General features: G+C 45.7%; 1 protein-coding gene and 2 non-coding genes across 3 annotated transcripts; all 3 read right to left on the reverse strand.

Annotated features, from left to right (window-relative positions):
* Positions 1–6,859: 6,859 nt before the first annotated feature.
* LOC140460125 (uncharacterized) lies at positions 6,860–51,096 on the reverse strand. The gene is made up of 2 exons (XM_072554523.1): positions 49,976–51,096; positions 6,860–8,107 (listed from the first exon to the last, which is right to left on the reverse strand). The coding sequence occupies exons 1-2, from the start codon at positions 51,020–51,022 to the stop codon at positions 7,133–7,135; spliced, it is 2,022 nt and encodes a 673-aa protein (XP_072410624.1). The 5' UTR covers positions 51,023–51,096; the 3' UTR covers positions 6,860–7,132.
* A 10,919-nt stretch (positions 51,097–62,015) lies between these two features.
* trnae-uuc (transfer RNA glutamic acid (anticodon UUC)) lies at positions 62,016–62,087 on the reverse strand. The gene has a single exon. It is a non-coding gene; the product is annotated as a tRNA-Glu (tRNA).
* A 2,494-nt stretch (positions 62,088–64,581) lies between these two features.
* Positions 64,582–64,655, reverse strand: trnan-guu (transfer RNA asparagine (anticodon GUU)). Its single transcript has one exon. It is a non-coding gene; the product is annotated as a tRNA-Asn (tRNA).
* Positions 64,656–72,089: the final 7,434 nt, after the last annotated feature.

Here is a 72,089-nt window from a genome sequence, read left to right on the forward strand (position 1 = left end):
TCAGAAAAGATTTACAAGGCTGCACCTGGTAACTGGCATTGACTGTTGTAGAAGGACGCTGAGGCCCCTTTGTACATCCACACGTCAGTCCTGATGAAGGGCCCGTGCCCGAAACGTCAACTCTCCTGCTCGTAGAATGTTGACTGCGCATTTCCAACACCACACTTTTCGACTCTGATCTCCAGCATCTGCTGTCCTCACTTTCTCCAAATCCCAATATGTCACCATTTAAATAATGCACTTTTCTGCATTTTTTTAACTCCGCAAAGGCTCTAACTTCACATTGGAGTACTGAATTTGCCATGTGTTTGCCAATTGTGGTCTTCGGGAGACAGAAGGTAAACGCGGGGACCGGTTCGCCGAGCGTCACAGCTGGGTCTGCAGAGGCCGACCTGACCTCCCAATCACAACCCAATTACCCTTCCCACTCCATTTCTGACATGACCATCTTAGGCCGCCTCCATTGCCACAACAAACCAAACAACAAATTCGAGGAACACCACCACATCTTCCACCTGGGCAGCCTACTGCCTGGAGAACTCAACACTGAGTTCTCCAATTTCAAATAACCTCCTTCCCCACACCCCAAATCCCTTCCCAGGCTCATCCCCACCCCCCCCCCCCTGCCACCAATCAGATTCCTTCCTCCCAGTGACCAACCAGTTTGTACCCTCTGCCTGTCTCCACCTATCCCCAATTCACCACCCTGCTCCTAGCACACCCTTGTTCTGCAGCTCTCCCAACACCCACCCCCAGTCCTGAACAAGGGTGACACCCAAAGCAAGGAACATGCGCAATGCTTGTTGACACAGAGCAATATGCTCAGTGGCGATGCTGGTATTATTGACAGATTTTGAAGTGTCCAAATGCCAATAGGAGAAAAAAAAAGGTAGAACTTTCTTATGTCTTTTCCCTAGTGTAGGGGGTGAAGGTCTGCACGAGAGAGCCTAGGTTCAGGGTGAGAGCAGAAAGATATAAAAGGTACCTCAGGGGCAACGTTTCCATGCAGAGGGTGGTGCGTGAATGGGATGAGCTGCCCGAGGAAGTGGTGGAGGCTGCTACAGTTAAAGCCCTTAAAAGGTCTCTGGATGGGTCTACGTACAGGAAGGGTTTAGAGGCAGATGAGCCAAGTGCTGGCAAGTGGGACTGGATTAATTTAGGATATCTGGTTGGCATGGACGGGTTGGCCCGAAGGGTCTGTTTCCGTGCTGTACATGTCTACCATTCTAAATAATAAAATGTATACTTTGATAAATTACAAACTATATCCATGTTAATAAGGCTTAGTACACCACACACTTCACTAACTATTCTCAACAGGTCCTACCCCTTCAATGACTGAGGAACATCCGCCTCCAGAATGGTCACCGGCTCCTACCTGCTGTACAGCCGGGCGGTGTGGCCGTGACACAGCAGCTGCACCAGGAAGGCGGCGGTGCCCAGTGACGGGTGTCTGCCCCGGGCCGCACGGCGCCATTTTCCTAACGGCCGCCCCTTCCCCGCTCGAGCGACTTCTCCTCCCAACCGCCTTCACCCCCGCGTGACGTCAGCTCAGGGGTGATGGGCGGGGCCGGGGGAGCGTCACCGTCACCAAGCAACAGGCACCTCGCGCTACAACTGCTGCTCCCTGAAGCGGGAAATCTGCATTTTAAAAGGGACATGGACATTTAACGGGCTGTTTCTGCAAATAGATTGAAATGGACAAGATTACATTTCAAAGGGATGTAGGCACATTCAAAGGGATATCTTAATATGCAAAATGACGCAGTCATATCTAAATGAATCTACATTTCGAAGAGACGCTGCCCTATTTATCAATAGAAATGACCCTTTAAGAGACAGTCATATCTCAAGGGGTAAATATACATTATCGAGAGGCAAGATTGCACTTAGAGGAACACAACACATTTAAAGGGCATAACTACATTTGAAGGGGCATTTTTATATTTAAAAAGACACATTGAAATCTCATAATTAAAAGTACATGGTAATACTTAGAAAGCATGACCACACAGTGCAGCCACTTTATAAGAAAAGGGTTTTGGGCTGGGGCGCGGGGGAAGATTTAATTTTTAAGAAAGTAAGCAAGTTATTACGATTTGGAATGATCTTGAAGGGGTGATGGCACCAGTAAGTGGCAAACGTTAATACAAAATTCTTGAAAAGAAAATGATTCCAGATATATGCGGATGCAGGGAAATAATTCAACAGAAGAGCCATTACAAATTTATGGAGCAAACAAAATCCTTTTGAGAGATATAAATGGGAGCATCAATATTTAAATAGGAATTCCAATTTTTGTTCTCCTCCCAAAATCTGTCTTGTCAGGGTGCAGTGTAAGCCAGCACAATTTGTTATGCCAGAGTAGGCCTTGCAACTCAACCTCATTGTGTCCTCACCCAATATTCATATCTGTGTGCTTATCAGTCAAGGGAAAGAGGGGATGATGAAAAATACTGGTTTTGCCAGTGATGCTCACGTTCCATGAACAAATAAAACGGATCATGGTGCTGCCATCACTGCATGGGTCAGAATTAAATGATCAGAAAAATTCTGAACTCACGACAAACAGTTTGTGCACAATGCCGTTATTTCTACTTATTTTGATTGCGATTTAGTCTGTACCAAATTAAGAGCAACCTTGGTTTACGTTTCATTGGCAATTCTACATGTTGACTTTCTATTATCACAATCTCTTTAATTTTTTTATATGTATTTAAATTAATCTTCAGATTGTTCACAACTGAATAACATTACCAGACTGAAAATTCACAGCCTAAAAAATGTTTTGGCATTTGATGAAGTTATTTGTGCAATAGCAAATGAAATATCAAAGAAATACAAAGTTATGAGGAGGGATACATATCTTGTTTAACCAAGCACAATGGCAGTGCAGAGAATTTCAGAAATGCACAATAAATATTCACAGTGAGTTATTCAACTCATTCAAGAATTTCAAATTGTGTTTGAGGCAATTCAATGGCAAATGGCAACATTTGTTTGTTAATACACTCACCATAAATTGTGAATATGATTTTCATAAATAATCTATGTTTAATCCCAAATGGAACAATTAAGTGCAAAGTTACCTTCAACCATTTAATAAAACACTGCAAATTTTATTTCATATGAAAATACAATCATTTTATAAAATCTTTACAAAGGAAATATATTAAACAAAATAGCTTTCCTGGGTATCAATATTTACAACAGTAAAGCAGCTATTATTTGGCAATCGACCAACTAATTGAAATAATTTCAGAATAAATTAGCTGTTTCATTATTATATATTGAGATATTTTAATTAAAATGTCACAAAGGAAATCTTTAACACAAAGCAAAGTTCGATAAATTACAAAAGTATCTTGCAGAATTCACTTCAAATCATATCTGTTGAATCACAAAAAGATGATGCTCAATGTACTAAATGATGGACAAACATTGTAAAGAATGTATATATCTCAATTATATCATAAATGAATATTTACTCTGCCTTGGACAACAACAACTGAAAGCTTTTTAACAAATTGACAACTACAACAGCAAAGCTTTAGAAAATCCACCACTGAGCCAAATCTTGCATAAAAGTTTTTTTCAGGAAATCCTTTAAAGATTTAAGACTTCTCCAGCTTCAATTAACTGAAAAAGGAAAAAATGCGTCTGGTTGGAGACATGAATAGAAAAGAATCAGAGGGATATGGACCAAATGTTGGCAAATGGGTCACTGGATTAATTTCGGATATTTGGTTGTCTGGACTGAAGGGTTTGCTTCTGTGCTCTACAACTCGATGATTCTATTTCTCCATAGTCAGAATCAATTTCACAAAACTCGGATTAGGCCATTCATCCTTTACAGCCTGTCTAACTGCGCACATTTCGATGCAAGTTTTAGAAAGATTTCAGCAGTTCTTTTCAAAAAGTGAACATATATTCAGAAACATTGTTAAAGTCTGAAAGTATCAATGTAACTATTCTCAATGTTAAAGATCAGCCATTTCAGAAAGTCATTTAAATGTAGAGCTTTTCTAACAATAGGTGTGAAGTCTGTCTGTGTCCCAATATCGAGTCAGACTGACATTGTTGTTCGAAAAGCTCTGCATTTAATGACATTCTTGAAGGTAATTTAAAACAAATTCTGGGATTAATGTACCAAAGAACAGAAGCCCATTCTGAAATATGAAAGATTTAATCTAAAATTGTTTAGTGAAGGACATCTCCATGACCGTGGACTCCTTTGGCTATAAATTCTGTGATCATGATCTTATTGTCCATGACCACCTGATGAAAGAGCAGCATTCTGAAATGGAGCGATCAGTAAAAATGTCTCATTTGGATCCCCCAAGGTTAGAAATGGAAGCATATCTCTTCAAGGTTACAGTTTGATTTGCCCTTTCAACGTTCTTGAAATGTAAGGTGTTCCATTGTAGTGTTCAATTCTGATCCATTAAAATCAGTATCCAGTCTCATCTGAGTGTAGAACCAACAAAAACTTTTCGGTTTGCTTTTTAGATGTGACATCTTCTCTCCCTCCCTCTCTGGTGACCCAACAGGACTACCAGAGCTGGAAGTACCACACTTGAAATACGATTGCTGACCTACAGTTTTCTTGTGCTGTTGAATATAAGGATTTAAAAGCTGCTAGCCTGATCTCTCACAAAAGCACAAAAACAGACTGCTCACCCATGTCTGCGTAGAGGAGAAATTTCAGGTGGAACAGATCACAAAATAACTGTTACCAGTCCCACAACACGTGTTTCCCATGGACAAAGTTAAAAATCTCACAACACCAGGTTATAAACCAACAGATTTATTCGGAAACACTAACGTTTGGAGCACCGCTCTCTTATCAGGTTGGTTGTGGAGAATGAGATCATGTTCATGGAATTTATAGCCAAAGGAGTCCAGTGTCATGGAGATGTCATATATTAAACAATTTTAGATTAAATCTTTCATCTTTTAGAATGGGTTTCTGCTCTTTGGCATGTTAATTCCAGAACTTGTTTTTAATTACCTTCTCAAGAAAGTCATTCAAATGCAGAGCTTTTCTAACAATAGGTGTGAATTCTGTCTGGGTCCCAGTGTTGAGTCAGACAGACATTTTTCTTAGAAATGTTGTGCATTTAAATTACATTCTTGAGAAGGTAGTTTTTAGATTAGGGTGTAGGTTAGGCTGGATTGGCCATGCGAAATTACCCTTATTGTTCAGGATATGCAAGGTAGGGGGGATTAGCTATGAGAAATATTAAGTAAGGGAGTGGGTCTGGGTGGCAATGGTGCTAAATGCCTTCTTAACCATCCAGTCTACCAGTTCTTTGCAGGTTGCATCACTATGTATCTGAACCCTCTTACGTCTCTGTTTTAACTATACAAGCCCTGTCCTTCCTCGTTTTAGCAAAATGCAACCCCTTGCTTTTATTACCTCTCTCATATACGCACACCCTAACACTCTCACACACTCACAGATTTATACTCCATCACACTCAACCAAGCATGCACACACTCTTACATGCACTCTCACATACAAACTCACATGCGCACACACACACACCTCTATGGAGTGAATTTTTATTGGCAGAATTATATTTGCAGATACTTTCAATTTTGCTCACAAAGCACACAATCTACAAGCAGTCAATCCATGTAATATTTTATATATTCCTACGTTAAAAACAGAACGAGTCTGATTCAAGATTGGGATACTGACAGACTCGAACCTCACAACTTTAATGTATTGTGGGAGCTGAGATGTCACTATTTTTTTTAAAATATAAAACCATAAGTCATCTCAAGAACATGACTTAGATGTTGTTCTTGGAGTAACATATGAATGAACCGAAACCTGCAACCAATTCTAAACGATATCAGTTGCATGACACTGTGAATTTTGCTATAAGATCTACGTCTTATGATCCTGCTCCACAGCTACCTGTGGAAGGAGCAGCGCTCTGAAAGCTAGTGCTTCCAAATAACCTGTTGGACTATAACCTGGTCTGGTGTGATTTTTAACTTTATCCACCCCAGTGGTTTCTAGTGGACACAGCGCATACCTCCCAGTAAACTTTACAATGCCAATGAAACAACACAGTACCTGCACTCCTGAAAAATTTACAATTTCTAATGATACTAGCTACCCATTCACTGCTCCATCTGATACACAACATTGCAAACTTAGTGCAGGAGGCTGAAAGAAATGAACAGCTTCAAAACAAAAATCCTCTTGGAGCTCAAAACTTTGAATGAGAGTCTGAGCCCACGGTAAGTTCAGGTAATCTTTATTGTGACCCAACTTTGTTAAAGCTTCAGATCCTCCTTAGGCGACTGACTGTGTGGAGTTTGCACGTTCTCAGTGTCTGCGTGGGTTTCCACCGGGTGCTCCGGTTTCCTCCCACAGTCCAAAGATGTGCAGGTCAGGTGAATTGGCCATGCTAAATTGCCCGTAGTGTTAGGTAAGGGGTAGATGTAGATGTAGGGGTATGGGTGGGTTACGCTTCGGCGGGGCGGTGTGGACTTGTTGGGCCGAAGGGCCTGTTTCCACACGAAGTAATCTAATCTAATCTAATCTAAAAAGGTGTAGAAAAAGTAGCTGCTTTTTAAACAGCTCAAGGTCAAAGCACACATACTCCTCACTCCCCCATCCTACCTCACTTTCTTTACTATTGGTCATCACCGAGTTGTCCCTTTGTAATTGGATCCTTGGTACAGCCGTAACCTGGAGGAAGTATTGCCTCACTCAGCAATTTCAACCCATACCCTGTCTCCTAGTAAGTTTCTCCCTGCTCATCTGCCAGGGGCTGAGTGTGTGTGGGGGGGGGGGGGAGGGGGGGGGGAAAGAGGGGAGGTGCTGGGCAGTGTAGTGTTAACCACACAGCTGTGGATCGGGAGTCACGTGTAGGATAGACCAGGTAAAGGATGCAGCTGGGTGACTGAATGAATCCTTTCCCACAATGGCAGTTTCCTTCCCTAAAAAAAGAGTATGCGTGAATCAGATAGGACCCCCACCCTAAAAACGGTTTCATCATCAGATTCTGAACTGCAGATTTCTGACAGAATTCCAATTCCGTGATCTTGCCATGGCTGGATTCAAACTCAGGAGTCCCCGGAACTGGGTTGATAGTCCAGTCCCTAATGGCACTCAGTTGTTGCTCCTCCAATCACCCTGTGATGGCACGTGAACTCGTTGGTGCCTCCGCAGGTGGGAGGAGCGGGTGAAGGCCTTTCCACACTCTGTGCAGCTGAAAGGCTTCTCCCCAGTGTGGATCCGCTGGTGGGTCTGGAGATTGGAGGAATCGCTGAACCCATTCCTGCACTCAGGGCAGCTGAAGGGCCACTCCCCTGTGTGAACCCTCTGGTGTCTCAGCAGGATGGAGGAATTGCTGAAGGCCTTCCCGCACTCTGTGCAGGGGAATGGCCTCTCTCTCATATGGATCTGCCGGTGGGTCAGCAGAGTGGTGGAATTGCTGAAGGCCTTCCTGCACTCGGGGCAGCTGAAGGGCTTCTCCCCAGTGTGGAGACGCTGGTGCTTCCACAAGTTGCTCACCTGACTAAATCCCTTCCCGCACTTGGGGCAGGTGAAAGGCCTCGCCCCTGTGTGGACCCGCTGGTGAGTCAGCAGGTGGGAGGAATTGCTGAAGGCCTTCCCACACTCGGGGCAGCTGAAGGGCCTCTCCCCCGTGTGGACCCGCCAGTGGGTCAGCAGGTCAGAGGAATGTCTGAATGCCTTCTTGCACTCGGAGCAAGAAAACGGCCTCTCACCAGTGTGGAGTCGCTTGTGGGTCTGGAGGTTGAAGGAATTGCTGAAGGCCTTCCCGCACTCGGGACATGGGAACGGCCTCTCCCCTGTATGGACCCGCTGGTGAGTCCGCAGGGCAGAGGCCTGGGTAAAGCCCTTCCCACACTCAGGGCAGCTGAAGGGCCTCTCTCCGGTGTGACTGCGCCGATGAGTCTCCAGGGCAGATGGGACACAGAAGCCTTTCCCGCAGTCACCACACTTCCATGGTTTCTCCACAGGGCGGGATTCCTCAGATTTCTCCACGACCGAAGCTTCAGCCGCACACAAATGCGTGTAGAGCCCCTTCGCACCGTGATTTCCTCTTAACAGGCGGTATAGCTGTTAAACTCTCCACACTCAGTGCACTGCAACAGTAGGTCTCTCATCCAGTCCCACTGATACTGGAAATGTACTCAAACAGGAACCAAAAAGCTTTGCTCCTTCTCACAGAATCACAGTAAAAAATCGTTGTGGTCCTGATGGATTGAGTGACCGTCAGACATTGACACCAAAGTGAAGACTGCTGACTCTGGAGAGTCACTGTCAAAAAGTACGGCACTGGAAAAGCTCAGCAGATCAGGCAGCATCCGAGGAGCAGGAGAGTTGACGTTACAGTTAATTTTGAAACTTCTGTCTTCAGATCTTCAAATGCTGTAAAAAGAGAATATTAAGTCATCACTGTCAGTTCTGCTTTTTGCAGAACATTCTTTTCTTTTATTATTCCACAAAACATAAAGCGTCATCCCATTCTCTCTCTCTCCCCCTCTGTTCTCACTCCACTTTAAGTAATTCTCCTGAAGGTGCTGATTCAGGATTTTACAAGTGCAGAAAAGCAAAAACGTCAAGGCTTATCTCTCTGAAACTCCACCTGAAAGTTAATATCTTTCACGTCATTGGCATAATGCTGAGAGTGAGCAGGTCTGATTTGGAAAGCAAAATAAAGTGTGCCAATTCAGGATGAGCCTGCAATGCAGCTTCTTGAGGAACAACCTCAAGAAATGGTTAATGTCCCCGGGAAGGGAAGCATAATGAGACTTCAAGGTATTAACAACGACACCAGAGAGAGAAACAGAACATACAGACGTGGCAAACGTTACTGGAAAGCCAGAATCATAGAGATATACACACAGAAACAGACATAGGCATTTAAGTCAAACTATTCTGTGCTGACCAGATATCCTAAATTAATCGAGTGACATTGGCCAGCACGTGTTCCCTGGCCCTCTGAACCGTTCGTTTTGATACACCCGTGCAGATGCCTTTTAAATGATACCAGCCTCCATACTTTCTCTGGCAGGTCATTCCATACACACATTCACACCCGACCAAACCTTGTGAAAAAATTGCCTCCTTAGGTCTCTTTTAAATCTCCACGCCCCCTCCCACGCCGCCCTCACCCTAAACCAATCACCCTCTAGTTCTGGACTCCCCCACCCAAAGGAAAAGACCATGTCTATTTACCCTATCCATGCTCCTTATGATTTTATAAAAGTCTATAAGGTTACCCCTAAGATTCTGGCGCGGGCTGGGGAAAACAGCCCCACCCTATCCTTCCGTCCCTCCTCACCCGGACAATTAAGGCACATACCTGAGTTTGCAGAGTCTGCTCCCTCCCTGGATTCACTCCAGTTGCTACCAGTGAACAGATTTTCTCCCTCTTAGATTGAACAGTTGCTCAGCGAAAGGGTTTTACTCTGAAACGAGCAGAGCCACTTCCGCGTTGTGACGTCATCGATGGGTCGATGCGGGAAAAGGAGAGACAGGAAGGGGAGGGGCGAACAGCGAGGAGGGGGCGGAGCGATAGGGCGGAGAGACGATTGGGGTCAGGGGCGGGGCGACAGAGTGAAGCGAGAGGCGGGTACGGAGGCGGAGTGCGGCCGGGACAGTGGGAGGAGCAAGTGTCGAGCGACGGCCCACGAGATAGGGCGTGACGAAACAAAGGGGCGGGGCGAACGGCGGCTCCGCACTGCGCCTGCTCCGAATTGACGAACCGCACTGTTCTGCACAGTTTGCAAAAATCCTTTCCCGTCAGACAATCCGCACAATGTAGAAGCAGGTCACCCGGCCCAATGAGACCACACCGACCCTCTGAAGGGTAACCCATCCACATCCATTCCCTTTCCTCTCCTGCCCGATATTTATCCCCCGAATAGACCTCACCTGCACATATCTAGGCACTATGGGTAATTTAACATGGTGAATCCACCCTAATCTGCACATCCCTGGACCATGTGGGGAAATTTAGCATGGCCAATCCACCCTCACCCATCACAGATTAACTACTCTCCGGGAAAAACAGCTCCTCCTAAACTCTACCTTAAATCTACTCCCCCTAATTTTATGGCCGAGTCTCATCCACCAACAGAAACTACTAGACAAGGCAGGGAGCTGGTGGGCGTGCGTCTGGATGGCATGCTCTTCAGAGGGGTTGAATGGCCTACTTCCACACTGTGGAGATTGAATGATTTATTGCAGTCATGTTTGCCCCGGATCTCAGCGCGCAGAACCTCCCACCTTCCACCAAATCAAAAGACAAGTCCCACCCTGCCCTCTCGTATGTGTGTTATCTGTCTGCTTAATCGTTTCCAGTGAATACGGCCCAAACCCCGCTGCTGTCAGTAAACTTTAAAATGCTCAGGAAACAATGTAACGAGGACATGCCGCAACCCAAAGGACTAGCCACGCTACCATACATCAGGAGCATTTCTGAACTGACAGCCAGACTACTGCGACCACTAGGACTCATAACAGCACACAAACCAACAGCCACGCTCAGACAACAACTCACCAGAATGAAGGACCCGATACCCAACATGAGCAAAACTAATCTAGTGTACAAAAATCCCATGCAAGATCTGCACAAAACACTACATAGGACAAATAGGAAGACAGTTAACGATCCGTATACACGAACACCAACTAGCCACGAAACGACACAACCAGCTATCCTTAGTAGCCACACACACAGACGACAAGCAACATGACTTCGACTGGGACAACACTACCATTATAGGGCAAGCCAAATAAAGAACAGCCAGGGAATTCCTAGAGGCATGGCATTCATCCACAGACTCTACCAACAAACACATCGACCTGGACCCAATATACCGGCCACTACAGCGGACAGCTGGAAATGACAACTGAAAGCGGCAGAGACAGGCCGCTATAAATGCCGGAGGAAACAGCACAGAAGCACTTCACAGGAGGCTCCCAAGCACTGAGGATGTCACCTAGACAGGGGACGAAACGTTTGCAAGACAAATTCCCAGCTCGGCGAACAGAACCACAACAATGAGCACCCGAGCTACAAATCTTCTCCCAAACTTTGAAAACAATGTAATACCTGAGGTACTGAAAACCGTAAGGTTTCTAATGATAACAGTGACTGATTCACTCCTTCTGATGTACAGCAGTGGAAATACAATGTTGGAGGCTGAAAGAAATGAGCAGTTTAAAACAAGAACCCACCTAACCCTTCACTTAGCACCCCACTCAGCAAACTGTACTTACTGCCGGTAAAGCACTTCATCCCCACAGTGCAATGAATTCCCATTTTCCACTAAAATTCTGGATGTACTCATTCACTCAGTTGCTGTCCCACAAATTAAAGATTTCACTGTAACTTGTTCTGTGCAACGAACCAGAATTGATCAGGGACCTCGAAGTGAAGAAGCCATTGAGAAGTAGTGACCATAATACAATACGCTTCAATCTGCAATTTGAGAGGGAAAGGGTACAATCAGAAGTGACAGTATTTCTGTTGAATAAAGGGAACCATGGAGCTATGAGGGAGGAGCTGGCCAAAGTTCAATAGTGCAATACCTTGGCAGGGATGACAGTGGAGGAACAATGGCAGATATTTCTGTGTATAATGCAGAAGATTCTGGATCAGTTCATTCCAAAAAGGAAGAAAGATCCTAGGAGGAGGCATGGGTGGCCGTGGCTGATGAGGGAAGTTAAGAAACATATAAAGTTAAAAGAGAAAAAGTATAACATAGCAAAGATAAGTGGGAAAACGGGGGATTGGGAAGCTTTTAAAGAACAACAGAGGATTACTAAGAAGGAAATACGCAGAGAAAAAATGAGGTACGAAGGTAAACTGGCCAAAAATATAAAGGAGGATAGTAAAGCTTTTTTAGGTATTTGAAAGGCAAAAAAATGGTTAAGACTAAAATTGGGCCCTTGAAGAAAGGGGAATATATTACGAGGAACAAAGAAATGGCAGAAGAATTGAATTGGTACTTCAGATCTGTGTTCACTGGGGAAGACACAAGCAATCTCCCTGAAGTAACAGTGGCTGAAGGACCTGAACTTAAGGGAATTTATATTTACCAGGAATTGGTGTTGGAGAGACTGTTAGGTCTGAAGGTTGATAAGTCCCCGGGGCCTGATGGTCTACATCCCAGGGTACTGAAGGAGGTGGCTCCAGAAATCGTGAATGCGTTGGCGATTATATTCCAGAGTTCGATAGATTCAGGATCAGTTCCTGCGGATTGGAGGGTGGCTAGTTTTGAATCATTTTTAAGAAAGGTGGGAGAGAGAAAACAGGAAATTATAGAGCAGTTAGTCTGACCTCAGTGGTGGGAAAGATGCTGGAGTGTATTATAGGGGATGAAATTACGACACATCTGGATAGTAGTAACAGAATAGGTCAGAGTCAGCATGGATTTATGAAGGGTAAGTCATGCTTGACTAATCTTCTGGAATCTGTTGAGGATGTAACTCTGAAGATGGATGAGGGAGATCCAGTAGATGTAGTGTGCCTGGGCTTTCAGAAAGCTTTTGATAAAGTCCCACATAGGAGGTTATTGAGCAACATTAGGGCACATGCTATTGAGGGAAAAGTACTAACTTGGATTGAAAGTTAGTTAGTTGGCTGACAGGAAACAAAGAGTAGTGATAAATGGCTCCATTTTGAAATGGCAGGCAGTGACCAGTGGGGTACCGCAGGGATCAGTGCTGGGACTGCAGCTTTTTACAATATATATTAATGATATAGAAGATGGTATGAGTAATAACATTAGCAAATTTGCTGATGATACAAAGCTGGGTGGCAGGAGGATATTGCAAGGAGGATGTTAGGAGATTACAGGGTGACCTGGACAGGTTAGGTGAGTGGTCAGATGCATGGCAGATGCAGTTTAATGTGGATAAATGTATAGTTATCCACTTTGGTGGCAAGAACAGGAAGGCAGATTACTATCTAAATGGAATCAATTTACGTCAAGGGGCAGTACAAAGAGATCTGGGTGTTCTTGTACACCAGTCAATGAAGGTAAGCATGCAGGTACAGCAGGTAGTGAAGAAGGCTAATAGCATGCTGGCCTTCATAACAAGAGGAATTGAGTATAGAAGCAAAGAGGTCACACAGCATTGCCCTTTAATGTGAAGGGCCACTGCTTGTCACTGCCCACTCGGGTGTTTCCTTCCTTTTGGAGATTGGATCAGTGTGTGACTGTGCCTCTGTGTGTGTGTACGTGCAAGAGAAAAAAAAATAGAAGCAAAGAGGTGCTTCTGCCGCTGTACAGGGCCCTGGTGAGACCACACCTGGAGTACTGTGTGCAGTTCTGGTCTCCAAATTTGAGGAAAGACATTCTGGCTATTGAGGGAGTGCAGCGTAGGTTCACAAAGTCAATTCCTTGAATGGCGGGACTACCTAACGCTGAAAGGTTGGAACAACTGGGCTGATATACCCTTGAGTTTAGAAGGGATCTGATTGAGACATATAAGATTATTAATGGATTGGACACTCTGGAGGCAGGAAACATGTTTCCGCTGATGGGTGAGTGCCGAACCAGAGGACACAGCTTAAAAATACGGGGTAGACTATTGAGGACAGAGATGAGGAGAAACTTCTTCACCCAGAGTGTGGTGGCCTTGTGGAATGCTCTGCCCCAGAGGGCAGTGGAGTCCCAGTCTCTGGATTCATTTAAGAAAGAGTTGGATAGAGCTCTCAATGATAGTGGAATCAAGGTTTATGGAGCTAAGGCAGGAACAGGATACTGATTAAGGATGATCAGCCATGATCATATTGAAAGGTGGTGCAGGCTCGAAGGGCAGAATGGCCTACTCATGCATCTATTGACTATTGCTCCCAGTAAGGGCAAAACATCTTTGAAATGTGCTCTGAAAGTGCGCTGACTCTACTGCTTTCAGCAAAGCTGATTAGAGTTACAAAGCATGAAAACAAACCCTTCGGCCCAGCTTGTCATGCCAACCAAATATTCTAAATTAACCTAGTCGCATTTGGCCCAAATCCCTCTAAATCCTTCCTATTTATGTACCTATCCAGATGCCTTTTAAATGTTGTCATTATCTGGTAGTTTGTTACACACGTGCACCATCCTCTGCACGAAAACCTTGCCGGTCACGTCCCTTTTAAAACATTCCCCTTTCACCTCAAACATATGCTCTCTAGATTTGGACTCCCCTACCCTGGGGAAAAGTGCTTGGGTATTTACCCTATCCATGCCCCTCTTAAACATCTATAAGATCACCCCATAGCCTCCAATTCTCCAGGGAAAATATCGCTGGCCTCTTCAGCCTCTCACTATAGGTCACAAGCATGGCAACAGCCTTGTATATCTTCTCCAACCACTTCCAAAGTTTCACAATCTCTTTGCTATAGCAGGGGGAGACCAGAACTGAACACAGTATTCTAAAAGTGGCCTAAACAATGTCTTATACAACTGCAAAATACAGCACCTCTCATTTTTCTAAATTAAACTCCATCTGCCACTCATCGGCCCATTGGCCCACCTGAACAAATCTAATTTATAATGAACTCTCTTTCCTCTCTTATTCCCTAGAAGCTGAAAATCTCCATCCCACATACTCTCTTTCCATTTGCCGAAACTAATCCCTGCTGTACCTCATCCTGAAGGGTCTGCTTCATGCTGACTAACAGCCCACATTCAGGAGAGATCTAATTGAAACACAGAGAATACTGAATGGCCTGGATACAGTGGACGTTGGGAAGATGTTTCCGTTGGTATTAGAGACTCGGGCCCGAGGGCACAGCTTCAGAGTAAAGAGAAGGCCTTTTAGAACATAGATAAACATAAAACTCTTCAGTCAGATAGTGGTGAATCTATGAAATTCATTGCCACAGAAGGTTACAGAGGCTAGGTCACTGAGTATATTTAAGACTGAGACATATGTTCTTGAGTGCCAAGGGGATAGAAGGTTATGGAGAGAAAGCAAGAGAATGGGATTGAGAAACCTATGAGCCACAATTGAATGGTATGAGCAGACTTGATGGGCTGAATGGCCTACTCTCTGCTCCTATGTCTTATAGTCTCTTGCTGTCCTGGACACAGAGTGAGAACTGGGAACAGGAGTCAGCCATTTGGTTTTTTGAGCCTGCATAAGCATTGAACAGATCATAATGGATATGAATCTAACTACATCTAAGTGGATAGGCTGGGACTTTTTCACTGGAGCACAGCAGGCTGCGAGGTGACCTTATAGAGGTTTATAAAATCATGAAGGATATAGATGAGGTGAACGGTGGGTCTTCTTTCTCTAGGGTGGTTTCAAGATTAGGGAGCAAAGTTTGACAGTGAGTGGAGAAAGATTTTAAAAAGACATGAGGGGCACCAGTTTGTTTTAAAAAACACAGAGCGTGGTTTGTGTGTGGAATAAATGTCCAGAGGAAGGATGCAGGTACCGTAACAACGTTTCAAAGAAATTTGGACAAGTCCATGAATAGGAAATGTTTGGAGGGATATGGGCCAAACACAGGCAGCTGGGACTAATTTAGTTTGAAAACATAGTCAGCATGGACTAGTTGGACTGAAACTGCTCTAAAACCATTTCCTTGCCTTCCCCCATAAACATCCACTTATTTGTTGTTCAAAAATCAGACAAACTCAGCCTTGAATACATTCAATGACCCCGAAACTGCAGGAAGACATCCCACTTCTGAACTCAATTCCTCTTGTTAAAATACCACTTGCCTTGCTGATTGCTTGCTGCACCTTTCTGACAACTGGTATTGACTGGTTTCAATTACATTCACACATCATTCCTGGTGAAGGGCTCATGCCCAAAACGTCAACTCTCCTACTCCTTGAATGCTGCCTGACCTGCTGTGCATTTCCAGTGCCACACGTTTCGACTCTGATCTCCAGCATCTGCAGTCCTCACTTTCTCCACATCCCAATACATCACCATTTAAACTATACACCTCCTCTGTTTTTTTTTCACAGCAGAGGCTATAATTTTACATTTTGGTACTGCATTTGACACGTGTTTGCCAATTGTGGACTTCTCTACATCGGGGAGACTTGGAAAACAGCATCGTGCCTGGGCCCGCAGAGGCCGACCGGACCTCCCAGTCACCAGCCATTTTAATTCCCTTTCCCACTCCCTTTCTGACATAACCATCTTTGGCCTCCTCCCTTACCACAATGAATCAAACTGCAAATTGGAGGAACAACATTTCATCTTCCGCCCGGGCTGCATAGAGTTGGGAGACTCAACATTGGGGAACTCAATTTCAAATAAGCTCTCTATCTTTCTAGCTCCTCCTCCTCCCTGCCATCAACCAGATTCATTCCTCTCATTGATGGCGGCTAGAGGGTGGGGCTGGGGAGAACAGAAAGAGAATGGACGGGGGCTGGGAGAATAGAGAGAATGGACAGGGGCTGGGTGGAGCTGTGGAGAACAGAGAGAGAGAATGGACGGGGGAGCAGAGCGTAAGGGAGAGGAGAAGGACTTGGGGGGGGAGAGAAAGGCCTGCAGGGCAGAGCGTGGGGGACCCAGAGAATGGGGGGAAGGGTCTGAGAGGGAGAAAGTGGAGGTAGAGTGTTGGGGGGGGGCAGGAGAGAGAATGGTGTGGGGTGCAGAATGTGAGGAGAGAGAGAATGGATGGGGGCAGAGGATGGATGGAGAGAGAGAATGAGTGGCAAGGAGAGGGTGGGGGCGGTGGAAGAATGGGCAGCAGAGAGTTGGTGGAGAGACAGAATAGACAGGGAACAGAGAGATGGAGAGCAGAGGGTGAGGGGAGAGAGGGAGGATAGATGGGGTCAGAGGGCGGAGAGAGGGAAATGGACATGGGGCATTGTGGGTGGCAGAGTGGAAATGGACAGGAGGAGCTGTGGATGGACAGGGGTGCTGAGGGGGGGGGGGGACGGAAAGGAGGTGCTGTGGGTAGCAAGAAGGGAATAAGTGACCTCAAGGACAATATTTTTATGCAGAGGGTGGTGTGTGTGTGTGTGTGTGTGTATGTAAAACAAGCTGCCAGGGAAGTGGTGGAGATAGGTACAATTACAATATTTAAAAGGCATCTGGGAGGGATATGGGCCAAATGCTGGAACTTGGGACTGGGTCAGCTTGGGACATCTGGTCAGCATGGATGAGTTCAACCAAAGGATCTGTTTCCATGCAGTGTGTCTCTAGATATCTATAACTCTATGATTTGAAACCAGACCTTTTTACTGATAATCTTCCTGCCGGACTTTTGTAGTGCACCCAGTTGTAGGAGATTTGTGGTGGGTATAAGTGGCACATCTCTCCTATCATGGGAATTCTGGAAAATATAAAAGGGCTGTTAAAAGTACTTCAACTTTGGGAACACTGGGCCTTGTGGAAGCAGGGCATTTGACAAACCTTTTCAGAGAAATTTCCTCCAACTGGTGGACTATTGACAGTTTTCCCACGGAACATTACACAGATATTAAGAATGTTCCCTTCTGTAAAACATTTTCCTGAAAAATGCAGAAGAATTCAACTTGCTAATGTGAAACAAATGTTACAGAGAAAGGAAACTGCCAAGATCAAAAGGCTACGAATGTCAACATTTATCAGATTGTTTCGAGAACAGAAAAATCTGAACTGGAGACACCCTAAAGAGGGTTGTGTCATACCTATTCCTTCAATTAGTTTTGTATGTCTTAATTGTTAAGTCATACCTAGCACATGGAAAGATGGCTATGGTTTGTGGAGGTCAGTCATCTCGGCTTCAGGACAACTCTGCAGGAGTTCATAGACCAAACCATCTTCATCAATGACCTTCCTCCATCATAAGTTCAGAAGTGGAGATGTTGCAACAATTGCAGATGTTCAGCACTATAAACAACTCCTCATAAACTGAAGCAGTTCAGTTTGAAATGCTACATGATCTTAACCATATCCAATGGGCTGATGAGTGGCAAGTAACATGAATGCCATGCAAATGTCACACAATGACTCATCCCCAAAAGAGATAATTTGACCACGGACCTGTTATATCAACAATGTCACTGTCACTAAGTACCCCACGATCAACAGCCTTGGGGTTTACCATTGAACAGAAACTCAACTAGATGAACCATACATACACAGTGGCTACAAGAGCAGGTCAGAGGCCAGAAATACTGCAGTGAGTAACTCACCTCCTGACTCTCCAAAACGTGTTCCAATTTCTACAAGCCACAAGTCAGCAGTGTAATGGAATACTCCCCACTAGCTTGGATGGGTTGCAGCTTCAACTGTATTTGAAACGCTTCATACCATCCAGGTCAATGTTGCCTGCTTACTTGGTACCATATCCACTGTTCAGAAGCAGTAGTGTGTAGTATCTACAAGACGCACTGCAAAAAATTACCAAAGCACCTTACAAATTGCCTTTCAAACTAACAACCACTTCCATCTAGAAGGACCAGGAAAACAGATACATGGGAACACAACCTCTTGCAAGTACCCCTCCAAGCAACTCAAATCTTGACTTGGAAATGTATTACTTTTCATTCAGTGTCACTGGTCCAAATCCTGGAATTCCTTCCCTCAAGACATTGTGGGTCACCGTCCAGGATGTGGACTGCAAAGGTTCAAGAAGGCAGCTCACCATCACATTGTCAAGAACCAAATGCTGGCCAGCCAGCGACGCCCATGTACCAGAAATAGATTTTAATAAATTATTGAAACAGCGGGTTGGAATCTGCAAACTAAAGAAAATCAACGTTAAGAAGGGTCAGATGAAGAGCATTGATTCGGTGCTTATTTGAGAACAGATAAAGAGTGATTATACTGACACTGACTTGGAACTAGAGTTTAGAGTTAAACACCTGTAGTGTTCCACTCAATGCATAAATCTAAAATCGCTGAAAGATTTGCCCCTGACGTGTACTTCATTAACACATGAATAGGACAATTAAGAAGGCATATGGGATACTGGATTTCATGACATTAATGGCGCCTTCAATTCCCACGATCCCATGCGATCGAGAAACCTCTCTATGGGGCCCTGGCAGTGCGCATGCGTGCGGTGAGTGTGAGCGAAATGGCGCCGGCGGCTGAAGGAACAAGAACAGAAATCGCTGGAAAAGCTGAGCAGGTCCGGCAGCGCCTGTGGAGAGAAATCGAGGAGGTGTTTCGGGTCCAGTGATCCTTCAAAACAGGAACAGGTTTCAGAAACATCCCGGGGAGAGGAGACAGTGAGACAGGTTAGGATTGGGAACCGCGGGAGGAGGGAGACTGGGGAGTTTATAAACTCCTAGGGGGAGGCCTGAGGCCGTGAATAAAACCTCCCCAGGCCCACTTCACCGGCGAAGGAGCTCTCGTGTTGCCCGGGCAACTGAGCGCCATCATTGTAAGGATAAGGCGCATGTTGACTTGGGGCGGGGAGCGCGGGCGGCCATCTTGGTGAGGGCACCATCAGTCGTCATTTCCGGGAGAGAAATGACAGTTGGTGTCATTCAACTAGAATTTCCTCATTTCACTCAGAGACCTGTCCCTGAGCTTGGTCTGTGTGGCCTTAAGACAGGAAAAGGGAGTGGGAGGGAGGGAGAGAGATCTAGAATGACACGAAGGCGGACTGTGAATTTGAGGTGAATGAATCTGATCATTTGTGGCGCTGGGTACTTCCAAGATCGCAGTGGCCAGGAGAGCATTGATGTGTTGATGTTATTTTCAGTTTGTAGACAGGAGAAAAGAGAACGCCAGGAGTGGAGGAAAGACATGATGAAGATAGATGTGAAATTCAATACAGGAGGAGGGTTAACTTGAGCCAGCACCGTCCCATATCCCTCCAAACCCTTCCTATTCATATACCCATCCAGATGCCTTTTAAATGTTGGAATTACACTAGCATCCTCCACTTCCTCCGGCAGCTCATTCCATACACTTACCACTCTCTGCATGAAAAAGTTGCCCCTTAGTTCTCCTTTAAATCTTTCCCCTCTCATCCTAAACCAATGTTCTGTCGTTATCGACTCCCCCACCCCAGAGAGAAGACTTTGTCTATTTATTCTATCCGTGCACCTCATCATTTTATAAACCTTTATAAAGTCACCCCTCAGTGTTCGACTCTCCGCAGAAAACCACCAGACTGTTTAACTTCTCCCTCTAGCTCAAATCCCTCAACATTGGCATCATCCTTGTAAATCTTTTCTGAACCCTTTCAAGGTTCATACATCCTTCTGATAGGAAGGAGACCAGAATTGCATGCAATATTCCAAAAGTGACCGAACCAATGTCATGTACACCTGCAACATGACCTCCCAACTCCTGTATCAATATTCTGACTGATAAAGGAAAGCATACCAAACACATTCTTCACTATCCTATCTATCTGCAACACTACTTTCAAGGAGCTTTGAACCTGCACTCCAAGGTCACTTTGTTCAGCAACACTCCATAGGACCTTACCATTAAATAGTTCTGCTAAGATCAGCTCAAGATTTGCCGGGATTTGTAAACTTTTAATCCTATCAATTGCCCCAACACCATTTCCCCACAACTACTCATTTCCTTCAGTTCTGCTCTCAGTGGACCATGTGTTCCCCAACATTTTGGGGATGTTACCTGTGTCCTCCTTTGTGATGATAGAAGCAACATATGTGGTTAATTGGTCTGCCATCTCTTTGTTCCACATGAGAACTTTGCCTGTTCTAGTTGTTATTGTTTTCTCTAATTTTTTTTTGTCTTCACATACCTATTTTCCCCTTTTGATCAATCCTTTTGTTGAAACCTGAACTGCTCCCAGTCTTCAGATCTGGTACTTTATTTTTAGCCAATTTGTACGCCACTCCTTTGGATCTCGTCCTATCCATCATGTCCCGTGTTAGCCGTGGCTGTGCCACCTTCTGTGTTTTATTTTTTCAGACAGGAATGGCCAACTGTTGCAGTTCCTCCAGGTGCTCTATAAATGTTTGTCATTTCTTTCAATAATGTTCCTCATTTGTTGTGGCCTGTTTGTGCCTCTGCCGTTGTAATTTCCTTGCTTTCGATTTAAGTCCCCAGTCTCAGAATCACCTCTGTTCCTCTCCATTTTAATGGAAAGTTCTCTCCCTTGGTTCTTCACTCTTCTGCAAGAGACCTCTTACAGCTAAATGCCAATTATTCCCTTCTCATGAAGAAATTAATATTTTGGAATTAAATTGCCATTGTTCAGCAGAACCATAGCCACTTTTGGAATGTTGTGTGCTGTTCTGGTCTCAGTCCTATCAGAAGGATGTTGTGAAACTTGAAAGGGTTCAGAAAGGATATACAAGGGTGTTGCCAGGGTTGGAGGGTTTGAGTGATAGGGAGAGGCCAAGCAGACTGGGGCTGTTTCCCCTTGCGCGCTGGAGGCTGAAGTTGATAAAATCATGAGAGGCATGGATAGGGTAAATAGTCAAGGTCTTTTCCTTGAGATGGGATACTCCAGAATGTAAGGGTAATAGGTTAAGGGTGGGGTGGGGAAGGGAAGGTTTAAAAGGGATATAAGGGGCAACTTTTTCATTCAGAGGGTGGTGTGTGTAAGGAACAAGCTGCGAGAGGAAGTGGTGGGGGCTGGTACAATCACAACATTTAAAAGGCATCTGGATGGGTATATGAATAGGAAGGGGTTAAAGGAGTATAGGCCAAGTGCTGGCAAATAGGCCTAGATTGATTCTGGATATCTGGTCGGCATGTTCACTTTCTCTCTGGTGTCGGTGTCAATACCTTGATGTCTTGTTTTCTCCCCCTTCCTGGGGACGTTAACCATTTCGTGTCTCATTGTTCGTCAAGAAGCTGCATTGCAGGTTCACCCTGAATTGACAGTTTTTGCTTCCCAAACTCAGACCTGCTCACTCTCAGCAGTATTCCAGTGTTGGGAAAGAAACTAACTTTCAGGTGGAGCTATCCAAAATTCAGAGAGATGTCAGTCTTGACATTTTTGCTTTTCTGCCCCTGTAAGATCCTGAATCAGCACCTTCAGGAGAATTAGAGTGGAGTGAGAACAGAGGGGGAGTGAGAGTGAGAGTGGGATGATGCTTTCAATTTTGTGGAATAACAAAAGAAAAGAACGTTCTGCAGAAAGTAGAATTGCTTGTTCTGAATTTCTACCCTGCACTGACAGTGATGACTTTTGTAATTTTTTTTTTACAGAGTATTTGAAGATCTGAAGACAGAAGTTTCAAAATCAACAGATGAAGGGCTTATGCTTGAATCATCGACTCTCCTGCTCTTTGGAAGCTGCCTGACCTGCTGTGCTTTTCCTGCACCGCACTTTTCGACACTGAGTGTCCAGTGTCTGCAGTCCTCACTTTGATGTCAATGTCTGACAGTCACTCAATCCATTGGGAACACAACAATTTTCGACTGTGATTCTGTGAGAAGGAGCAAAGCTTTTCGGTTCCTGCTTCTATATGTTTTCAGAATCAGTGGGACTGGATGAGAGACCGTATGGTTGCAGTGCACGGAGTGTGGAGCCAGAAATAGTTGTATGACCTGGAAAGAGGAATTCATGGCAGGGAGGGGCTCTACACATGTTTGTGCGCAGCTGAAGTTTTGGCCATGGAGAAACCTGAGGGATCCTGTCCCGTAGAGAAACCATGTCAGTGTGGTGACTGTGGGAAAAGTTTCCATTTCCCGTCTGCCCTGGAGACTCATCGGTGCACTCACACCGGGGAGAGGCCATTCCCCTGCGCAGAGTGCGGTAAGGCCTTCAGCATTTCCCCTGACCTGCTGAAGCACCAACGGGTCCACACAGGGGAGAGACCCTTCAGCTGTCCCAAATGCGGGAAGGGCTTTACCCAGGCCTCCAGCCTGCTGACCCACCAGCAGGTCCACACTGGAGAAAGGTTGTTCCTTTGCACCGAGTGCAGGAAGGCCTTCAGCAATTCCTCAGCCCTGCTGAGGCACCAGCGGGTCCACACGGGGGAGAGGCCCTTCAGCTGCCCCGAGTGCGGGAAAGCCTTCAGCAATTCCTCCGACAGGCTAAAGCACCAGTGGGTCCACACGGGGGAGAAGCCCCTCAGCTGCCCTGAGTGTGGGAAGGGCTTTACCCACGCCTCCACCTTGCTGACCCACCGGCGGGTCCACACCAGGGAGAGGCCCTTCACCTGCCCCGAGTGCGGGAAAGCCTTCACCAATTCGTCCGACAGACTGAAGCACCAGTGGTTCCACACAGCGGAGAGACCCTTCAGCTGCCCTGAATGTGGGAAGGGCTTTACACAAGCCTCCACCCTGCTGGCCCACCAGCGGGTCCACACTGGGGAGTGGCCATTCACCTGCTCTCAGTGTGGGAAGGGATTCACCCGCTCTTCCCACCTGCAGAGGCACCAGCGAGTTCACATGCCATGGCAGGGGGATTGAAGGAGCAATGGCAGAGTCCCATTATTGACTGGACCTCTGGGTTTGAATCCCGTCGTGGCAGATGGCGGAATTGGAAGTCGGTCAGAAGTCTGGAGTTCGGAATCTAACGATGAAACCATTTTTGGGAGCGGGGGCATGAGAACCCCCATCTGATTCACTCATGTCCTTTTTAGGAAAGGAAACTGCCATGTGGGAAAGGGCTCATTCAGTCGTCCCATCCTTTACCCGGGCTGGCCTACATGTGACTCCAGACCCATAGCAGTGTGGTCGACTCCCCCACCTGCGGAAATGAACAGGGAGAAACTTACTTGGATACAGGGTCTGGGTTGAAATTGCTGAGTGAGGCAATACTTCCTCCGGGTTAAGGCTGTACCAAGGATCCAATTCCAAAGGGATAACTTGGTGCTGACTAATAGTAAAGAAAGTTGGGGGTGGGAGGACTGTGTACTCTTTGACCTTGAGCTGTTTTTTTAGAAAGAAGCTACTTTTTCTACGCCTTTTTGCTCTGGGGATCTGAAGCTGTAATAAAGTTGGGTCTTGATAAAGTTTCCGGAACTTACTGCCGGGCTCAGACTTTCATTGAAAGCTTTGAGCTCCAAGAGGTTTTTGTGTTAAAGCTGCTCATTTCTTTCATCTTCCTGCACGAAGTTTCCAATGTCATGTATCAGATGGAGCAGTGAATGAGTAGCTAGTATCGTTAGAAATTGTAAATTTTCCATGAGTGCAGGTCCTGCACCATTCCCTCAGCATTGTAAAGTTTCCTGGCAGCACCGGGAGGTGGGGGCTGCCTTCACTCGAAATGATATGGAGGAGCCAGAGATGGACTGGGTTGGATCAAGTTCAAAAATCACACATCAGGTTATCATGGTTTATTTGGAACCACTAGCTTTCGGAGCGCTGCTCCTTCATCAGGAAGCTGTGGAGCAGGATCATAAGACAGAATTTATAGCAAAAGATCACAGTATAGTGCAACTGATCGGATATATTGAACAAACCTAGATTGTTGTGAAGTCTTTTGTCTTTTAGAATAGGTTGCAAATTTTAGTTCATTAATGTGTAAATCCCAGAAAGTCTTTGAAGTCAGATTCTCGAGATGACTTAAGGTTTTATATAAATAGGTTTCATCTCAGTTCAGACAACAATGAAATGTGTGAGGTTCGAGTCTGTCTGTATCCCAATCTTGAATCAGACTGGTTCTATTTCCAAAGGAGGAATTTACAAATATTACATGTATCAACTGCCTGCAGGTTGTGTGCTTTTTGATCAAAATTGAATGTATCTGCAAATGCAAATGCAAATTCACCCCATAGACCTGTGTGTGCATGCATGAGAGAGTGTGTGTGCATGAGAGCGCGTGTGTCTGTTTGCGTAGGTGCTAATGTCTCCTCTGAAACGGTGAGGTGCTTCCATTGTCCTGTTCTGGGAGCAATGCTCTTGCTGGTGCCTCTCTGTCTGACCTGTCCTTTGTGTGGCTTTGGTATTGCTGGGTTGTGAAACTGCCCTCAGGGCTTTGGGATAGCTGTGGTATTCTGTCATTGTTAGTGGGTACTTGAGGTGTACAGGTATTCCCTTGTCTGCAAGTGCTGTCGAGTTTCACTTGTCAGCCTGCTTGGTCCCTGCTAAGGCATTCTGGGTGTTTTGGTACAGTTTGGCCAATTTTGCTTTTGTGGGCCTATTGTGGGTTGCCAGGGTGGCAGATCTTTTCCCACATACAATTACCAGGAATACTTGGAATCGTGAGAAGGATTTAAGTGAATCCTCCAGAGATGTTGTATCCCTTGGACTATTCCCAGCAAGTGAATGAACTGTCAAGACTCTTGTAAAGATTCGTGGGAACTCTTGCAGGGATGTAAAGAAAACTAGATTTACAATTTAAGGCCATACATCCCATTCTGCTAAGTTACACCAGTTAATTGGTAATTTTTATTTGTTTAAAAATGTGAAATCTTAATGAAGAGTTCTTCCAGTTAATCACTGGGTATTCAAATTTCTCTTCAGAATTAAAGATCATAACAAAACTGGGTGTCTTTGTGGGATGTTGAATCTGTAGTATGTGCTTGGTAAAATTTGGATGAACAATATTTCAAAGTGAATTTTATCGTGTTAAGTACTAAGACTTTCTGGAGAGGAAAGATTTGCCCTTGTGTGTTTTGCAACACTTAATCAAGGTTAGTTCAATAGAATACGCAGACAAGTTGATACTAGAGTTGAGAGCTATGGCAAAATATCAGAAATAATGCAGGCACTAGCACGGCAATTTAGGGTTAGAAAGTTAGCTAAAGAAATTATAAAAAAAGGGTGGAAAGTTTTGTCAGCTTTTCTTAAAAATAGTTAACAAAATAAGTGTTGGTTCTGCAGAAAATGAGTCTGGGGATTTAGTAACAGAGGATAAAGAGATGGCAGATGAATTGAAAAGAGTTTGAATCTGACTTCACTTGAGAGGATACAAGTAACACCCTAGAACTAGCTGTAAACCAGGAATTGAAAGGGAGGGAGGAACTGAAGAAAATTACAATCCCCAGGGAACTAGTACTGAGTAAACTGTTGGAACTCCGAGCTGATAAATCCCGGGTATTTGAAGGAATTCATCCTAGACTCTTAAAGAGAAATTAGGGCGTGAAATAAGACCATAAGACGTAGGAGTGGAAGTAAGGCCATTCGGCCTATCGAGTCCACTCCGCCATTCAATCATGGCTAATAGGCATTTCAACTCCACTTCCCCACATTCTCCCCGTAAGAGTTAATGTATTGGTTTTAATTTTCCAAACCTCATTAGTTTCAGGGGTGGTTTTTTTTTTAGATTGGACAAATCCTTTCTTCAAAAAGGGAGACCATTTAACTTAACATATGTAATGGGGAAAATGTTCAAAGCTATTATCAAAGATATTATGACAGAGCACTTGTATAAGTTCAAGGTAATCAGGCAGCGTGAATGTGTTTTTGTCGATGGGCAATAATGTTGTAATAACTTTTTGAAGAACGGCCTGTCCGCACTGCGACTGAGCTGATGAATCTCCAGTGCCCCCAGGGAATGGAATCCCTTCCCTCAGTCCCCACATTTCCCCAAATTCTCCGCAGTTCTGGTGTCCTTTTGGTTCTGTGTTTCCGATGAACAATTTGAAACTGGGATCACACTCAGGAAACGTGTACAGTCACTCCCTCCTGCGAATAGTGTAATGTTTCTTCAGTCTGTGTAACTGGTTAAAGCGCTGCCCAAAGTCAGCTCACGGGGAGACTCTATCAACAAGGGGAAAAGACATACAAAAGTTGAGCAGCGAGACAAAATGCAAAAACAATCAAATGTCGAACCACGGAGAAAAAATATTGTGGCTCTACCCCTTTTTTTCCTATTGGCATTTGGACACTTAAAATCTGTTAGTAACACCAGTATCCCGATAGAGCATACAGCGCATGTTTGCCGGTGTCAGCAACGTCGTACGCATGCTCGCCGGGTGTCAGCAAAATACTGGGCATGCTCTTCGCAGTTCGCACAAAATGGCGCGCGATCTTCGTTTGAGTGACCAATAGGGAGTACTGGAGGACCGGAAGGAGTCTAGTCCTCCTGCTAATCAAAGATACCCCATTGTCTGAATGCGGAAGTTGGACCATGAGTTTCTGAAGATGCTGCTGCTCCTGTTTCTCTGAATGAAGATTGAGCTTCACCCCAGACTGCAATCTCCTTCCTCTGTCCAAAATCTGTGAGTACCGCACTCTCTTTTCTCACCACCTTTTCCATTTTTTTTTCATTCTGGGGTTCAGTTGTTGACTTGCAGCAATGAAAGGAAAGGGAGTGAATCGGGGTGGGGACAGACTCTGGAAACGTTGCTCTACGTCTGTGTCGCAATTGGCAAAATAGACAGGTAGGAGGCTGGAAGAACAGAAGAAGCCAGGTAGCATCAGGAGGTGGAGAAGTCGACGTTTCAGGTGTAACCCTTCTTCAGGATTGGGGATGGGTGCAGATAAAGGGTGTCCTGGGGGCAGGGTGGTGAAGTGGGGACACGTGAAAGGTCTGACCTGGTTGGTGAATGGGAGAAATAAATCTGGTTAGTGACAAGGAGGAGTGGAAATGAGGGGGAGGGGCTGAGAAGGGAGTCGTTGTTGGGGGGAGGAAGAGATGGGAAGTGAGGTTATTTGAGACTGGAGAACTTAATGTTGAGTCCGCTGGGCTATAGGCTGCCCAGGCGGAAGATGAGGTGTTGTTCCTCCAATTTGCTGTTTGGTTCATTGTGGCAATGGAGAAGGCCTAAGGTAGTCTTTTCAGAAAGGGAGTGGGAAGGGGAATTAAAGTGGGTAGTGACTGTGGACCTGCCTGCAATGCTCAGCAAACCGTTCCCAAGTGTATGCTCAGTCTCCCCAATGTAGAGAAGACCACAATTGGAAACATGAGAAAAAGAGTACAACAATGTGAAGTTGTGAAAAAGAGCAGAAAGGAAGTGTATTATTTAAATGGTGATATACTGAGATGTGGAGAATGTGAGATCTGCAGATACGAGTGATTAGAGTCAGTAAGTGTGGTGCTGGAAAAGCACAGCAGGTCAGACAGCATCTGAGGGGCAGGACAGTTGATGTTTCAGGCAAAAGGGAATAGGGAATGATATGTGGATGTAGAACGGGGGTTCAGTGTCTTTCTACACCAGTCACTGCCAGTTGACAGACAGTTGCAGCAAGCAATCAGCAAAGCAAGTGGTATATTAACAAGAGGAATTGAGTTCAGAATTGTGGATGTCTTCCTGCAGTTAGGGGTCATTGAATATATTCAAGGCTGAGTTCATCTGAGTTTTGAGCAACAATAAAGTGGATGTTTATGGGAGAAAGCAAGAAAATCTTTTTAAGACAAGTACAGAACAGTTACAGAGTCATACAGCAAAGAAACAGACCATTCAATCCAACTAGTCCATGTTGAATATATTCACAAACTAATCTAGTCCCACCTGCCAGTGTTTGGCCCATATCCCTCCGAACCTTTCCTATTCATGTAATTAACCAAATGTCTTTTGAAAGTAACGTCACTTCCTCTGGACATTCATTCCACACATGAACTACCGTATTTTAAAAAAAGCTGCCTCAAGTCTTTTCAAAACCTTTCTCCTCTCTCCTTTCAAAATTTGTTGCCTAATCCTGAAACCCCCACCTGAGGGAAATGACACCTGCCATTCACCTCATATATACTTCTCATGATTTTATAAACCTCCTATAAGGTCACTTCTCAACCTCCTGTGCTCCAGTGAAGAAAGTCCCAGCCTATCCACCGAGATGTAGGAAGATTCATATCCAATTATGGTCTGTTCAATGCTGATTCAGGCTCCAAAGACCAAATGGCCAACTCCTGCTCCCAATTCTCACGCTCTGTGTCCAAAGTTAAAAATCAACAACACAGGATTATGGTCCAACAGGTTTATTTGGAATCACTAGCTTTCAGACTGCTGCTCCTTCATCAGGTGGTTGTGAAGAATAAGGTTGTAAGACATTGAATTTATAGCAAAAGTTTACAGTGGGATGTAACTGAAATTATATATTGAAAAAGACCTGGGTTATTGTTAAGTCTCTCCTCTTTTAGAATAACCATGTTGGTTTCAGTTCTTTCATATGTAAATAGCAAAACCATTTTTAAACGTTACATTCCCAATTGGTGTCATGTCGTCTCAGATAATGTATTGAAGGTGTGAGTTTCCCTGTGTGAGGCTGTCTGTACCACAATGGTTAGACTGATTCTAATCTTAAAAAATGGATTAACAGACTCTTACTTGGATTCATGCAGTTTGTGTCCAGGACAGCAAGAGACCATCAGATATAGGAGCAGCAATTAGGCCATTCAGCCCATTGGGTTTGCTCATACCATTCAATCGTGGCTGTTAAGTTTCTTATCCACGTTCTCCTGCTTTTTCCCCGTAACCCTCGATCCCCTTGATACTCAAGAACCTATCTATCTCAGTCTTAAATATCCTCAGTGACCTGGCCTCCACAGCTTTCTGTGGCAGTTAATTCCATAGATTCATTACTCTCTGGCTGAAGATGTTTCTCCTTATCTCCAACGTAAAGGGTCTTCCCTTTACTCTCAGACTGTGCCTCGAGCCCTAGTCTCTCCTCCCAATGGATAGATCTTCCCAACGTCCACTCTGTCCAGGTCGTTCAGTATTCTCTATGTTTCAATTAGATCTCCCCTGAGTGTGGGCCTGTTAAACAGCATGAACCAGACCCTTCACGATGAGATACAGCAGGGATTAGGTTCTACAAAGTGAGAAGCGAGGAAGAGTGTGTGGGATGGAGATTTTCAGCTTCTAGAGAGTAAGAGAGGAAGCAGAATTCACTAGAAATTAGAATTGATCGGATGGACTAATGGGCCAAGGAGTGGCAGATGGAGTTTAATTTAGAGAAATGTGAGGTTTTGCATTTTGGTCAAGCAATGCAGGCAGGACTGGTACAGTGAAGGGGAGTGTTGCAGAACAAAGTGAACTTGGAGTGCAGGTTCATAGCTCCTTGAAAGTGGAGTTGCAGGTAGACAGGATAGTGAAGAATGTGTTTGGTATGCTTTCCTTTATTGGTCAGAGCATTGTGTATAGGCATTGGGAGATCATGTTGTGGCTGTCCATTGGTAAGGCGACTTTTGGAATAGTGCATCCAGTTCTGGTCTCCCTGCTTTCGGAAAGAACTTCTGAAACTTTGAGAGGGATCGGAAAAGATTTGCGAGGATGTTGCTAAACTTGGAGGGTTTGAACTACAGGGAAAGGCTGAGTAGATCCAGGATATTTTCCCTGGAGCATCGGAAGCTGAGGGGCAGCCTTATAGAGGTTTATAACGGGCATGGATAGGGTGAATATCCAAGGTCTTTTCCCCAAGGTAGGAGAGTCCAAAACTACAGGGCATATGTTTGAGGTGAGAGGGGAATGATTTAAAAGGGCCCTGAGGGGCAACTTTTTCACGCAGAGGGTTGTGGATGTATGGAATGAGCTGCCAGAGGAAGTGGTGAGGCTGGTACAATTATATTTAAAATGCCTCTGGCTGGGTACATGAATAGGAATGGTATAGAACCATAAGAGCCACATGCTGGCAAATGGGACTAGATTAATTTCGGATATCTGTTTGGCACAGACGAGTTTGACCAAAGGGTCTGTTTCCGTGCTGTATGACTAATTGTCTTCGGTGAAAGCACAAGTGTGGTTGTGAAGACTGGAGGCTGGGAGCAGAAGAAGTTACAATGAAATATTTGATTTATGAGAGAGCAACTGAGTGAGTGTGGACATTTGGGATTTTGGTGGAAAGTGGGAATTCATTGCACTGTGGGGATCAAGCCCTCACTATCCAGTCATTTCAGCTGGTGGATGAGACTCGGCACTTCATGCAGGCAGTCAATCCAGATAATATTTTATAAATTCCTGCTTTGGAAATAGAAACAGTCTGAGTCAAGACTGAGATACAGGCAAACTCTGACCTCATACCTTTAATGCAATGTCTGAGCTGAGATGCCACCTTTTGTTGTAAAGCCTTATGTTATCTTGAGAGGGTGCCTTACAGGAAGTTCTGGGATTTCCATATTAATGATACCTGCAATCCATTCTAAAAGATGAAAGACTGAACAATCCCGATTTGTTCAATATATCATTTCAGTGGCAGGCCACAAATGTCTTTCCATAAATTCTGTGCCTTATGGTCTTATTCTCCACAACCACCTGATGAAGGAGCAGTGCTCCGAACGATTGTTCTTCCAAATAAACCTGTTGGACTATAACCCGCGATTTTTAACTGTGCCCAGGTTAGGGTGCATTGATCATGCTAAATTATGCATAGTGCCCAGTGATGTGCAGGTGAGGGTGGATTGGCCGTGTTATAGTACCCATCATGCCCAAGTAGGTGCAGGTTTGTGTGGGTTAGGCGTGCTAACTTACACATAGTGTTCAGGGATGTGCAAGGTAGGGTGGATTGGCCAAGGGATATGGGCCAAGTGCTGGCAAATCGGACTAAATTGTTTTACAATATCTGGTCAGCATAGACACATTGGACCAAAAGGTCTGTTACTGTGCGGTATATCCTAATGACTCTGGCTTTCTACTAACGTTTGCCACGTCTCTTCTGTTCAGTTTCTCTCTGGTGTCTGTGTTAATACCTTGATGTGTCTGGTTACTCCTCAAGATGCATTCCCGATTCATCCTGAATTGACACATTTTGTTTTGCTTCCCAAAATCAGACCTGCTCACTCTCAGCAGTATCCCAATGTTGTGAAAGATGTTAACTTTCAGGTGGAGTTATCCAATATATAAGTCTTGACGTTTTTACTGTTCTGATCTTGAATCAGCACCTTCAGAAGAATTACTTAGAGCGGAGTGAGAACGGGGAGGGGGAGTGGAGAGAGAGAGAAACAAAGAGAGGAGGATGTTGCTTTCAATTTTGTGGAATAACAAAAGAAAAGAATGCTCCACAGAAGGTAGAATACCTTGTTCTGAATTTCTACCCTGCACTGACAGTGTTGACTTTTGTAATTTCTTTTTCCAGAGTATTTGAAGATCCGAAGACAGAAGTTTCAAAATGAACAGATGAGGACCTTATGCCCGAAATGTTGACTCTCCTGCTCCTTGGATGCTGCCTGACCTGCTGTGCTTTTCCAGCGCCGCACTTTTCAACACTGACTCTCCCGCGTCTGCGGTCCTCACTTTCACGTCAATATCTGACAGTCACTCAATCGATTGGAACAGCCACGATTTTTGATTACAATTCTGTGAGAAGGAGCAAAGCATTTTGGTTCCTATTTCAGTACATTTTCATGATCAGTGGGAGAGGAGGGGAGGGGAGGAGAGAGAAAACTCCAATCTGATTCACTCACGCCGGTTTTAGGGAAGGAAACTGCCGTTGTGGGAAAGGATTCACTCAATAGTCCCAGCTGCATCCTTTACCCGGTCTGGCCTACTCGTGACTCCAGACTCACAGCAGTCTGTTTCACTTCCCACTCCCCCCGTTCCCGGCCCCACACGTTAAGGCTGTACCGAGGATCCAATTACAAAGGGACAACTCTTTGCTGACCGATAGGAAAGAAAGTGAGGTGGGGTGGGGGGAGGGGGAGTGTGTGCACTTTGACCTTGTGCTGTTTAAAAAGCAGCTACTTTCTCTACATCTTTTTGCTGGGGGGGATCTGAAGCTGTAACAAAGTTGGGTCACAATAAAGATTACCTGAACTTACCGCTGGGCTCAGACTCTCATTGAAAGCTTTGAGCTCCAGATGGTTTTTTGTTTTAAAGCTGCTCATTTCTTTCAGCCTCCTGCCCTAAGTTTCCAATGTTATGTATCAGGTAGAGCAGTGAATGAGTAGCTAGTATCATTAAAACTTGTAATTTTTTTAGGAATGCAAGTACTGCGTTGTTTTATCAGCATTGTAAAGTTTCCTGCAAATGCAAATTCATCCCATGGACTTGTATGTGAGGGTGTTTTTGCATGTGTGTATGATGGAGTATGAGCCTGAGAGGGTGTGTGCAATGGTGGGTTTGTGAGTGTCTGAGAGAGGGTCTGCGTGAGTGTGAGAGAGTGTAGGATGTAGTGGGGTCACCCAAGGTTATCCTCGTGGGTTCTGAACTTGGCCATCAACCTCTGCTCAGCCACTGGAAACAGTTAAGCAGTGACACAACCCACATCGGAGAGGACAGAGTGGCACTTGTCTCGCAGAAGGTGGGAGGCTCTGGATGCTATCATCCAGGGTAAACACACGCTGGAGGACCTTCAGCTCAGATAGATTCAGCTGGAAGCCAGGCTGCAGACACGGTGGTGGTGGTGGTGGGTGGGGGGGATCTTAACCCGACACTTTATTCTGGGAGACAGTCATTCACCTCAGGACAGCCTTCTGATTGGGTCAGGGATTGTTTCCGTTCTCTGCAGTTGCCAGTAGGAAGCCAGATGATATAGGTGTCTGTCTGGTGCCAGGATTCAGGAACCGAGAATGGATGGTGATGACTGTACCTGAGAAATGGCATATTTTTAAAATTAAGAATAGCTAAAATGATATATTCAGAAACATTATTAAAGCATGTTCAATTTTATAAGAAAGCTGCAGACATCTTTTGAAACTCGCATTGAAATATGTGCAGTTAGGCCACAGCTGAGGACAGGCTGTAATGGGTGAATGGCCTATTCCTAGTCTTGTGAAATTGGCTCAGACTATGTCAAAAAAGAATCATAGAATTGTAGAGCACAGAAACAAAGCCTTCGGTCCCGACCAACCAGATATCCTAAATTAACCTAGTCTCATTTGCCAGCACTTTGCCCATATCCCTGTAAACCTTCCTGTTCATGTCCCCATCCAGATACCTTATAAATTTTGTAATTGTACCACTTCCTCTGGCAGCTCATTCAATTTACGCACCACTCTCTGCATGAAACAAGTTGCCCCATAGGACACTTCTAAGTTCCCCCCCCCCTCACCCTAAACTACTTCTACTTCTGCTACTTCTGGACCTCCCCACCCCAGGGGAAATACCTTGTCTATTTATATTATCTATGCCCCTCATGATTTTATAAAACTCTACTCCCTCAGCCTTCAATACTCCAGGGAAAACAGCTCCAGCCTTTTCAGCCTCTCCCTGTAGTTCCAAACCTAACAACATCCTTATAAGTCATTTCTGAATCCTTTCAAGTTTCACGACATTCTTCCCACTGAGTGATCAATAGGCTGTGAACAATCTATTTTTGTTGGGGTGTAAGAGAGGGCATTTCTTCAGGCCAATTAACTTTCACACTGTTTTTCTTTCTAATCCGAGGTCACTCAAATCTTTCCCCACTTACCCTAAACCTTCTCGTTTAGGACCCACAACCCTGTGGAAAAGATATACAAACGTTGAGCAGCCGAACAAATGCAAAAGGGCTAAGAAGTCGAGCCACAGATGGGGAAAACAAAGTGGCCCCAGCCTTTTTTTCTCCTACTGGCATTTAGACACTTCAAATCTGTCAGTAATACCACCTACCAGGATCTCCAACGTCTCTGTGACAGCGAGCACTGCGCATGCTCCTCGGAGTCAGCAAAAAAACTACACCAGCTGCTCGGTGTCCGCGCACACGGCTCGCGCCCTTCTTTTGATGGACCAATAGGAAGCACTGGAGGACCGGAAGGAGGCTGATCCTCCTGCCAATCAGAGCGCCTCTATTGTCTGAATGCGGAAGTTGGAACATGAGCTTCGGAAGTTGCCGTTGTTGCTTCTGTCTGAATAAAGATTGAACTTCACCCTAGATTGCAACCTCCTTCCTCTTGTCGAACATCTGTGAGTACGGCACTCTCTTTTCTCACCCTATTTTCAATTTCTTTTCTAAATTCTGAGCTTCAGTTGTTGACTTGCAGCAACTGAAAGGAAATGGGGTGAATCGGGGGTTGGGGGAACAGACGTGCAAGCGTTGGTTCAGATCTGTGTCTCCATTGGCAAACGCATTACCACAATGTGATGATTTTGCCTTGGCTGTGGAAGAAAATGCAGAAAAAAGGTGCATTGTTTAAGTGGTGATAAATTGGGATGTGGACAAAGTGAGGACTGCACATGCTGGAGATTAGAGTCGAAAAGTGTGGTGCTGGAAAAGCACAGAAGGTCAGGCAGCATCCGAGGACCAGGATTGTTGGTGATTTGGACACGAGCCCTTCGTCAGGAATGATATGTGGATGTACAAAGGGGCCTCAACATCCTTCCACACCAGTCACTGCCAGTTGTCAGACAGGTGTGTAGCTAGCAAGCAATCAGCAAGGCAAGTGGTATATTAGCAAGAGTTCAGAATTCGGATGTCTTTCTGCGATCAGGCAGCCATTGAATATATTCAAGCCTGCGTTCATCTGATTTCTGAACAACAAAAAAGTGGATGGTGATGGGGGAAGGCAAAAATAATGGTTTTAAGACCAGTACAGAACAGTTACACAGTCATACAGCTCAGAAACAGACACTTCAGTCCAACTAGTCCATGCTGAATATATTCACAAACTAAGCTAGTCCCATGTAGTTTGGCCCATATCCCTCTGAACCTTTCCTACTCAAGTACTTATCCAAATGTCTTTTAAATGTTGTTACTGTACCTATATCCACTACTTCCTTAGGACATTGATTCCACACACAAACCACACTCTTTCAAAAAAAGGTGTTCCTCATGTCTTTTTAAAATCTTTCTCCTCTCTCCTTAAAAGTTTGCTCCCTAATCTTGAAACCCCCATCTGAAGGAAACAGCACCAGCCACTCACCTCATTGACACCCCTCTTGGTTTTATAAACTTCTCAACTTCCTGTGCTCCTGTGAAAAAAGTCCCAGCCTATCTACTCAGATGTAGGTATATTCATATCCAGTTATGATCTGTTCCGTGCTGGTGCATGCTCAAAAGACCAAATGGCCGACGCCTGCTCTCAATTCTCTCACACTATGTCCAAGACAGCAAGAGACCATAAAACATAAGAACAGAAATTAGACCATTCAGCCCATCAGGTCTGCTCATACCACACAACCGTGGTTGATAAGTTTCTCAACCTCATTCTCCCACTTCCTCCCTGTAACCCTTGATCCCCTTGATACTCAAGAACCTATCTATCTCAATCTTAAATACCCTCAGTGACCTAGCCTCCACAGCCTCATGTTGCAATAAATTCCACGGATTCACCACTCTCTGGCTGAAAAGTTTCTCCTCATCTCCCTTCTAAAAGGTCTTCACTTTTCTAGTCTCTATCAGGTCTGGTCTCGCCCACCAATGGAAACATCTTCCCAATGTCCACTTTGTTTAGGCCTTTCAATTATATCTCCCCTGAGTGTGAGTGTGGGGCTGTGTTATGGACTAAGCCAGACCACTCAAAACATTCTTAAGCAGGCAGCCCCAGACCATAACTTTGCAATTTGATTTGGTAAGTGTACAGTGAAAATTACCTGGAGTAAGTTAGCTCGGTTGACTACTAGATTTCAAAACAGACAAAAATTTATTCACAAAATTACACAATGAAACACAAAGATCAGAATAAAGAACCGCTACAGAACTCAACCTTGCCAACTAGACTCAGTTATGCTGTTCTGAATATACACAACAGTCCCAATAAGCCAACTCCCTTTGAAAACCAGTATAAATGGAACACATTGAAGTTGAGAGGCAGAAAAGAGCCATCAGATCGTGAAAGGAACATCTTCTAGGACAAATCTACATCACTAAGGGACTTCATAAGCCTAGCATTTAAATACCTAAGAATACCAATACCGACAAACAGACATAGCTAAATTGATAAACTAATTGTACCATCAGCCCGATCTGCAGTTTGTCCAACTGGTCCCTTCAGTCATTCTGTCAAGGAATACCTGGATCTCTTCTTGTATCTCAGTAATATTGCCAGTGAGATCGGGAATGCCCATAGTGCATTTATCTTGGACAATCGTGCAGACCTCGCCCTCCTGGGCAAGTATATAATCTAAGGCATACCAATTCTGATCGTTCCAACCTCAGGGTACTCTGCATTCCCCAGCCTATCGGGTGTCCTGTATTGTCACCCAGTCCCTTGGGATCCTTCCAGTTGGAGCAAGGTTGGCTGAGACCGACCGCTGCATCTTCCTCAGATGTAGGTTCCATCGACTTGTCCACTGGCCAGGACAAGGTACTGTTGTGGGAACAAGGGCTCCGATAGTGACCTCATGAGGGACATCTTTGCCATCAAGGAAAAGGAAATTGGTAGCTTTACCTTAGCTGAAGAAATAATAGTCTGGTTTGGTGTATATTAGGGAGAGTTTGTCAAAATAGGTTACTGAAATGTTACAGAAGGGGGTCTGGTCAGGTCTACAGGAGTAAAGGGTCGACGTTTTGCGAGAGGAGTTGCTTGAGCGCTGTAAAAAATGGGCCAAGTGACTCGAGCACTCGCACTGTATGGGAGACAATGGTCCTCAGAATGCTGTTCCCATTGGGATCTCCCTTAGCTCTATTGTACATGGTCTTAGTGACAGTATCAGATTCTGAAAAGAGAAAAGGCCTATAAATGCGCAAGGGAAGGGTTCCATTCCAGGTCCATGTGCCGCATAAGGCCTGTTGTACCCCAGTCAGTGTTACACCAGCTGTTTGTATACACAGACCGGAGGTGTTGGAAAGTGATATTTCTCTTCGCAGGGTCGGCAGTAGGAATTCTGATGAATAGATTGGAATCGGGACTGGGGACGGGGCAAGTAAGTCATCTCCCGATAGAGAGGAATAACATACTACTGCCTCTGGGGTGAAGAGCATTCTGTGGGCCTGTATAAATAAGTTGTTTGTGGATTGAGGAGTTTCCCCTATCAGGCTTCCCTTTTCTTGAGTCAGCCCGCCCTGCAAAAAGGAATGGAGTTCCTGGGCGCCCTTAAAATATTTACCATACTAACAGGGTTGATCATTTTTATCCTCACTAGGCTTGTGTCTGCAGGTAAAATCAAAAAGACATGTTCGGTAACGACATGGTACCTCCCACTGATTTCTACTGTCCAGATGGACCATCTGGTCTTTCTGATGTAAGAGTCCATTGCAATAATCAATCTTCATCATGTTCCATACATCAAAGGCATCTGGTCCGGTGCACTGGACGACATCTCCTCAGCATGGGTGGTGGATAATCTCTGATCATTCCTGGTCGCATCCATACTTAGTGGCTTTCCCCATCAGGATGTTGTACGTGATCAGAAAGCTGAGGAGATAAGCGATCCCCCACATGTCCCTCCTCTTACTTCAAGTATCTGTAATAAGATTAACATTAGAACAACAGCAAAATTCAAAAACCAAACTGGACAGGTTCCACTCCTTTTGTTGGGATTCCAGTATTCTCTCCTCCTCTTCACCTCTTTTGATTGGTGTGGTCAATCAATTTACAATGGTGCAGTTGGACCCAAGCTGAGCACCCAGCGACTTTGACCGCTGTAGGGGTTGGGAGTAAAACCTGGAAGGGGCCATCCCAACGAGGTTGGAGACCTTTGCGAGTCCAGTTCTTGAGAAGCACCAACGAACCAGGCTCTACCCGTGATGAGGCTGAAAGGGAGGGAACATCGCTGTAGGCCGCACGCTCCTGGGAGTAAAAGGCACGCATAACACTAGTTAGAGCAAGAACATAACCAATGATTGCTTTGGTCACGTGGTGGAAGTGGACTGAGAAGGGAGCCGAATCGTTCCAAGGGGTACGGAGAGGGTGACCAGAGAGACTCTCAACTGGAGACAGTCGTGTCTTGCCCGCAGACACAGATTGCATCTGGAATAAAGCCACAGGGATTAGCATAACCAGGACAGGCCAGACTTTACCATTAATTTGACAAGTTTAGTCTTGAGTCTGGTTAAAACATTGAACAAGGCCGGCCGCCTGAGGATGATAAGCACCATGCAGTTGCCGACAAATACAAAGCTGGCAGAGTTCTCCGTTAATATTACCTACAAAGTGTGGTCCATTGTCCGAGCTAATGCACGCAGGTATACTGAAGCGGGGAATTATTTCCTTAAACAAAATCTTCACCACAGTCTCAGCAGTAGCGTTAGGAGGAGGGTAGGCTTCAATCCACTTAGAAAAGACATCAACAATAAGCAAAACATATTTATAGCACTGACATTTCTACAACTCAATGAAGTCCAGTTGAAGTGTCTCCAAGGGACCCTCCAGCAAGGGAATTCTCATAGAGATACTTGAACTAAGAGGTTGGGGATTGCCTACCCACTGACCTTCTTGATCACATACAACATCCTGATCGGGAAAGCCACTGACTGAGTATCGATGCGATCTGGAACGATCTGAGATTATTCTGATGTCATCTGGTGCACCAGACCAGACGCTTTCAATGTGGTGTCGCTTGAGCGATGGCATGAGCTGCCAGAGGAAGTGATGGGTGCTGATGTGATGACAAGTTAATAGGCTCCTGGATGGGCATCTGAATTTGAAGGGTTCAGATGGGTCAAAGCCAAGTGATGGTAAACTGGAGTCATAGAGATGTACAGCACAGAAACAAACCCTTCGGTCCAACTCGTCCTTGCTGACAAGATAGCCAACCCAATTTAGTCCCAGCTGCCAGCATCTGGCCCATATAGAGGCCAAGTGATGGCAAATGTGACTAGATTAATTTAGGATATCTGGGCAGGTTGGGCCAACGGGTCTGTTTCCTTGCTGTGTGACTCTAATTGTCTTCAGTGAAAGCAGAAGTGTGGTTGTGAAGACTGGACTTCCAGAGCATGTTTTGCCCTGACTGGGAAGCAGAAGAGTTTGACTGAAGTGTATTGGTGTTAATGCCTTGATGTCTCATTTTGCTCCCACCTTCCCGGGGTCGTTAACCATTTTGTGTCTGGTTCTTCCTCAAGAAGCTGCATTGCAGGTTCACCCTGAATTGACACACTTTTATTTTGCTTCACAAAAATCAGACTTGCTCACTCTCAGCAGTATCCCAGTGTTGTGAAAGATATTAACTTTCAGGTGGAGGTATCCAAAATTCAGAGAGATGTCAGTCTTGATGTTTTTGCTTTTCTGCCCCTGCAAGATCCTGAATCAGCACCTGCAGGGGAATTAGTTAGAGCGGAGTGAGAACAGAGGGGAAGGGAGAGTGGGATGGTGCTTTCAATTTTGTAGAACAACAAAAGAAAAGAATATCTCACAAAGTAGAATTGCTTGTTCTGAATTTCTACCCTGCACTGATAGTGATGACTTTTGTAATCTGTTTTTAACAGTGTATTTGAAGATCTGAAGACTGAAGCTTCAAAATCAACAGAGGAAGGGCTTATGCCCGAAACATTGACTTTCCTGCTCCTCTGATGCTGCCTGACCTGTTGTGCTTTTTCAGCGCCACACTTTTCAACACTGACTCTCCAGCGTCTGCAGTCCTCACTTTGACGTCAACGTCTAACAGTCACTCAATCCATCGGGACCGCAACGGTTTTCAACTATGATTCTGTGAGAAGGAGCAAAGCGTTTTGGTTCCTGTTTGAGTACATTTTCAGCATCAGTGGGACTGGATGAGAGACCCTACTGTTACAGCGCAGTGTGTGTGGAGCCTGAAACAGTTATACGGCCTGGGAAGAGGAATTCACGGTGGGGAGGGGCTCCACACGCATTTGTGTGTAACTGAAGCTTCAGCCGTGGAGAAACCCGAGGAATTCAGCCCAGTGGAGAAACGGTGGAAGTGTGGCGACTGTGGGAAAAGCTTCCGTGTCCCATATGTCCTGGAGGTGCAGTCACACTGGGGAGAGCCCGTTCCCCTGTCCCGTCTGCGGGAAGGGCTTCAGCACTTCCTCCACCCTGCTAACCCACCAGTGGATCCCACTGGGGAGACGCCCTTCAGCTATTCCTCCACCCTGCTGAGACACCAGCGGGTCCACATGGGGGAAGAGGCCCTTCATGTGTCCCGAGTGCGGGAAGAGATTTACCCAGGCCTCCAACCTGCTGACCCACCAGCGGATCCACACAGGAGAAAGGCCCTTCAGCTGCCCCCTGTGCGGGAAGGGCTTCACCAGCTCTACCAATCTCCGGAGGCACCAGCGAGTTCATTTACCATCGCAGGGGGATTGAAGGCGCGATGGCTGAGTGGCAGTATCAACTGGACTATCAACCCAGTTCCAGGGGCTCCCGGGTTTGAATCCCAGTGCAGATGGTGCGATACAGGGTATGGGTTGAAATTGCTGAGTGAGGCAACACTTCCTCTGGGTTAAGGCTGTACCAAGGATCCAATTACAAAGAGACAACTTGGTGGTGACCAAAAGTAAAGAAGTGAGGTGGGTTGGGGGGTGATGGGGTAGCGTGTGCGCTTTGACCGTGAGCTGTTTAAAAAGCTGCTACTTTTTCTCTGTCTTTTTGCTGAGGGGGTTTGAAGCTGTAACAAAGTTGGATCTCAATAAAAGTTACCTGAATTTACCCCCTGGCTCAACTCTCATTGAAAGCTTTGAGCTCCGAGAATACTTGGGTGAGAGCCAAGATATGCAATATCTCCATGTATAATAATGAAGTAGCTCATTTATTCTGAAATTATTTCAATTAGTTGGTCAATTGCCAAATAATAGCTGCATAACTGTTGTCAATATTGATACCCAGGAAAGCTATTTTGTTTAGTATATTTCCTTTGTAAAGATCTTATCTAAATTATAAAATGAATGTATTTTCATCTGAAATAAAATTTGCAGTGTTTTATTAAATGGTGAAAGTAACTTTGCACTTAATTGCTCCGTTTGGGATTAAACATTATGACTTAAATTATGAAAGATCACTTTTATCTATGGTGAGTCTATTAACAAACAAATGTTGTCATTTGCTCTCAAGTTAGCTCAGATTCAATTTGAAATTCTTGAATGATTTGAATAAGGGGTAAAAAATAAATATTTATTGCACTTTTCTGAAATTCTCTGCACTGCCATTGTATTTGGTTAAATAAATTATGTATCTCTCTTCGTAACTTTGATATCACCACAAATCTTAGGAACCCCATCGAGGACAAACAAAAGTAGAAAGTAGGAGACAACAGCTTCGCTTCACTTGGAGGTCACCACTGATGTTCCCTAGCCAGGTAATGAAACGTCTGGATATCAAACCTACACCCTAAACATTCTACTTTGCTGAAAGACTGCACAATCTGCAGGCAGTCAATACATGTAATATATTGTAAATTCCACTTTGAAAATAGATAATAGGTCCACTACTTTTTGGATGTGAGCATAAGTGGAATAGTAAGCAAGTTTGCTGATGACACCAAAATTGGAGGTGTAGTGGACAGCGAAGGAGGTTACCTCAGATTACAATGGGATCTTGATCAGATGGGCCAATGGGCTGAGAAGTGGCAAATGGAATTTAATTTAGATAAATGTGAGGTGCTGCATTTTGGGAAAGCAAATCTTAGCAGGACTTATACACTTAATGGTAAGGTCCTAGGGGGTGTTGCTGAACAAAGAGACCTTGGAGTGCAAGTTCATAGCTCCTTGAAAGTGGAGTTGCAGGTTGACAGGATAGTGAAGATGGTGTTTTGTATGCTTTCCTTTATTGGTCAGAATATTGAGTACAGGAGTTGGGAGGTCATGTTACTGCTGTACAGTTGGAATAGTACAATTCTGGTTTCCTTCCTATCAGAAAGATGTTGTGAAACTTAAGGGTTCAGAAAAGATTTACAAGGATGTTGCCAAGACTGGAAGATTTGAGCTATAGGGAGAGACAGAACAGGCTGGGGCTGTTTTCCCTGGAGCGTCAGAGGCTGAGGGGTACCCTTATAGAGGTTTATAAAATCATGAGGGGCATGGATAGGATAGATAGAAAAAGTATTTTCCCTGGGGTGGGAAAGTCCAGAACTAGAGGGCATAGGTTTACAGTGAGAGGGGAAAGATATGAAAGAGACCTAAGAGGCAACCTTTTCACTTAGAGGGTGGTACGTGTATGGAATGAGCTGCCAGAGGAAGTGGTGGAGGCTGGTACAATTACAACATTTAAAAGGCAACTGGAGGGATATGGGCCCCGAGCTGGCAGGTGGGACTAGATTGGGTTGGGATATTGTGCACAGGGATGTGCAGGGTAGGTGCATTAGTCAGGGGTAAATGTTATGCAATAGGGGTAGGGGAATTGTGTGGGTGGGTTTACCCTTCGGAGGATCGGTGTGTAGTCTTTGGGCTGAGTAGCCTGTTCCCACACTGTGGGGAGTCTCTGAACGGGAAGGGATTTTTGTAAACTGTGCAAGGTAACGTAGGCGTAGTGCGGGGGCCTGCTGTTGGCCTTGCTCCGCCCCTTGCTCCTCCCCCTGTTGTTGAGCTGTCTAACAAACAGCTACTCTTTCTCTGCCTTTTTGCTGGGGGGATCTGAAGCTGTAACAATGTTGGGACGTAATAAAGGTAACCTGAACATTCTGCCGGATTCAGGCTCTCATTGAAAGCTGAGAGCTCCAAGCGGTTTTTGTTTTAAAGCTGCTCATTTCTTGCAGCCTCCTGCACTAAGTTTCCAATGTTGTGTATCAGATGGAGCAGTGACTGAGTAGCTGGTTTCGTTAGAGAGAATGGCCAATTCACCGAGAGAGAGAATTGGGACCAGCGTTGAACAGATCATGACTGGATATGGATCTACCTGCATCTAGGTGGATGGGCTGAGACTTTTTCACTGGCACATAGGAGGTGGAGAGGTGACCTTATCAGGGTTTACAAAATCATGAGGGGAGAGATGAGGTGAACGACGGGTATCCTTCCCCTAGGGTTGGGGTTTCAAGATTAGGGAGCAAATTTTGATGGTGACAGGAGAAAGAGATTTTAAAAAGACTTGAAGGCCACAATTTTTTTTATACAGAGTGGTTCACATGCAGACTAAATGTCTAGAGGAAGTGGTGGATGCAGGTACAGTAACAACGTTTAAAAGACATTTGGATAAGTTCATGAATAGGAAAGGATTGGAGGGATATGGGCCAAAATACTGGCAGGTGGGACTGGTTTAGTTTGAGAACATAGTCAGCATGGACTAGTTGGACTGAAGGGTCTGTTTCTGTGCCGTATGGCTCTGTAACTCGGTTCTATACTGGTCTTAAAACCATTTTCTTGCCTTCCCCATAAACATTCACATAAAAATCAGATGAACTCAGCCTTGAATATATTCAATGACCCCCTAACTGTAGGAAGACATTCCCACTTCCGATCAGAATTCCTCTTGCTAATACACCACTTGCCTTGCTCAGTACCTGCTGCACCTGTCTGACAACTGGCACAGAAGGACACTAATACCCCTCTGAACATCCACACATCATTCCTGATGAAGGGCTCATGCCCAAAACTTCGACTGTCCTACTGCTGCTTGACCTGCTGTGCTTTGCCAATTGTGGTCTTCTCTACATCGGGAAAACAGAGTGTAAACTCGGGGAACGGTTTGCTGAGCATCGCAGAGGCTGAGCGGACTTCCCAGTCTCCACCCATTTTAATGCCCCTTCCCACTCCCCTTCTGACATGACTATCTTTGGCTTCCTCCATTACCACAACAAACCAAACCACAAATTGGAGGAACAAAACCTCATCTTCTGTCTGAGCAGTCAACAGCCTGGAGGACTCAACACTGAGTTCTCCAATTTCAAATAATCTCCCATCCCATCCCCCAACTCACTTCCCAGCCCCTTCCACTCTTCCCTGCCAACTAGATTCCTTCCTCCCATTCACCAACCAGGTCGTACCAGGTTGTGGGGATAAGGCAGCAACAGGATACTGATTGAGGATGATCAGCCATTATCACAATGAATGGTGGTGCTGGTTCGAAGGGCAGAATAGCCTACTCCTGCACCTATTGTCTATTGTACCCTCTACCTGTCTCCACCTATCCACACTTCAATACCCTGCCCCAGCACACCCTTGTTCCACAGCTCTCCCTATACCCACCCCCCAGTCCTGAACAAGAGTTACACCAGATACCTCGACTTCTCCACCTCCTACTACTGCCTGGCTTGCTACATTCTTTCAGTCTCCTGCCTGTCTATTTTGCCAATTGAGAACAAAGGCCTGGACTAACTTTTCCAGAGTCTGTCCCCTCGCTGGATTCACTCCCATTCCTTTCAGTTGCTCCAAGTCAACAACTGAACCTCAGAATGAAGTGTAAATGGAAATGGGGGTGAGAAAAGAGAGTGCCGTACTCTCAGATGTTGGACAGAGGAAAGGAGTTGCAGTCTGAGGTCAAGCTCAATCTTCATTCAGAGAGAGGAGAAGCAGGAGCTTCAGAACCTCATGGTCCAGCTTCCACATTCACCAATAGGGGAGCTCCGAATGGCAGGAGGACAATTCTCCCTCCGGTCCTCCAGTGCTCCTTATTTGTCCATCAAACGTAGGACTCACCCCTATTCTGCTGACAGCGAGGAACACGCCCAATGTTTTGGTGACACTGGCAAACATGTGCCTGCTTGTTGACACTGAGGAGTGTACACAATATGCACTGTAGCAATGCTGGTGTTATTGACAGAACTTAAGTGTCCAAATTCCTATGGGAGAACAAAAAGGGGAGAGCCATTTTTTTCCATGTGGCTCAATATTTGATTGCTTTTGCATTTGTCTGGCTGCTCAATGTTTTTATGTCTTTTCCTCAATATGCTCTGTAGGAATGCTGGTGTTATTGACAGATTTTAAGTTTCCAAATGCCTATAGGCTAACAAAAAGGGTACAGCCATAATTTTTTTCTCCCCCATGTGGCTCGATATTTGATTGCTTTTGCATTTGTGTGGCTGCTCAATGTTTAAGTCTTTTCCTCAGTGTTGGGGTGAGATTCACAACTAGAAGGCATAGGTTTAGGGTGAGACCACAAAGATACCTGAGGGGCAACGTTTCCACGCAGAGGGTGGTGCGTATATGGAATGAGCTGCCAGAGGAAGTAGTGGAAGGTGATATAATTACAGCATTTAAAAGTTATCTGGCTGGGTATATGAATAGTAAGGGTTTAGAGGGATATGAGTCAAGTGCTGGCAAAGGGGACTAGATTAAGTTAGGATATCTGGTTGACATGGACAGGTTGGACCGAATGGGTCTGTTTCTGTGCTGTACATCGCTATGACTCTAAATAATAAATAGTCTACTTTTCCAAATAACAAACTATATCCATGTTAACAAGGCTTAGTGCACCACATACGTTACTAACCATTCTCAACAAGTCCTGCCCCTTCAATGATTGAGGAACATACACATGCTGGTGCATAATCTCCTTCAATAGTATTTACACACTACCCTCAGCAATTGCACAAGTAACAGCAAAGAGCAAACAGCACAAGAATTAAACAAACAGTGAGGGGGTAAACAGCACAAGGATTAAACAAACAGTGAGGGTAAACAGCACAAGGATTAAACAAACAGTGAGGGGTAAACAGCACAAGGATTAAACAAACACTGAGGGGGTAAACAGCACAAGCCCCAGTAAAATCAGATGTAAAGTGAGTGTAAAATGTCACTATGACAGGACAGGCCCCACATTCCTTCCCCTCCGTCCCCCCCAACCTGCCTCACCTTTCACCTCCCGGGCCCAGTACCTTCCAGGTGGCCCCAGAGTTGACACAGGGGCCGCCCCACGACCAGTAGAACTCCACCACCCAGGCGGCCGACGGGTTCCCAAACAGGCCCTTAACCCCATCCGCCTCCAGAATGGTCACCGGCTCCTGCCTGCTGTACAGCCGGGCGGTGTGGCCCGTGACACAGCAGCTGCACCAGGAAGGCGGCGGTGCCCAGTGACGGGTGTCTGCCCCGGGGCCGCACGGCGCCATTTTCCTAACGGCCGCCCCTTCCCCGCTCGAGCGACTTCTCCTCCCAACCGCCTTCACCCCCGCGTGACGTCAGCTCAGGGGGATGGGCGGGGCCGGGGAGCCTCACCGTCACCAAGTAACAGCCACCTCGCGCTACAACTGCTCATTCACAAAAACAAACTCTCCTGTCTCACTCTGCAGCTGCAGGGGGGACACTGCCACGTTTCGAGGAGCCCTGTCTACATTGGGAAAGTTCACGGCTCAATTTAAACAGATATTCCGACATATAACGGAACGGCATCATATCTAAAAGGGGGGCAATCTGCATTTTAAAGTGACGTGGACATTTTAACGGCCTATTTTTGCAAATAAATAGATTTAAATGGACAAGATTATATTTCAAAAGGGATGTGGGCACATTCAAAGGGATATCTTAATATGTAAAGTCACGCAGTTATATCTAAGTGAATCTACATTTCGAAGAAACGTTGCCCTATTTTTAAGCAGAAGTACCCCTTTAAGAGACATACTGATATCTAAAGGGGTAAATATACATTATCGAGGAGTGAGATTGCGTTGTGAGGAACATAACACATTTAAAGGGTGAGTTACATGTAAAGGGGCATTTTTATATTTAAAAAGATACATTGAAATCTGAAGAGACTTGTTCATAAGTAGAAGTACATGGTAACATTAAGGAAGCATGACCGTATTGGAAATAGTGCAGCCATTTTTAAAAAGGGGGTTGTAGTGGCCGTGAGATGGTTTAATTTTTAAGAAAATAAGCAAGGTATTACGATTTGGAATGGTCTTGAAGGGGTGATGGAACCAGCAACCATGGAGAAAGTTAAAATTCACACAACACCAGGTTATAATCCAACAGGTTTATTTGGAAGCACTAGCTTTCGAAGCGCCGCTCCTTCATCTGGTGGTTGTGGAGAATGAGATCACGATCACGGAGTTTATAGCCAATGGAGTCCAGTGGCATGGAGATGTGATACATCAAACAATTTTAGATTAAATCTTTCACCTTTTGAATGGGTTTCGAAAGGTATGTTAATCCTAGAATTTGATTTTAATTACCTTCTCACGAATATCATTCAAATGCAGAGCTTTTCTAACAATAGGTGTGAATCCTGTCTGCGTCCGAATGTTGAGTCAGACTGAGATTTTTCTTAGAGAAAGATTTTTGCATTTAGACTTCATTTTTGAGGAAGTAATTTACAGATTAGGGTGTAGACGTTAGGGTGGATTGGTTGTGCTGAATTACCCATAGCGACCAGGGATGTGCAATTTAGGATAGATTGTCCATGGGAAATACGGAGAAAGGGGATGGATATGGATGAGATACTCTTCGGAGGGCCAGATTAAAATAGATGGGCTGAATGGCCTGCTTCCATGTTATTGGGATTCTATGACTCCCCCCGACAAAGCAGCATTTTATATGCATCTATCCTGTCAAGCCCCTTTCAGAATTCTACTGGTTTCAATAAGATCACTTCTGGTTCAGAGAGGTATACAGCACAGAAACAGACCCTTCGGTCCAATTCATCCATGCCGATCAGGATTCCCAAACTAAACTAGTCCCACTTGCCTGTGTTTGGCCCATATCCCTCTAAACTTTTCTATGCATGTACTCATCCAAATTCCACATGCAAACCACCCTCTGTCAAAAAGTTGCCCCACAGGTTCCTTTTAAATCTCTCTCCTCTCACTTTAAAGAAATATGCCCCCTAGTCTTGAGCTCCCCTACGCTAAGGAAGAGCCCTTTGGTGTTCACCTTACCTCCACGCCTCATGATTTTATCAATCTCAATAATGTCACCCCTCAACCTCCTGTGCTCCAGTGAATGAAGTCCCAAAATCTTCTTATAACTCAAACCCTCCAGTCCTGGCAACATCCTGGTAAATCTTTACCAAACCCTCTCTAATAGAATTCTTCCTCTTACAGGATCACCAGAACCATACTCGGTACTCTACAAGTGGCCTCACCAACATCCTGTACAACCTCAACATGATTAGATTTTATTAGATTACTTACAGTGTGGAAACAGGCCCTTCGGCCCAACAAGTCTACACCGACCCGCCGGATGTCCCAATCCCTCTACTCAATGGTGTGAACAATGAAGACAAGTATGCTAAATGCCTTCTTGACCACCCTGTCTAGCAGCGATGCAACTTTCAAAGAACTATGTACCTGAACCCCATCATGTCTCTCTTTTACAGCACGACACAGGGCCCTACCATTAACCGTACAAGTCCTGCCCTTCCTTGTTTTAGCAAAATGCAAGCCCTCACTTTTAATAGCTCACTCATACACACGCTTTCTCTCAGACACCCACATATACACATCCCCAACACTCTCACAGGCTTATACTCCATCACACTCTCACTTTACCAAGCATGCACACACACACTTACATGCATGCATTCACACATCACTTTTTGGGCAAACTTATATTGGCAGAATTATGTTTGCAGATACATTCTACTTTGCTCAAAAAGTGCACAACCTGCAGGCAGTCAATCCATGTAATATTTTATAAATTCCTACTTTGGAACTAGAACCAGTCTGATTCAAGATTGGGATACTGTCAGACTTGAACCTCACACTTTTAATGCATTGTCTGGGCTGAGATGTCACTTTTTAAAATAAAAAACCTTAAGTCATCTCGAGAACGTGAATTAATAGTAGTTCTGGGATTTACAGATTAATGAACTGAAACCTGCAACTCAGTCTAAAAGGTGAAAGACTTAACAGCAATCTTGGTTTGTTCAATATATCCTATCAGTTGCATGACACTGTGATCTTTTGCTATAAAATCTGTGTCTTATGATTCTGCTCCACAGTTACCTGCTGAAGGAGCAGTGCTCCGAAAGCTAGTGCTTTCCAAATAAACCTGTTGGACTAAAAACTGGTGTTGTGTGATTTTTAACTTTATCCAGCCCAGTCCAACATTGGCTCCTCCACATAATTTCTTGCGAACACAGCCCACACCTCCTGATGCTGCCAAGAAATCTTACAACGCCGATGAAATGACACTCTCTGCACTCCTGAAAAATTGACAATTTCTCACGATACTGGCTGCTCATTCACGACTCCATCTGATACGCGACATTGGAAGCTTAGTGCAGGAGACTGAAAGAAATGAGCAGCTTTAAAACAAAAACCCCTTGGCGCTCAAAGCTTTCAATGAGAGTCTGAGCCCGGCAGTAAGTTCAGGTAACCTTTATTGTGACCCAACTTTGTTACAACTTCAGATCTCCTCAGCAAAAAGGCAGAGATAAAGTTGCTTGTTGAACAGCTCAAAATCAAAGCGCACACATTTCGCCCCACCACTTTCTTTACTATTGATCAGCACTGAGATGTCCCTTTCTAATTGGGTCCTTGGTACAGCCTTAACCCGGAGGATGTGTTGCCTCACTCGGCAATTTCAACCTGTACCCTGTATAGCGCCATCTGCTGCAGTGGGATTCAAACCCGGGAGCACCTGGAACTGGGTCAATAGTCCAGTCGATAATGACACTCAGCCGTTGCTCCTTCAAACACCCTGCGATGGTAGGTGAATGCGCTGGTGCCTCTGGAGGTGGGAGGAGCGGGTGAAGTCCTTCCCGCATTCGGGACAGCTGAACGGCCTCTCCCCCGTGTGGACCCGCCAGTGGGTCAGCAGGGCGGTGGAATTACTGAAGGCCTTCCTGCACTCGGGGCAGCTGAAGGGCCTCTCCCCCGTGTGAATCCGCTGGTGCTTCAGTAGGTTTGAGGAATTGCTGAAGGCCTTCCTGCACTCGGGACAGCTGAAAGGCCTCTCCCCCGTGTGGACCCGCCGGTGCCTCAGCAGGTTGGGGGAATTGCTAAAGGCCTTCCCACATTCGGGGCAGCTGAAGGGCCTCTCCCCAGTGTGGATCCGCTGGTGGGTCAGCAGAGAAGAGGAATTGTTGAAGGTCTTCCCGCACTCGGGGCAGCTGAAGGGCCTCTCCCCACTGTGGGTCCGCTGGTGGGTCAGTAGGGAAGAGGAATCGCTGAAAGCCTTCCCACAATCTGGGCAGCTGAAGGGCCTCTCCCCCGTGTGGACCTGCTGGTGCCTCAGCAGGTTGGGGGAATTGCTGAAGGCCTTCCCACACTCGGGGCAGCTGAAGGGTCTCTCCCCTGTGTGGGACCGCCGGTGGGTCAGCAGGTTGGAGGCCTGGGTAAATCTCTTCCCACACTCAGGGCAGGAGAACGGCCTCTCCCCTGCGTGGGCCCGCAGGTGCCTCAGCAGGTGGGAGGCCTGGGTAAATCTCTTTCCGCAGTTGGGGCAGCTGAAGGGCCTTTCCCCCGAGTGGGACCGCTGGTGCCTCAGCAGGTCGGAACAATTACTGAAGGCCTTCCCGCACTCTGGGCAGGGGAATGGCCTCTCCCCGGTGTGGGTCCGCTGGTGCCTCAGCAGGGCGGAGGTCTGGGCAAAGCCCTTCCCACACTCAGGGCAGGAGAATGGCCTGTCCCCTGTGTGGATGTGCTGATGAATCTGCAGGGCAGACGGGAAATGGAAGCCATTCCCGCCATCACTGCACTTCCACCGTTTCTCCACGGGGCGGGATTCCTCGGGTTTCTCCATGGCCGAAGCTTCAGCTGCACACAAATATGTTTCCAGCCCCTCCCTGCTGTCAATTCCTGCTGCTACATGCCCCACACTCAGTGCGCTGCAACAGTAGGGTCTCTCATCCAGGCCCACTGATGCTGAAAACGTACTCAAACAGGAACCAAAATGCTTTGGTCCTTCTCACAGACTCATAGTTGAAAATTCTTTCTGGTCCCGAGGGATTGAATCATTGACGTCAATGTAAGGACTGCAGACGCTGGAGAATCAGTGTTGAAATGTGTGGTACTGGAAATGGCCAACAGGTCAGGCAGCATCCGAATAGCAGGAGAGTCAACGTTTCGGGCATAAGAACTTCATACGTTGATTTTGAAACTTCTATCTTCAAATCTTCAAATACACTGTTTAAAAAGAGATTGCAAAAGTCATCACTGTCAGTGCAGGGTAGAATTCAGAACAAGCAATTCTACCTTCTGTTGAATATTCTTGTTATTCCACAAAATTGAAAGCACCATCCCACTCTCTCTCCCCCTCTGTTCTCACTCCAATCTAACTAATTCTCCTGAAGGTGCTGATTCAGGATCTTACAGGGGCAGATGAGCAAAAAACATCAAGACTGACATCTCTCTGAATTTTGGATAATTCCACCTGAAAGTTAATATCTTTCACAACACTGGGATATTGCTAAGAGTGAGCAGGTCTGCTTTTGGGAAGCAAAAAAAAGTGTCAATTCAGGGTGAACCTGCAATTCAGCTTCTTGAGGAAGAACCAGACACAAAATGGTTAACGACCCCAGGAAGGTGGGAGCAAAATGAGACGTCAAGGCATTAATACCGATACACTTCAGTCAAACTCTTCTGCTTCCAGTCAGGGCAAAACATCCTCTGAAAGTCCAGTCATCACAGCCACACTTCTGCTTTCACTGAAGACGATTAGAGTCACACAGCACAGACACAGACCCTTGGGCCCAACCTGTCCAAGCTGACCAGATTTCCTAAATTAATCTAGTCACATTTGTTATCACTTAGCCCCTATATGGGCTGGGTGCTGGGACTAAATTGGGTTGGCTATCTGGTTGGCAAGGACGAGTTAGATCGAAGGGTCTGTTTCCATGCTGTACATCTCTATGATTTGCCACCACTTGGCCCCTCTCCATCTGAACCCTTTGTATTCATCCGCCCATCCAGATGCCTTTTAACTGTAGGAATTGTACCAGCCCCCACCACTTCCTCTGGCAGCTCATTCCATATACGCATCACCCTCTTCATGAAAAGGTTGCCCCTGAGGTCTCTTTTACATCTCCCCACTGCCGTCACCCTGAACCTATGACCTTCCAGTTCGGGACTCCCCCATCCCAAGGGAAAGATCATGTCTATTTACCCTATCCATGCTCCTCATGATTTTATAAAAGTCTATAATGTCACCTCTCAGGCTCTTGTGTGATGGGGAAAACAGCCCCACCCCATCCTTCCGTCCCTCCTCACCCGGGTAATTAAGACACATACCTGAGGTTGCCAAGCCTGCTCCCTCCCTGGATTCACTCCAACTGCCACAAGTGAATAGATTTCCCCCCTCCCCTCCCTCTCCCTCCCAGGACGAAGAGTTGCCCAAAGAGAGGGAGCTTCACTCAAACTGACAGGGCCACTTCCGCATTGTGACGCCATCAATGGGTCGAGGGTGGGGGAGGGGGAGGGAGAAGGGGCGAGGTGAGGTGCACAGTTTGCAGGAATCCCTTTCCTTCACAGAATCCCCACAGCGTGGAAGCAGGCCACTCAGCCCAACGAGTCCAAACCAACCCTCGAAGGGTAACCCACCCACACCCATTACCCTACACCTCTTGCTCTACTCACTGACTATCACACCTAACCTGCACATCCCTGGGCACTATGGATAATTGAGCATAGCCAATCCCCCCTAACCTGGACAAAGTTAAAAATCATAACACCAAATTATAGTCCAACAGGTTTATTTAGAAGCACTAGCTTTTGGAGCGCTGTTCCTTCATCAGGTGATTGTGGAGAATAAGATCATAATACATAGAATTTATAGAAAAAGATGACAGTGTCCTGCCACTGAAATGATACATTGAACAAACCTGGATTGTTAAGCCTTTCATCTTTACAAATGGGTTGCAGGTTTCGTTAATATGCAAATCCCAGAAATCCCTGGAAGGCACCTTCTCCATATAACTTAAATTTTGATAACAAAAAGTGACATTTCAGCTCAGCTCTGCAAATATACATTCACTCCCGTGGACTTGTGTGTGTGTGTGTGCATGAGAGAGAAAATGTCTATTTCCATCCTGTATATCTCTGTCTATTTCTGTTGGTGTAAATATTGTTGTAAATCATAGCTGGGTTCTCATAGATAGATGTAAGAGAGAGAGAATTCCTCAGGTATGACAGTCTCAGAATCCTGGGAGACCCCCATTTCTGGTTTACTTCCGAATGAACAAACATTAAACACGAGCGCCTATTTGTTTCAAATTTGGTTTCATTTTTCTTGTGTGATTCCCTGCTATGATTACACTGTGTGTCTGGATGGTTGACGGGCTGGGAGATCGTGGGTTGGGGCTTGATTGGCTGAATGCTTTATTGTTCCGGAAGGTGACAAAAAAAAGTGGGGGAGGGCAAAGCTTCAGCAGAAATCCAGCAGAGCTGAGAACAGACCGACACCTTACTCTGTGGGAACAGGGAGATCAACAGAGGACAGAGAAATCAGGGCCTGAAATCCGAGTTGACACCAGACTACCCTGTGATCAGTGCTTTGATTAGCAGCACCAACCTTATACCTTTACCTCGCTTCCCATATGACCAAACCCTCGATATTCAGGATCCAATCCTTGTCATCCTGAAGCCATGTCTCTGTAAGGAGTCTCAGATCATAATTATTCTCCTCAATGTGTGCAGTCAACTCATTTACTTTTGTCACAATGCAGCACACATTCAGATACCATTTCTGGTTTCAATTTTTGTGATCTTTAGAATCCAGTTTTGATTGCTGGAATATTTACTCTCCTTGTCCCTTTCTATCATTCTCTGAAGTTCATTTCCCACATCACTACATTGCTCATTGGTCTTGGTTTGGATTGTTCATGCTAAATTGCCCAGAAAGTTGAAGTTAGGTGGGTTAGCCATGGGAGATGCAGGTTTGTAGTTTCATAGTAATAGAAGCAGGAGTAGGCCATTTGGCCCATCTCGCCTGCTGCACCATTCATTAAGATCATGGCTGATCTATCTATTGTCTCAGCTCCTCCTCCCTGCATTGTCCCAACTACCCTTAATTCCCCTACCATGCAAAAACCACCTCCAACTGTGTCTTGAATATACTTAATGAAGCTGCCTCTACTGATTCCTTGGGCAGAGAACTCCACAGATTCACTATTCTCCAGGAAAAACAGTTCTTCTTCATCTCTGTCCTGAATCTACTCCTCCTCGTCTTGAGGCCTGGTTTCATTCACCAGCAGAAATGACTCAATAGGTAGAGCTTCATCCCCACAGTGCAATGAATTCCCACTTTCCACCAAAATCCCGGATGTACTCACTCACTCAGTTGCTGTCTCACAAATGCAGGATTTCATTGTTACTTCTTCTGCTCCCATTAAGGGCAAAACATCTTTGAAAGCTGCTCTGAAACTCCAGCCTTCATAATCACACTACTGCTTTCACCGAAGGAGATTAGAGTCATACAGCACGGAAACAGACCCTTTGTTCCAACTCGTCTGGCCAAACAGATATCCTAAATTAATCTCATCCAATTTGCCTGCATGTGGCCCACATCTCTCTAAACCCTTCCTATTCATGTACCCATTCAGATGCCTTTAAAAATTCCGACTCATCTCAAACGTATGCCTTCTAGTTTTGGACTCTCCTACCTTGGGGAAAAGACCTTGGATATTCACCCTATCCATGCCTCTTATGAACGTCTATAAGGTCACCCCTCAGCCTCCAATGCTCTCGGGAAAATATCCCCAGCCATTTGAGCCTCTCCTTGTCACTTGTAGACTTGTAAATTTTTTCCGACCCCTTTCAAAGTTTCACAATGTCTTTCCTTTAAAAAGGGAGACCAGAAATGAATACACAGTCTTCCAAACGTGGACTAACCAATGTCCTACACAGCCACAACATGACCTCCCAACTCCTATATTCAATGCACTGACCAATAAAGGAAAGCATACCAAATGCCTTCTTCACTATCCTGTCTACCGGTGACTCCGCTTTCAAGGAACTATGAACCTGCACTCTAAGGTCTCTTTGTTCTGCAATATCCCCCTTTACCGTGTCAGTTCTGCCTGGATTGCTTAACCAAAATGCAAACCACACACTTCTCGGATTTAAACTCCATCTACCACACTTTGGCCAATCAGCCCACCTGATCAGTTCTAATTTATAGTGAACTCTCTTTCCTTGCTTATTCCTTAGAAGTTGAAAATCTCTATCCCACACACTCTCCCTCCATTCTCAGTTTGCTGAACCTAATCCCTGCTGTAACTCATCCTGAAGGATGCAGTTGACGCTGGTTAATAGGCCCACAAGCAGGGGTGTAATAACTGAAACGTAATGAATACTGAATGGCCTGGAAAGAGTGGAAGTTGGGAAGGTGTCTCCATTGACTGGAGAGACTAGGACTAGTGGGCACAGCTTCAGAGTAAAGGGAAGACCTTTTAGAATTGAGGTAAGGAGAAACTTCTTCAGCCAGAAAGCGGTGAATATATGGAATTCACTGCTACAGAAGGCTGTGGTGGAGGCCAGGTCACTGAGGATATTTAAGACTGAGATGAAGACGTTCTTGAGCATCAAGATGATGGAGGGTTATGGAGACAAAGTGAGAGAATGTGGTGTGCCCATTGTTTGGGTAAATGCTCAGCTCCCCGCAACGTGCGAAGTCGAATACAAACTGTTCATCACGGGATTTAAACACACAGCCGGTTCATTCAGTTGGTGACAGCGCAGTGTGAATAACATTATACCGATATTTTTACAACATAATCTAGAGATTTCCATCCAGGTTTTAGTCACATCAAACTGCCACGTAATGATGTTATGGCCTCAGTAAACTATAATAACGTGAAGATCACTGGGATGATTTTCTGCATCCGACTGCAATATAAACACAGATCATTGTTTCCAGTTTTGGTGGAACAAAAGACATCATATTGATGGAAAATTACAGTTAGTGCAAACACAGCTAGCTATCGATAAATATTAATCCTGTTCACTTCAATGGCCAAATTTCAATTCAGAAACCAAGTGCACTCGGCTGCTTGTAACAGAGACAACATGACAAAATGGCTCATAGGAGGAGAAATGGGACATTGAGGAGAAGTGAAATGTTTGCTTTTGGTCACCTCCACAATTGTTAGAAAAACAGGTTGAAAGGATTCTTAAAAGGTGTCTGAAGTAGTCGTGAGGGATAACACTTCAGACAGCGCAAAGTGGAAGACCACTTTCTAGTGGAAGAAAAAGACATTCCTTATTTCTGAAAGAACTGGGAAACAGAAGAGGGAATGAAATCTGACTTGGGAGCTATTTCCTATTTGTTGAGGATGTTGCTTCATCACAGTCTTGGTTTAGAGCATAAGCTCTTCATCAGGAATAAAGGGTGGCCCAAGGGGGCTGAGAGATAAATGGGAAGGAAGTGGGGCTGCAGGGAAGGCAGCTGGGAGTGCAATAGGTAGATGGAGGTAGGAATTGATGGTGATAGATCAGAGATGAGGGTGAAGTAAATAGGTGAGAAGCAAGGTGGACAGGTATGACAGGTCAAGAGGTTGGTGTCGAATTGGAAGGTTGGAATTGGGACAAGGTGGGGGAGAGGAAATAAGGAAACTGATGAAATCTGCATTGATACCATGAGGTTGGAGGGTCCTAAAGCAGAAGTTGAGGTGTTTTTCCTACAAGTGTCGGATAGCAAGAGGTTGGCAGTGGAGGAGGCCCAGGACTTGCATGTCCTTGGTGGAATGGGAGGGGGAGTTAAAGTGGTAAAAACAAAGACTGCAGATGCTGAAAACCAAATACTGGATTAGTGGTGCTGGAAGAGCACAGCAGTTCAGTCAGCATCCAACAAGCAGCGAAATCGACGTTTCGGGCAAAAGCCCTTCATCAGGAATAAGGCAGTGAGCCTGAAGCGTGGAGAGATAAGCTAGAGGAGGGTGGGATAAAGTGTTCAGCCACAGGGCGGTGTGTCGGTTAGAATTAGAGTCCAAGAGTTGTTCCCTGAAATATTCGGTTAGTTGGCATCCAGTTTCCCCAATGTGGTTGAGACCATATTGCGAGCAATGGACAAAATCTTATAAATAGATTGCATAAGTCTTAGCCTGCCAGAATTATTTTCTTTTATTAAATTAAAGAAAATTTTTATTCAATTGGATGACTGCATGAAACGGTTTGTTGGTCAGATTTGAATAATCACTCCCAAATGAGACGATGCCATGAATATCAGTGAACTGCTCCTTTTGTTAAAAACCACAAGTTCTTGATTTATTTTCACAACTTACTGGTATTCACACCTGCACATTCAATGTCAAACTCTGACATCAGAAATTAAATTACAGCATTAATGTTGACTTGAAATATTCGAACAAACAAATTAATAGCACACAGTGAATCACAAGTCTGATTAATCTGAAATTAAATTTGACCAAACAAATATAAAATCAAGATGGGAGATAAGAAATGGGGGAAGGGCAGAAGGCGAGAAATGCAGCATCATAGAAAGTGCTCCCCCAGAGTGTGCATTTTACCAACTACCACTGCAAAATATAAACACTCTGATATGATCCTTCGGATTTAATGTAAACCATAGCCCCATACAGAAGGTACCATTTAAATGAGTCAAAAATACAAGCATTGAGCAAATCCAGCTTCCAGCCTTACCCCCCCCCCCCCCCCCCCCCCTCTTATTGGAGCTTGGACCTTCCTCCAGCTCCCGGGGGTTGTTGAACCCCTGGGCTCCAGCGGCCGCGCCTCCATTGAAGAAGCTTTGGGAAGCAGATGCAAAGGCAAGATGCAGAACAGAGAACCTTTGCATATGAAAGCAGCTTACAGAGACATTGAGCAATAGAATCACATGGTTTTTACCCATCGACCTCTGGGTTATCTACCCACCACACTCACGCAGCAATTCTCTACTTCTGTGCTCCCAGCAGCTGGATCGTGGATCAGTTTAAAGGAGGTTCTATATCTCTGATTACATCGGTACACAAGGCAGTGAAGAAAGGTTTCAGCACACTGGCCTTCATCAGTTAGGGAACTGAGTATAGATGTTGGCAAGTTATGTTGTAGTTATACAGGACGTTGATGAGGCCGCACCTGGAATATTGTGATGAGTTTTGGTCCCCTTGGTGTTCTGACTTCTGACTTCTTCAACTCTGGGTTTGTGTTGAACTTGATGGGATACTTTGTCCAACTCAGCATGTTTAAACAGTATCTCTCAGAGGGATTCATCTGAAACTTTTCAGGAGGTGAGTTCAACAAGATTGAACTATTCAAAGTTACTTGGACTCTATTTTAAACTTACATCAGGACCAGTAGTCAGAGACACGTACAGCATGGAAACAGACCCTTCGATCCAACTTGTCCATGCTGACCTGATATCCTATATTAATCTACTCCCATTTGACAGCACCTGACCCATATAGTCTGGCAGCTCATTTCATATATGTACCACCCTCTGCATGAAGAAGTTGTCCCTTTAATTTGTTTCGCCTCTTACCCGAAACTTATGCCATCTAGTTCTGGACTCCCCTACCCAAGGAAAGGACATTGTCTATTACCCTGTCCATGCCCCTCATGATTTTATAACCGCTATTAGGTCACTTCTCTGCCTCCGATGCTCCAGTGAAAACAACCGCACGCTATTCAGCCACTCCCTGCAGCTCAAACCCTCCAATCCCCAGCAACATTCATGTAAATCTTTTCTCATAGATAAGTCACTCTTTCAGTCCTGAAGGAGCGTTAATACCCAAAACGCTGACTACTCCACATCCTGGTGCTGCCTGGCTTGCTGTATTCTCCCAACCCCCGGCTTGCCAACTTCGGGTTGCAATGTGTAGTGGCTCAGTGATTATCACTGCAGCCTCACAGTGCCGGGGACCCAGATTTGATTCCAGCCTTGGGTGGCTGTCTGTGAGGAATTTGCACTTTCCCCCAATGTCTGAGTGAGTTTTCTCTGGGTGGTCCTGTTTTCTTCCATAAACCAAAGATGTGCAGGTCATGTGGATGGGCCATGCTTAATTGCCCATAGAGTTAGGTACATTAGTCAGAGGGAAATGGGTCTGGATGGGTTACACTTCAGAGGGTCGGTGTGGACTTGTTGGGACAAATGGCCTGTTTCCACACTGTAGCTAATCTCATCCAATACTTTTGTTACTAACGAATGGCAGAGTAGGCCAAACTTCTTCTCCGATGGTCTTGCGGTCTTAGGTTTCTCTGGATCATTTCATTGGCAATGTGCAGTCCCTGGCTCAATGAGCAACAGTGTCCACTGAAGGCAAAGCTCATAGAATCATAGAACCCCCACAATGTGGAAACAGGTCCTTCAGCCGAACACATCTGCACTGATCTTCCGAAAACTAACCCACTCAGATCCATTTTCCTACCCTCCATAACTTGCACACAGACTCCCAAGGGTGGAATTATTCCGGTTCCTGGTGCCATGAGGCAGCAGTGCTAACCGTGAGCCACCATGGAGTTGTGATTTTGGGGTGTCGGGAAGGCAATTGCAGTCCAGCAGAAGACTAAAACAGCCCACCTACTCTCCCACTGCACCCACTGTCAGAACTGGCAGGAGGTTCAGACCTGGGAGGTGACTGAAGGCATCATCACTGGTGGGATCTGATTGCTGGGAGCGCTGGTGCCCCCGCTGGTGCTTCCGCAAGTTGTAGGAAAACATGAACCTCTTCCCACACTCGGTCCAGCTGGAGGGCATCTCCCAGGTGTGGGCGCATTGGTGCTTCAGTAGGGCAGAGGAATTGCTGAAGGCCTTCCCGCACTTAGGGCAGCAGAATGGTCTCCCCTCCTCCGCCACTGTCCCCCCCCACCCCCCGCCCAAACCGCCGTGTGGTCCAGCTGGTGATTCAGCAGTGTGGAGGAGCAGGTAAAGACTTTCCCACATTCGGGGCAGGAGAAGGGCTTCTCCCCGGTGTGGATAGACTGGTGCCTCAGCAGGGCTGAGGAATTGCTGAAGGTTTTCCTGCACATAGGGCAACTGAACGACCTCTCTACCATTTGGACACACCAATGGGCCAGTACGTCGGAGGAAAGAGCAATGCCCCTCCTGCAGTTGGGGCAGAAGAACGGCCTCTCAGTGTGGACCCACTGGTGTCTCAACAGGTGGGAAGAACTGCTGAAGGCCATCTCGCACTTGGGGCTGGAGAACAGCCTTCCCCGGTGTGGACCAACTGGTCCGTCAGCAGGGCAGAGGAATCACTGAAGGCCTTCCCACACTCAGGGGAACAGAAGGGCCTCTTCCCCTCTATGGACTCATTGGTGCTTCAGAACCCTTTCAAATTTCACAATATCCTTCTGATTGGAGGGACACCAGAATTGCACACAATATTCTAAAAGTGGTCTCACCAATGTCCTGTACAGCCACAACATAACTTCCTAACTCCAATTCAGGCAGCATCCAAGCAGCTTCGAAATCGACGTTTCGGGCAAAAGCCCTTCGTCAGGAATAAAGGCAGTGAGCTTGAAGCATCGAGAGATAAGCTTATCTCTCCATGCTTCAGGCTCACTGCCTTTATTCCTGACGAAGGGCTTTTGCCCGAAACGTCGATTTCGAAGCGACTTGGATGCTGCCTGAACTGCTGTGCTCTTCCAGCACCACTAATCCAGAATATGGTTTCCAGCATCTGCAGTCATTGTTTTTACCTTCCCAACTCCAATACTCAGTCAGAGGATTGGGAAAGCTTTCAAAACCCACAAAAAACAAACAGGAAAGAATGGAGGGACAAACCGAATTTTTGAGAGTGAGCTTGGAAGCATCACTGAGAAATCGGCGGAATGGGTTTATTGGGGACGCGTTCTCCTTAATTACACTATATACGTATTTCTCTTGTGGTCTTCGTAGTTTCTCTGTGCTGCAGTGTGTAGTGGCTCGTTGAAATAATGTCCTGATGCAGCTTCGTTTGTGGGTGTTGGGATGATTGCTTCTGTGGTTAAGTATTTGGTTTGTGTGTGTTGTTTTTCTGTAGATGCTAGTTTGAAGTTCCTCATTGACTGTTCGCTCGACTGTGACATCTAAGAATGCAGTTTATTGTTGTTCTCCTCTTTTTCAAACTAGGAGCCCCCCTCAGGCCATAGTCTCACTACTTGGAACACCAATATACAGACTAGTCAAAGGCCTCTACTGAGGACTAAAACACCAAGTCGAAGATTCATGCCACTCCATTTACTCCATCCAAGAATTCCTGAACACCAAAGGTGGAAGAGGATGGAATAATGTTGTCCTTTGACATAACAGACCTGTTCACATCCATTAACATCAACGTGGCCAAAGAAAACTGAAGACACTACTCGAAGAACTAAAGACAAAAACACAGAACCAACTTCAGCAGCAAAGATAACACTGTCAACCTCGTGGAACTGTGCCTTACCACCCACTTTATATTCAGTAACAAGCCCTACAAACAAATCAACGAAACGCCCATGAAACACTTCTGTCATCAAAAAATGAAACAAATTAGAGGAAACCTACAACACCATCAACAATTATCTTCCTGGCATAAAATTCACAAAAGAGGAAAACAACAACAAAGTGCCATTTCTAGAAGTCACAGTGGACCGACCAGTCAATGATAAATTCAAAACAGCCGCTGCAGGAAAGCAACACACGTGAACCAAGTACTTAGCTACAGAAGTAATCATCCCTACACATACAAACAAATCTGAACGAGGGCACTATTTCAACGAACCACAACACAGTGCAGCACCCAGTGACTACGAAGACCAATAACTCACTCTACAGCGCATTTAAGGAGAATGGGCAGCCAAAGAAACACACTGCAAATAGCTTCCCTGACCGGGAATCGAACCCGGGCCACAGCGGTGAAAGCGCCGAATCCTAACCACTAGACCACCAGCGAGACAACATTGAAGCTTGACAGCTCTACTGAAAATTGCTTCCCTGCCCGGAAATCGAAACCGGGTCACGGCAGTTCGAAGGCTTGCACCAAAGTTGTTTCTTGTATCCATTGCTCCCGATGCGGTCTCCTCTACATTGGGGAGACTGGAGCCCCGTCGCAGAGTCAAGTCACAGCGTTTGAGGGAGCATCTCCAGGATACCCGCAATAATCAACCCCATCGCCCTGTGGCCCAACATTTCAACCTCCCCTTCCACTCTGCCAGGGACATGCAGGACGTGGGCCTCCTCCATCGCCCCTCCCTCTCCACCCGATGTCTGGGGGAAGAACACCCCAACTTCTGCCTCAGGTACATTCAACTCCAGGACATCAATGTGGACTGCACCAGTTTCCTCATTTCCCCTCCCCCCACCTTACCTGAGTTCCAACCTTCCAGCTGAGCGCTGTCCTCAGGACCTGTCAATCTCCCTTCCCACCTATCCGCTCCACCCTCCTCTCTGACCTGTCACCTACGTCCCCAACCCCATTCACCTCTTGTCCTCCTTGCTACCTTCGGCCCAGCACCCCGCAATTTATCTCTCCACCCCTGGAAGCGTCCTGCCTCTATTCCTGATGAAGGGCTTTTGCGCGAAACGTCCATTTTCCTGCTCCTCGGAAGCTGTCTGACCTGCTGTACTTTTCCAGCACCACTCTGATCTAAACTCTGGTTTCCAGCATCTACAGTCCTCACTTTTTCCGACCCAATAAACCCAGTGTGACGATTTCACATCAACAAACTGACACAAGCAGACACAACGTCTACAGAAACCCGAGCACATTACTTTACATTAAAAACATCTGGGAAATGATGTCCAGACAACTTAAACCTCTCAGCATCATGGTCGCCCACAAACCTACCAACACACTTAAACAGCGGCTAATGAACCTGAAATACCCGATACAAACAACCAGAAAACGAATGTAATTTACAAAATACCAGACAAGGAAATATATACATGAACTCTGCCACACAGGTCTCTATGGCAAAAAATGCTGGGATGAGATAAGGAAGATTTTTTTCAGCCAAAACGAATCGGCACTGACTGGACAGCCATTTAAAATCAACGCTGTCTGCCCAGGATGGAAGATCCGAAGGGATGGACAGTTTTCTTCTTTCCTGAAGACTTACAAAGCTGAGACTGGGTTTTGGTGTTTGTTCCCTTTCCACTCCCAGGAGCCGCAGTGGTTGAGGCGGTGAGTTGGGGAAAGTGAAATGTGCCCATGAGCAGCGTGTGGGACTATTTCAGCTTCCTCTCCTCTGACAGCGCTATGACTTGACTCTGATGTTCTCAGGGAGATTTCCCGACGCGAGACAGTGAAAAGAGTCACGTTCCTGCAGATCAGGAATTCAAACCGTATGCCGGCTTCAGGACAATGAGAAAGATTAATTGGGGTGTGTGAAGAAGCTGTGAGCTGCATTTCAAACAGGTAGGTGGAGTCAGATGAGTCATCCATTGGACTCCTGACACTGTGCGGACCTGACGCCGCCATGCTGCAGAGTTCTGACGTTAACACGGACATGCGCAGCAATGGGAACATTCACAAGAGTAACAGCCAAAGATAATCACCGTCACTGATTCCCTTCCTTAGTCCCAACTTTGTGAAGCAGTATCTTTCACTGGCAAATAAAACACCTTTGTCCTCAGGTGCCTGCTTCATTTAGATCACGACTTCACGCCCCTCACTGTTCTATTCTCATTTCCAAACTCTTGGCTCATAGCCTCAAAAGCAGCTCTGTGGGTATCTGCTTGTTCCACCCTGACAGGCAGTGGGTTGCAGATTCCCGACCAGTCCCAATGTGATTGAAATATTTCAACCCCTCCACTGATTGCATTTAAAAAAAACCGTGGAGCAATCTCCCTTTTCTTTTGACGTCGTTTCTCAACTGTAGTCGGCAGGGATCACACCTGCGTGGGGAAACCGCAATGGATTTCATGTCCATCGCATTAACCACTCGGCCCATCAATACAGAACCACAATGACAGCTTCATTTCCCAGGTCTCTCTGCCTGTGGAGCTGAGAAAGAGTGAATCATCGCAGAGTTTGTTTGAATCCAATCACTTCACAGGTTTCGAAAGGGTTAAATATCTGCAAATGGCGAGTCTGGGTGTTTCATCCCGAAAGATGAAATGGACGTTCAGTCAAAAACAGAAATTGCAGGAGCACCTCAGCAGGTCAGGCAGGATCTGTGGAAAGAGAATCAGAGACAACATTTCAGAACTCGTTTTTTGCCTCATCCAAGTACAGCCAAACCTGCTGAGTTTTTCCAGCAGTTTCGCTTTCTGTCTCGGATTCTCAGCATCCGCAGTCCTTTACGTTAGAAATTCAATAAATTCAGAAACCCCTTTGTCCTGCCTCAGTGGAGAAGATTTCCGTTTGGGAAACATTTTCCTGAAACCATTAAAAACGTGCATCTCCGCAGCCAAGAAAGCGGTAGGAGCGAGAACAAGAAACAACCCGTCCCTGGGTGGTCTCGAACCACCAACGTTTCGATTAACAGCCGAACGCGCTGACCAATTGCGCCACAGAGACAGGCCCGAACGCTACTGGCAGTGTCTTTGAGGAACCTACTATTCAATTCATAGTTCAACCCGCCCCGCCCAAAAATTACCATTGTCTTCTATCGGTTTTATTTTTCCATAATAAAGACTTGGACATACATTATGGAGACATGGGGACAGCCTGATCCCACCATCTGCAGGCACATCCATGTCACGAGGAACGAGCTCTCCTACACCGGGACCGTCGCCCTCCGAGCCTTTCAGTGTTTTGCCTCTTCCCGAATTTTCTCATTGGCCCCGAGCCGAGAATGGGTTTGAATTCCTGATGTGCAGAGAATTCGTTCAATGTCTCGGGTCAGTTCATCTCCCGAGAATATCAGAGTCAATCAGCCTCTTAAACAAGGGGACGGTGTCTGGACAGTCTCTGCTCAGTCCGTCAGTTCATCCTTCATTCTCCTCTAATTCCACTTCCCAAAGAGTTTCTAAAGATTCACAAAGCTGGAGACTGGGATTTATGTTTTACTTCCTGAACATTTTTCCACCTGCTAACTGACAATATTTTGCCAAAACCTCTGCCCCATTGTAACATTTGCATCATGTCCAGGGATGAGCAATTTCCATTTTGTGGAGACATTCCCAAGTTTGGGAATGTTCTCTTTGGAGCAAAGAAGGTTAACTGGAGATTTCCAGGGGTTTCTGTCAATGATGGGAGAAGACGTGGTGTTTTCGCTGCTCGTTGGATGCTGCCTGAACTGCTGTGCTCTTCCAGCACCACTAATCCAGTATTTGGTTTTCAGCATCTGCAGTCATTGTTTTTACCTTGTTGATTTTAACCCTACTGCGAATCCTCTTGCAAGGATGCCTGCCTTGAAGAAGTTTTCCTCCTCTCTACAAGAATCTCAGGGAGTCCCTCTCCCACGGCAACTCCCAGGTCATTTCCTCTGCTCTGAAGCTCTTCAACCATGTTGTGAAACAAACTCGGTACCACATCCACATTTGCCTCGTTTCTAACTTCCAGCTCAGTTACTGTCTCCTTGACTTGTCCGACCTGCCTATCTTCTTTTCCACCTATCCACTCCACCATCTCCTCCTTGACCTATCACCTTCATCTCCTCCCCCACTCACCCATTGTACTCTATGCTACTCTCTCCCCACCCCCACCCTCCTCTAGCTTATCTCTCCATGCTTCAGGCTCACTGCCTTTATTCCTGATGATGGGCTTTTGCCCGAAATGTCGATTTCGCTGCTCGTTGGATGCTGCCTGAACTGCTGTGCTCTTCCAACACCACTAATCCAGTATTTGGTTTTCAGCATCTGCAGTCATCGTTTTTACCTTAATGATCAGAAGAACCTATTGCCACTGACTAGGGTCAGTTACCAGAGGACAGGGATTGCAGTTCTTTAATGGAAAGCAGCATTTGTGTAGAACAAACACAGCGAATACTGCAGAAAGCCAACGGGTCGAGTAGCATCAGTGGAAAGGTAAACAGAGCCGACGTTTTGAGTGTGCTACGGTTTTTGTTCAGAACTCAGTGTTTTGCCTCTTCCCGAAGTTGGTCCAGGTCTGTGTCTCAATTGACAAACACATGGCAAGTGCAGTGCTGCAATGTGAAGTTATAGCCTTTGCTGTTTAAAAAAAAGCAGTGCATTGTTGAAATGGTGACATATTGGAATGTGGAGAAAGTGAGGACTGGAGGTGAAAATCGAAAAATGTGGCACTGGAAAAGCACAACAGGTCAGGCAGCATCTGAGGAGCAGGACAGGGAACGTTTCGGGCACGAGCCCTTCATCAGGAATGATGTATGGATGTACTAAGGGGTCTCAGAGTCCCTCCACACCAGTCAATGCCAGTTGTCGGGCAGATGCAGCAGGCAATGAGCGAGGCAAGTGATATATTACGAAGAGGAATTGAGTTCAGAAGTGGGGTCACTGAACATATTCAAGGCTAAGTTCATCTGAGTTTTGAACAACAAAGAAGTGGATGCTTATCGGGGGAGGTAAGAAAATGGTTTTAAGACCAGTACAGATCAGTCACAGAGTCTGACAGCACTGAACAGACCCTTCATCCAACTAGTCCATGCTGAGTATGTTCTCAAACTAAACTCGGCACACCTACCAGTGTTTGGCCCATAAACCTTCGAAAGTTTCGTATTCATGTACTTATCCAAATATCTTTTCAACGTTGTAACTGTACAGGTATAAAATCATGAGGGGCATGGATAGGATTAATAGACAAAGTCTTTTACTGGGGTGGGTGAGTCCAGACCGAGAGGGCATGGGTTTCGTGTTAGAGGGGAAAGATACAAAGAGACCAAAGGGGCAACTTTTTCACGCAGAGGATGGTACGTTTATTGAATGATCTGCCAGAGGAAGTGGTGAAGGCTAGTCCGATTGCAACATTTAAAATGCATTTGGGTAGGTGTATGATTAGGAATGGCTTGGAGGGATATGGGGCCGTGTGCTGTCAGGTGGGACTAGATTGGGTTGGGATAGTTGGTCGGCATGGACAAGTTGGACCAAACAGTCTGTTTCTGTGCTGTACATCTCTATCTCAATGTTCAACATACTCAGTGACCTGGCCTCCACAGTTTTCTGTGACAATGAATTCCATAGATTCACCACTCTCTGGCTAAAGAAATTTCTCCTAATCTCCATTCTCCCTTTATGCTCAGGCTATGCCCATTGGTATTAGTCTCTCCTCCCAATGAAAACATCTTCCCAATATCCACTCTGTCCAGGCCGTTCAATGTTCTGTCCGTTTCAGTTAGATCCCCCTTGAATGTGGGCCTGTTAATCAGCATGAACCAAACCCTTCAGATTGAGGACATCCGTGATTAGATTCAACAAAGTGAGAACGGAGGGCGAGAGTTTGGGATGGAGATTTTCAGCTTTTAGGGAATAAGGTAGGAAAGAAAGTTTAATATAAATTATAATTGATCAGATGAGCCGATGGGCCAAGGATTGTGGATGGAGTTTAATTTAGACAAATATGAGCTGTTGCATTTTGATGAGGCAACTCAGGGCAGGACCTATGTGGTTAATGGTAAATTAATGGAATTCTGTGCTCAAGGAAGCAGTAGAGGCAGCTTCATTAAGACACTGTTGGATGGGTTTTTTGCGAGGTAAGGGAACTCAGGGAAGTTGGGATAATGCAATTAGGAGGAGCTGAGACGATTGATCGATCCGCCATGATTTTAATGTATGGCGGAGCAGGGTCGATGGGCCAAATGGCCTACTCCTTCTATTACTTTGAAACGATAACCCTGCGTTTCCCATGGCCAACCCACCTAACCTGCACATCCCTAAACACTGGGCAATTTACCACAGCCAATCCAAATCAAGGCCAGTGAGCAATGTAGTGATGTGGAAACCAAACACCAGAGAATGATAGAAAGGGACAAGAAGAATAAATGTACTAGCAATCAAAACTGGATTCTAACCATCACAAAAAATAAGACTAAAAGCTCAGTATATGAATGTGTGCTGCATTGTAACAAAAGCGAATTAATTTACTGCACACATTGTAGAGAATAATTATGATCTGAGACTCCTTACAGAGATATGGCTTCAGAATGACAAGGATTGGATCCGGAATATCGAGGGGATACGTGGCATTCAAGTCGAGTGAGAGGCTCAGTAAAGGTGGAGGGTGGGCACTGCTAATCAAAGCTCTGATAACATGGTAGTCTGGTGTCAGCTCGGATTTCAGGTCCTGATTTCTCTGTCCTCTGATCTCCCTCTTCCCACAGGGTTAAATATTATCTGTTCTCAGCTCTGCTCGATTTCTGTTGAAGCTTTGACCCCCTTTTACACCTTCTGGAGCAATAAAATATTCTGAGCCTCCTGGGAATGACACCTTATCTATACCCCTTCTGATTTTAAAAATCTCTATAAGGTTAACTGTCAACCTCCTCGGCTCCATTGGAAAAATGTCCCAACTTCTTCTTAACTCAAACCCTCCATTCCCTGCAACACGCTGGAAAGGTCGGGAATAGGGAATTGCATCAAATCACATAAATGTACTGTCTGAAACAATCTAGCTGTGTTCTGGCCTGAGATATTGAGAGTCCCTGGTGTAAGTAATTACGAATGCAATAATTTTGGTCACAGAATTGAACAATCATTTTGCAACAAAGGGATCTACTCTGATAAGGAGGTAGTGGTCATTTCTAGGGTAAGTGAACAGTTTGTAGATCAGGGAGATGAAGTTCCAGACACTTGGGAAGGGCAAGAAATGAATTTGATAAATAAGACAAAGAACTGTGGATGCTGGAAATCTGAAACAAAAACTGAAAACACTGGAAAACCTCAGCAGGACTGGAAGCATCTGTGGAGAGAAAGCAGAGTTAAAGTTTCGAGTCCAACAACTCCTCTTCAGGATTCTGAAATAGTTTGTGAGAACCCCTTAAGTCATCTGCCGAGCTTTAAGACCATAATACACAGGAGCAGGCTGAGGCCATTTGGCCCATCGAGTCTGCTCCACCAGTCGATCATGGCTGATATGTTTCTCTATCCCATTCTGCTGCCCTCTCCTCATAACCCTTGACCCCTTATTAATCAAGAACCTATCTCTGTCTTAAATTCCCGAAATGACTTGGCATCCTCAACCCTTCTCCGAGTGGAAACATCATCTCCACGTCCACACTGTCCAGTCATAGAGTAGCACAGCGCTGCCTGACCCACTGTGATCTCCAGCATTTGTTGTTTTCAGGAAGGATTCCAGCATCTCCAACAGCGCGTTTCTAAATTTTGTGCCCAGTTGGTTAGCTCTCCCTGGATCCCGTGAGATTTAACCTTACTCAACAATCCACTGTGTGGTACAATTAACAAAGTTCCCAGCCCCCACTTCTTTCCGCACACATGGGCAGCACGATGGATCAGTGGTTCGCACTGCTGCCTTACAGCGACAGGGATCCACTTTCGATTCCAGCCTTGGGGCGACTCTCTGTGTGGATTTTGCACATTCTCCCTGCCGTGTCTGCTGGGTTTCCTCTGGGTGCTCTGGTTTCCTCCCAACATCTAAAGGTGTTCAGTTTCGGGAGAAGTGGCCATACTAGATGGGCCCATAGTGTGCAGTAAGTGTAGTGGAATGGGATAGGGGAATGTGTCCACATGAGTTACGCTTTGGATGGTCGGTGTGGACTTGTTGGGCTGAATGGCGTGTTTCCACATTGCAGGAATTCTACGTGGCATTCCCCCAACTCCAGAGTCTCAGCAGCCTTGGCTTTTCCCATGGACAGTGTGGGGGAGGGAAACAATGTTTTACACGGGAGTAAGGTTCTGTGAGTGTGAAGCTAAAAGGAAACGCAGTGCATTGCTTGAGCTGTTTTCCCCGGTATACCAGAGGCTGAGGGGTGATCTTACAGACGTTTATTGAATCATGAGAGGCATGGATAGGGTAAATAGACAAGGTCATTTCCCTGGGATGGGAGAAGTCCAGAACAGGAGGATAATATGTTTGAGGTGAGGGAGGCAAGTGTAAGGAATGATCTGCCGGAGGAAGTGGTGGATGTAGGTCCAATTATAACATTTGAAAGGCATCTGGACGGGTATATGAATAGGAAGAGTTCAGAGGGATATGGGCCAAGTGCTGGTAAATGTGACGAGATTAATTTAGGCTATGTGGTGGGCACGAATGATTTGGCCTGAAGGACCTGTTTCTGTGCTGTGTATCTCTATGACTCTGGCTTGCCCGTCATGTTTGCCCTGCCTATGTGTTCAGTTTCTGTCTGGTGTCGGTGTCAATGCCTTGATATCTCATTTCCTCCATCCCCCCACTTCCACCTCCCCAGATGTTAACCATTTCGTGTCTGGTTGTTTCTCAAGAAGCTGCATTGAAGGTTCATCCTGAATTAACACTTTTTTTTGCTTCCCAAAATCAGACTTACTCACTCCTAGATGTCGTGAAAGATACTAACTTTCAGGTGGAGGTATCCTAAATTCAGAGGTGTCTGTCTTGATGTTTTCACTTTTCGGTCTCTGTAAGATCCTGAATCAGTACCGTCGGGTGAATTAGTTTGAGCGGAGTGAGAATAGAGGGATGAAAGGGAGTGCGATGGGACTTTCAATTTTGTGGAAAAAGAAAAGAATATTCTGCAGAAAGTAGAATTGCTTGTTTGGAATTTCTAACCTGGACTGACAGTAATGTCTTTTGTAATCTCTTTTTACAGATTATTTGAAGATCTGAAGACGGACGTTTCAATATCAATAGATGAAGAGCTTTGCCTGAAACATTGACTCTGCTGCTCCTCCGATGCTGCCTGATCTGCTGTGCTTTGACTCTGACTCTCCAGCATTTGCAGCCCTCAATTTCACGTCAATGTCTGGCAGTCACTGAATCCATCGGGACGATAACAATTTTCGACTATGATTCTGTGAGAAGGAAACAAGCTTTTTGGTTCCTCTTTCATTACGTTTTCAGCATCAGTGAGACTGGCTGAGAGACCCGACTATTGCAGCACTCTGATTGTGGAGCCAGTAAACGTTATACAGATTGGGAAGTGGAATTCACGGCAGGGAGGTGCTGTACACGCGTTTGTGTGCAGCTGAAGCTTCGGTCATGGAGAAACCCAAGGAATCCCGTCCCGTGGAGAAACCATGAAAATATGGCGACTGTGGGAAAGGCATCCGTTTCCCATCTGACTTGGAGACTCATGGGCGCAGTCACACCGGGGTGAGACTGTCCTCCTGCTCTGAGTGCGGGAAGACCTTCAGCAATTCCTCTGTACTGCAGAGGCACCAGGGGGTCCACACAGGCGAGAGGTCATTCTCCTGCCCCGAATGCGGGAAGGCCTTCAGCTATTCCTCCGTCGGACGGACCCACCGCCGGGTCCACATATTAGAGATGCCCTTCAGCTGCTCCAAGTGCGGGAAGGCCTTCAACGATACCTCTGCCCTGCTGAGGCACCAGCGGGTCCAGACCGGGGAGAGCCCGTTCTCCTGCCTGAAGTGTGGGAAGGGCTTTACCCAGGTATCCCACCTTCGGGTCCATACGGGGGCGAGGCCTTTCACCTGTCCAGAGTGCGGGAAGGCCTTCAGCAATTCCTCCCACCTGCTGAGGCACAGGTGGGCCCATACCGGGGAGAGGCCGTTCACCTGCCCCGAGTGGAAGCGGAGGTTCTCATCATTCTGCACCTTGCAGAAGCACCAGCGGGCACACCAGTGCTCCCAACAATCTGATTCTGCTGGTGAAGCTGCTGTGGGTCACTGAGAGGACTGAACCCCTGCACATTCTGACAGTGCTTATAGTGGGAGAGTCGGTCGGTTTTTATTGTTTTATGCCGTCGTGCTCCCCCACCCCTGCAACTTTGCTTCCATTGGGCACTGCTGCTCGTTGAGACCAGGAGCTGTTCTCTCCAGATTCTACTGTCCTGTTAAAGAATTGTTGTCTCTTTCTGTGAATGAGTCCCAGCCTGTAAGAAACAGCTGAATACTGGGGTGTCTATTCACATTCAGCAGTGACTTT

The sequence above is a fragment of the Chiloscyllium punctatum genome, chromosome 36 (assembly GCF_047496795.1).
Source record: "Chiloscyllium punctatum isolate Juve2018m chromosome 36, sChiPun1.3, whole genome shotgun sequence".
Taxonomy (NCBI): Eukaryota; Metazoa; Chordata; class Chondrichthyes; order Orectolobiformes; family Hemiscylliidae; genus Chiloscyllium; species Chiloscyllium punctatum.

Coding starts and splice junctions, on each gene's coding strand:
- LOC140460125 (XM_072554523.1), bottom strand. CDS start 51,022: ATGGAGAAACCCGAGGAATCCCGCCCCGTGGAGAAACGGTGGAAGTGC. Junction 8,108..49,975: donor TTCACCTACCATCGCAGGGT/GTTTGAAGGAGC, acceptor AGAGTTTAACAG/CTATACCGCCTGTTAAGAGG.